Source organism: Grammomys surdaster, unplaced genomic scaffold, assembly GCF_004785775.1.
Source record: "Grammomys surdaster isolate TR1022 unplaced genomic scaffold, NIH_TR_1.0 125801, whole genome shotgun sequence".
Taxonomy (NCBI): Eukaryota; Metazoa; Chordata; class Mammalia; order Rodentia; family Muridae; genus Grammomys; species Grammomys surdaster.
Window position 1 is genome coordinate 3,896,844 of NW_021620632.1, and position 72,089 is coordinate 3,968,932.

The 72,089-nt window shown below is 39.7% G+C and overlaps 1 protein-coding gene across 3 annotated transcripts; it reads right to left on the reverse strand.

Annotated features, from left to right (window-relative positions):
- Positions 1-7,431: 7,431 nt before the first annotated feature.
- Positions 7,432-53,453, reverse strand: Slc17a6 (solute carrier family 17 member 6). Of its 3 annotated transcripts, XM_028789227.1 has the most exons (13): positions 53,443-53,453; positions 49,056-49,134; positions 48,252-48,504; positions 46,789-46,907; positions 26,326-26,440; positions 25,168-25,255; positions 23,360-23,446; positions 20,063-20,205; positions 16,786-16,935; positions 12,294-12,426; positions 10,936-11,046; positions 10,428-10,555; positions 7,432-9,534 (listed from the first exon to the last, which is right to left on the reverse strand). In XM_028789227.1, exons 3-13 carry the CDS (start codon positions 48,363-48,365, stop codon positions 9,199-9,201), a joined length of 1,524 nt encoding a protein of 507 aa, XP_028645060.1. In that variant the 5' UTR covers positions 48,366-48,504; positions 49,056-49,134; positions 53,443-53,453; the 3' UTR covers positions 7,432-9,198. The 3 variants fall into 3 exon arrangements, with proteins under 3 accessions (XP_028645060.1, XP_028645059.1, XP_028645058.1); XM_028789226.1 differs by lacking the exons at positions 49,056-49,134; positions 53,443-53,453 and adding an exon at positions 51,073-51,965; XM_028789225.1 differs by lacking the exons at positions 49,056-49,134; positions 53,443-53,453 and adding an exon at positions 51,073-51,158 and having other exon boundaries at positions 9,199-9,534; positions 48,237-48,504.
- Positions 53,454-72,089: the final 18,636 nt, after the last annotated feature.

The following is a 72,089-nucleotide window of genomic DNA, read 5'->3' on the forward strand; positions in this document are numbered from 1 at the left end:
GACCTGAGGTGGGGCTTGTCCTTGAGACACTCAGCTCATTTTGTGCTAAGTTTTCCTTGCACAGTAATACCAAGAAGACAGTAAATGCAATACAAATAATTCAGTTCAGTGTCTCCATGGGAAATAGTTAATAGTCAGTATCATACACACATGGCCATGATCTGCAGGCACCAAGGAGCCAGATACTGCTTCACTTGAGTGTGCATTTTTCTCCATGTTACACCCTCCACCAAGGTTTCTTTTATATAGTACACTTGGTTTGTGTAAACCTTCAAGTTCCCAATCCCCTTAGTGACAAGTTGGACGATGCTTATACAACTAGATGCTTTCTGTAAGTACCATTGTCTTAGTTACAGTTACTGTGATGAAACAAGAAGACCAAAAGCAACTTGAGGGTAAAGGGTTTATTTCACTCAGTATTTCATATAACAAATCATCACTGAAAGTAGTGAGGGCAAGAACTGGAGGCAGGAACTAATGCAGTGGCCATGAAGAGGTGCTTCTTATTAGCTTGCTCATAGCTTGTTCAGCATGCTTTCTTATTGAACTCGGAACCTCCAGCCCTAGGAATGGCCCCACCCACAATGGGCTGGACCCTTCCCCATCAATTGCTAATTGAGAAAATGCCTACAGGCTTGTCTGTATCATGGAGGCAATTTCTCAACTGAGGTTCTCTCCTTTCAGATAACTCTAGTTTCTGTCAAGTTGACATGAAACTAGCCAACACACTTCTTGTCTTGTACTCTGCTGTGAGTAACTAAAGATTATATGAAATCTCCCCATATCTTTGTGCAAAATGGGGCCTTTGCAACAATCCAGAAGTCTGAAACCTTCTAGAACTCTTATGTGCTGAGTAGTGTGGCCTGCAGCAAAGCAGCTTTAGCCAGAAGGAAATGTATCCTCATCCAGCCTCATCTCTCACTTTATAAGCCTTCTGCCAATGGTCATATATAGAAAGTGTGTTGATGGGAAGACAATAAATCTCAAAGCACCATGGGAAATGAAGTGAATACCTGCTGTGACTTTTAACAGTGGCATCAGTTGTGCCCCATGGATGGATCAGCTCTCCAGCACCTAACAGGGCAAAGGTACAGTGAGTAAATATTTGTGGTTTTACTTGGTTTCCAGTTTTCTACACTTTGCTGATCTCTTATAGGGGTGTATATAGAGTTGTGAATTCTTAATAAACACATTACTCCACATAAAATCTGTATCTTCTATAATAACTGAAGTTGCTAAGCACACTGAATGCCTTCAATGACTTCTTTAAGAAATGTTAGGTACAGTAACAAAGACCACGTGCTGGGAATCAGGTTTGGAATGATTGGGATTCAAGTCATGCCTCTAGGGAGACTTGTTTTATGCCATGCTCATCTTACTGCTTGCCCTTTGATACAGGATTTCTGCCATCTGATCCTTGAGGTAATCCACAGCATGTCTTTTCGGACAGGCTTCTTGTCAGCAGGGCCTCAGCTCAGTGTCTCTCTGATGTCTTCTTTTCTCTGCAGCATCTGTGTTCACTTTGCCATTGCTGACCAGCACTCCACATGCCCCATTCCAGACAGGGTTAATGGTGGGTTCAGATGGTCATGTTCCTTAGATGCAGTTCTGGGTAAACAATGCCTATACTTAACCAAGTCAGACTATGATGGCCAGGTATCTCATTGTCATTTGTAAAGGGAAGTGAGAAGCTGACATTAAGTCTAGTTAATTTGTGAATGAAGAGGGCCTCAGTAGGTAATAATGTACACTACTCTTGTAGAGGGTTCACTTCCTCATACTCATGTGGAGTAGCTCCCACTGCTTATATCTCCAGCTCCATAGGATCTAGTGTCCTCTTCCGGCCTCTGTGGTACTTAGACTCACACGCATGTACCCACACTCTGACACACGCAAATACACTTATTTAAAAATAAAATAAAACAAACAATATTTTAGAAAAGAATAGCTGCCTTGTTGACATAAATTAATAAAATATAATAATAATAATAGTAATAATAATAATAATAATAGTTTAAAATCTGAAAGCCTGATGATTTCTGAGACCATAGCAAAGTTGTTATAAGTTAAATGTGTTAAATTGTGTCTTTCAGAAATTCTTGTGTTAAAGAATTATTGCTTTAGAATGGAGATGTGATCATTGCAGAAAATAATTATGAGGTCATAGTAGAATAGAATGAAATTACACTCAAATACAATTTGTGTCTCTATAAAAAGAAAGCCATGTGTAGAGAGAAAACTCACAGGGAGAATTCTGCACTAAGACTGCAGTTGTGGGGGCTGTGGAGGTGCTCAGTGGCTAAATGTTTCTCATGAAAGTGTGTTGACCAGAGTTCAGATCACCAGAAAACCCCCTAAGTGCTGGGTGGACTGTGTAGCCCAGCTGTAATTCTAGCCTTAGAATTGGTAGACCACCAGAGCAAGCTGACTAGCAAGACTAGCCTTATGGATGAACTCTGTGTTTGTTTCAGAGACCTTGCCTCAATGAATAAAGTCAAAGATTGACCCAAGATGACTCTTGAGATCTACCTTAGGCATTTGCATGCACGTTATAGATTTGTGACTGTACACTACTCCATTCCTGTCAATTGTAAAAGTTTCTTGGTGAAAATGTAAGAAGAGGCATAGATGTAATTTCTAGCTTTAGTAACCTTGCCGCTTAGTACACTGCTTGCGATTCTGTCTTGGAGTTTGTGTAATGTAGGGGAAAAACGTATCCAAGAACCTAGCATTTGCATTAGTGCTATTCCTAGGTTTTAGTTTCAAATATTTTTTTAAAAAATACAGCAAGGTGGCAGAGAGAAGTGTTGAGCTTGAGAGCTTTCCTGTCACGTGTAGAGTTTCCATATACAATTCTGCCTTGATCATAAGGAGCCATGCCCTGTCCAGTGGAGAGAAAGCAATCAATGGAGAAAACTTGATACACTTGAGAGGACCGCCACTGGGCACTAAATTCTCTCTTCTGGTTTTCTTGTTTGTTTGTTTGTTTGTTTTTTTGGTTTTTTTTTTAAATAAAAAATAAAAAACAACACCTATTCATAGTCTGTCACCACATATTATTCTAGATCTGACTATTTTGGTTCTACTTAAAACTATTATAATTTTAAGTTCAACATCTAAGAGACTGCCTGACAGGCTTATCCTGTTCAGCTTCTTACCTGCCCCTAAAAGTGCCTGGACTGATTATTCTTCAAATGCACTGTAGTTAGCATACTTCACATGTGTTCCGACTGTGGCCTCTTGGTTGCTTGCTTGTCTCTCCTTCACCTCTGGGGTATGCAGAGACTTGCTCCACCTACAAATTCAGCTCCACACTGTCTATCTTCCTCAGGTCTCTTTCAGGAACACAAATTCCCCATGCAGGATAGTGTCATTGCCCCCTGGGCATTCTGTATATTAAGTAGTTGTTAAGTTCCTAAAATATATCAGGACTTGGGTGTGGAAGACTAACAACTTGTGTTTTGTACATGTCAGTGGAAGAGATATCTCATTGGGAGTTGTTGTAGAGAGAGCATAGAAGGGTTAAAAAGCAATCAATAGTGTAGTTGTATAGGAAATGTTGATAGTTTTCCAGAATATGGGGAGTTTGTTGTCCAAGTATAATATTCTGAATTTGCAAAGTTGCCTCTCTTTGCTATGGCAGATCCTATCCTGCTTGTGCTTACTCTCTTCTCCTATACTAGACTTCTTTAGAGATTAGAACATGTCCTATTCATTCTCCTTAATTTTCATATTTCAAATGCAACTACAGACAGCAATGCTTGAAGGGAGCAAGGAGCTGAACAGACGGAGAGTATGGCTTTGGAAAGTGTTCTATGTTGAAGCTTAGGAGATCTGCTTTTTTCTACTTATCAAGTGGCTCCTACATCTTTGTGTAATTTTACCTCTGCAAATATTAAAATGTGCACCAATACTTTCCATTCTGGGTCTTCTGCACCTGCCACCTTCTGTAATGCTTGCTTGCTGGCAATCTCTGCCAGGCTACCTAGCTCACTCACTTTGATGTGAATGCTGCTTTTCCCATCGCTGAGTTAGTTTCTCAAGCAGTCACTTCTCTCTTCTCCAAGTCTCAATCTACTTCCTGTTTCATTTATGTTTGATAGGGCTAGGGTAACACTTTATCCGTCCCAGTTATTTATAGCCTATCATTAGAGTGTACACCTGTATTTTGCCATGACTGCATTCCACCCCACTGCAGGACATCACAGAGTAAATGGCTTTATGAATTCTACAATGAGACATTGTCGAACAATGTTTTATTCCCTCATCAGAAATAGAAATAAGAATCACACAAAATAGCCTAGCAGAACAAAGTTACCCTTCTTCTGTGATACCCACCCTGCCAGAGATTTAAAAAATGGGTGGCTAATGTTTTTTACTGTAATAGCAATGTAGTCAGAAAATAAACATACAGGTTTATCTTTCATGGAATTCTGGGAATAACTGTAACAATCAGCTTGAGGACCTCAGTAATTTATCAGAAACAACAGAATGAAATAAATAGAACTGAGAATAGTTTACAAACAACTTTGTAAACATTTCTAAAAAGCCACTAAGAACATTCAATTATTTTAGAGTACAGGTTGGGGGACCTGAGTCCAAGCAACCTGTCATGACTTAGAGTATGTAAAACAAGAAAAACATTATAGTGAGGCTCATAGATGAACTTTTTATTTTCTCTGTTAATCCACTGCAGTTAGAGCTGAGAGCCCACAGTATTTTTACATTAATATTGATGGACTAATTTAATTGATTGATTGATTGATTGATTGTTGTTGTTGTTGTTGTTGTTATGAGAGAGGTTTCCCAATGTAGCTCCTGCTGGGCAGGAACTCGTGATGATTTGCCTGCCTTTGCTCCTTGGGTGCTGGGATTAAAGGTCACTACATACTAACTTGTACACTGTAGTCTGGTAATAGACCTGGGCTCTGTAATATCATCATAGCTACCGGTTTATTTTCAAGTCTTTCCAGACCAATCTTCAAACTTAATGAGGTCTGCCGGAAAATAACCTTCACCAGTGACATTGTCTCATGCATGCATTGGTTGACTTTGTACTGAAGTCATTTTAAAAAATGTGTGCAATCTCTCCTTTGCCTTGACTTTATGAACCAAAAGCATTTCCCAGGAATGATTGCATTATTTTTTTTTTTAGATTTAGAAAAGTGTCAAATGTCCTTAAAGAACAAGATTGTGTCTCCATTGTCAACTCAGAGATAAAAATAAATAAAGAAAAGGACTGGAGAGTACTAAGGGTTGTTTTTTGAGAGTAAAATGTCATATATAGCTAGATAATTCTTATTTATTCAATTTTTAGTCAAGAAAATATAATTGAAACCTTCAAGTGAATTCTAAGAACAAATACTGATACTGTGTCATATTTACTGTAGATCCAATAAAAAATGCCTGTTAAACTTTGATTCATGCCCCGTCTTATTTCTCTGCAGATCCAATTACGAATATCTGCAAGTTACAACTCTGTCTTCTTCCTGTACAGTGTGAATGATGGCTTAGTATATATTTATTATTTGGCATCAGTCATATTTTTGACTTATATATTGGTACATGTGCAGATGTCAGAGAACTTGAGGGATTCAAGTCTCTCCTATTGTGAGATTCCTTGAATGTGGTAGAGCTTATTCCTTAACTCAGCTCAGAAAACCAGGACCTCAGATTTGAAGCAATTTTCCTGCCTCAGATTCCAAAAGGCGAGGATTTATAAGCTTGACCAACTACTTTTTAACAATAACTTTTACATAAGGGAACTTCTGACCTTGTAATGGATTTATAGTAAAAATGGGAACACAGGGACTTGAATGGTAAAAGGAAGTTCTTGCAGGACCAGAATGGAGTCTAGTCTGCAAAATCTTCAGGAAGTTAAATACCACCATAGTAATGATTTCTTACTTAGGAAATAGAAATACTAACAACAACAACAAAAGCCTTTCCATTTAGAAATAAATATGAGAATAAAACAAGGGAAGATATGGGAAAGTAGGTCAGAAATTCAGAGTAGCAGATTCATGTCATGATGACAACCAAGAGAAAGGAAGCCACTGACTATCTGACCACGATGAGAGAAATGAAGGGGACATTGTTGCCACTTAGCTGGAGACTGCAATGAAACAATATAATTAGAGAAAATGCAAAGTCTGTGCAGTGGAATTGGATGAGTGTATGGTGCTAGCTGTCTTTGAGGTATAAAGAGACAGCATGTGAGCTACCCAAGCATTAGCTTGGTTTGCAGTCTGTCTCCTCAGGCAGATGATGATGATGGGGGTGGGAGGTCTATATTCCTCCACTTGTAACTAGAGTTGGTGGTTTTTCAGATTGTGTTTGAACTGACCAATACCGATTTAATGAATTTGTTCAAAGAAAATCTGGCTAAAAAAAATCATAGTTCACCTAATTATAATTTATTTGAAAACTAAAAACTTCTAGCAATAGCTGTGTTGCCTTGACCAAGTCTAATCCTCTTTGCAGCTCTCCAGTGTCCTCAGTGTCAACTGACACATCACACAAGTCCTTTGAGCAGTACAGTATCTGGAGTCTGATTTTATGGTCATTTCACACACAGATTCTAAATAATTAAGATTCTATGTGTGCATGTGTATGTGCGTATGCCTGTATGTTTGTGTAGGCAAGCACACCTGACATGTGAGGGCGGTGCTTACAGATTCCAGAAGAGGTTGCCACATCCCCTGGATGGAGCTGAATTGCAGGTGACTGTGAGCCACCCAACACCAGTGCCTAGAACAGCGCTTTGGTCCTATGGTAAAGCATGCTGTGCTCTTAGGCACTTAACCAGCTCTCCAGCTTCCCGATTCCCACCTGATTCTCACTGGGTTCTATACAGATTATGAGTCATAGCATAGGCTCATGTTTTCACATCTTTAAAACACAGACTCTGAGCCCTGGCTGCGTTTCAGCCATTGGATGCCTTGCTCACTGCTAAACAGTTTTCCTAACATGTTTAACATCGAGGCTGTATTTTAGTTTTGCAAAATTAGACTTTCCAAGCGTCTCTTTGTTTATTCTTTCTAAGCTTGGAATACATGGATACCTGCTTTAGAGAGCCACTGTGGGTTTACATAACATCAGGGACAGTCACTGAAAGTGACTGGCTCTGTGGGCAATGAAAATGAGGTGGCAATGTTAAACTGACAAGCTGAGGTTTATTTCCCAACATTACTTTAAATTTAGCAGCAGTTGTGATGACACAGTTATTGAAAGATAGAGTTTGACCCATAGTCTCATTTCTAAGCTTAAACTCTGTCTACAGAATCAGGTCTCCTATTTAAAGAAGAATATTAAATCCCAAGGCACTAATTAGTGAATTTATTACTATTGAGCCTATATTTGGCACAATTGGAACCTCCATAAGCTACCTAATGTTAAAGCTACAAGCCAAACCATATCGAAATAATGTACTGATTTTACAAAAGGGTAAATAGAACATTTTATTAATACTTGCTCTGCAGCAACAAAATGACAGTTCACATCTTTTTTACTCAGCACAGCAAAGGTTATGGTCACATGATAGTACTCTGAGACACAAAGCAGAGAGGGACTGTAGTTTCTTAAGGTCAGGAGTGGTTTGCATTTAGAAACAATCTTCACTTTTTATATTTGCAGTAGCAGGGCCTCCAGTCAAGAGCACAGGACTCTGAACAGACCAAATATCCAAAAACAGACAGATAAACACACCGGGTGACACTTTGCCTTAAATTGGGGTGTGCATTCTTGTCAGCGCAAAATGTTAGAAAGAGCTCCGATATTAACTTTTTTAAAAGAAAGAAATCACTGCCACCACAAGCAACATGGGGGTTAATTTACAAACAGGAGGTTTTATGCTTTGCACTTATTGCTTGGTACACAAATGTTGCAGTTCCTGTTGAATTATATTTAAGAAATGACGAGCAAAATGCCTTTTTTTATCCATCTAAAATTCTATGACTCTATGAAAGTAGAAATTACAATCCCCAAACCCAACATTAGGTGTATGCTTGTTTTTGGTTCTGTGTGAAAAGTATTTGTTATGTTTGTATGAGTGGATATGTATGAGATATACAGGGATGTAGATATAATTTTAATATATTTTGTACTATATACTCAAGACAAATATCTCTTAAATGGGACATTAGGTAATAAAATTGTCTACGTATAGAATCTCTATTGTTTATCTTTTCATATTATATATAGCTTTGTGGCATGAGTTTCATATAGTCTCTAGTTATCAAGGAAAATTATTTAAATTTTCTATTTATTTTGTCATTAATATTGCATTTTAAGGGCTATATCTTCATAGTAAATTTTTATTAGATTCTTTATGATTATACATATATTAATCATTTTTCCTAATGTAAGTTACAACCAGTACAAAGTTGTAATAAAAAATACATTGAAGTCTATTTCTTCTTATATTTATTTTGCAAAAAAAGTTATGTGATATGTTACATGAAGGTTGAATTTGGTTGCGATGTGAAGGATTTGATACTGTCAGGTAGTGAGTGGGAGAGCATGGAGCATACTTCTCCCTTTACAAGCTCTTGTTCATAAAAATAAGTGTTTGTGCCCAAGCGTTTCACAAAACACTGCAAGATAAGCTTTTGGAAGATCACAAAATATCACACACTGTGCACTCCTAGGGATAACTCAGTACATTTGCTAGCTACATAATATAGTTCTTCAGTTAAAAGATATAGCCACTCCATGATATACACATAATGATTACAGTCAATACCCGATCTAGCCATCTTTCCAGGTCAACTATGTCTCTAGACAGAATTTCCCTGGGATATTTCACAGTCCAGTGTAATAAATAAATAAGTGCAGTTTGCATGATCCAGTAGCTTTGGCTTCCTAACTTCTGTAGGATGACATGGCCAACTGTTGTAGTTGTGCTCTCTAACATGGTGATGGGTCCAAAGAATACCTACTTATTTCTACAGAAAACCTTTACATCACAAACGAAAGGACAAACGGCCTGAAGGGAAATGGCGTCACGTGACAATCGCCACAGATTGCACTTGATGGGGATCTCATGGTCTGTTTTGAATTCAGATTTTTTTTTTTTTAAACAGCAAGACTTGCTTGGTTGATATGTTTACATATTCACACCACATTTTTAAAATTATTTTGTGCAATCACAATTAGTTGAATCACAAACACTACAAATGAATCCAGCCACTAGCATCGTTATGAATAATCATCTCGGTCCTTATAGGTGTACGCGTCTCGTGCACCTTCTTGCACAAATTCTTCCTTTTTCTCCCAGCCGTTAGGCCAGCCTCCATTCTCCTGTGAGGTGGCACCGTAAGATTTGGTGGTACCGTAATTTATGTAATTCTGAGTGATGTCTCCCGTTTCTTCATCCAGTTCGTCTTCGTGAATGAAGCCACATTTTTCTTCGCTTGTTTCCTCAGGGTCTGCCCAAGGTTGTTTCTCTCCTGAGGCAAATATTGCATAAAATATGACTCCACCGTAGTGGACGAGTGCAGCAATGAGGAAGACATACTGCCATTCTTCACGGGACTGTGGTGAGAAAAGCAAGGCTGTGAGGGTAAATCCTCAAACTGGAAAACCACCCAGGGAGCATGCTCAGCCAACGAGCTTTTCACGGGGCGCCACCTTTGGTATTATCCGTGTCATGCAAACACTTCGAAATGAAACTATTTGCTTTATTATTTAACATTTCAAGATAAAGGCGTGAAAATAACATTTCAAATATACCTCTAGTTTACAGAGTATAAGAATATTCCTTTTTACGTTTATTAATTATTCTCTAGGTTTGCATCCTTTTTGGTTGCAGGTTTTTGCTATGTAACTGAGGCTGTTCTTGAACTAAGAATTCTCCTGACTCTTTCGCCTCAGGGCCTGAGTGATAGGCATGTACCATCTCAACCAGCTCACCATTGGTTTGCCTTTAACATTCATTTTCTTCATTTCCATCTGTGAACTCATAAGTTTGAAGTCCTATACGTACATATAAGGACAGCGATCTGACAGCCTTCTTCATAAAACTGCCTTGGAATCTGAATTAAGGTTGACAAAATAAACTGGGGGAAAACTATTTGTCTATTTTATAACACGGAGGCACAGATTTGCTGAGCTTGGGGGTGATATTCTTGTCACAACAGGGACATCATAAAAAAGACCCTATATTTTGTATAAGGTCCTAGATTGACTAATTAACATGTCTAAATAAATAAATAAATAAATAAATAAATAAAAGTAGCTATTGGAAGAGCTTGAGAATCAGCTTGCTTAATGGTTGAGGAGGTAGATCATATCAGAGCTACTATAGAGATCTGTCCCTCTGAGCTACCTATTTAAAAGTGGAGGAAACACTATCCCAAAGAGAATTCAAAAGCTATGTCCCAGCTATAAGTGAGAATCTTTGGCTATGGAAGCACTCTTGCTCTTACCTTGTTCTTCGTCATTGCGCCAACAATGATAGGGCAGACCATCCCCGACAGCGTGCCAACACCATTTGAAATGCCCATTAGGATACTGGCATATCGTGGAGCAATATCCAAATGGTTCACATTGAAACCTGAAATATATACAGATGCTTTGGCTCAATGCAACATACACTTCTAAGAAGCAAGTACAGAACATCAGATCACATCTTCCAAAAAGACCCTGAGTACATACTATGTGCTGAACAGTGAGCTTTTCATAACTCTATCCAAGGGCATCGTGAGAAGGAAAGGACATGCGTTTTCTTTTCTAATACTTAACATGACTCACTGCAAACATTCTCTTAACAAATGGATCAAGTGTAACAAAGAAGGAACTGGTCAGTGTGGAGAAAGGTGAACAGTAATGAAGCTAAATGATGTTTCTAAATGTTGTAAGTGTTGTCCAGCACATAGACAATTACTAGCAAAGCTCAAGATGTAATGTAGAAAGATAAAAAGGGAAGTGTCTCACCAGAGATAGCAAATCCACTGAATCCCACTGCAAGCACCAAGAAGGAGATGGCCACTCCTCTAGTATGAGAGTAGCCAACAACCAGAAGCAGCGTGGCTTCCATGCCAAAACCTTTGAAGGCAAGCAGGAGAGTATTACAGAAATTTCTGTAACCTTTTATAAAAATTATTTATTAGTTCTTTGAGAATTTCTTCCAATGTGTTTTGATCATGTTTATCTCCTCCCCCAATCTTTCCAAAGCCACCCTCATTTTCTTACCCACCCACTTGTGTTTGTGTGTGTGTGTGTGTGTGTGTATTTTAACCTATCAAGTCAAATTTGTGGTGCCCATATATTATTGGGTATATGGCCTTCCATTGGAGCATGGTCAACTTAAAAGTTACACTCTTTAATAAAACTGATTCTCTCTCTTCCAGTGGCTATCAATGGCCACTATCTCTTTATCTGGGGTGGGACTTGATGCCTGCCCCCTTGCAGTACAATAGTGTCATAAATGCAATGTGATTAACAACCATTAATGGGCTAAGCACCTGAGGCCAGACTGGTCATGGGTCTTATAAGAGAACCTTCTACTATTAACTATGCTAAATCAACATACTATTAAACCAACTTCTAATGACAATCCATTTATTAACTTATCTCTGTAAGCAGATAAGTAACATAGAGACCCAGAATGTATCAAGTTACAGGAAATAAGAGACTTCAGAATTCTCAGCACTAAATAAGACATATATATTGTACACACACACACACACATACACAACTCTTCAAATGCTCAGGGATCATTGTAGAAGAGGTCACAGAAAGATTATAAGAGAAGGAGGCAGTGGATGACTACAAGGAATCAGTTTCTTTTCGACATAGAAGGGCAGCTACACATATGAACTCAGTCACTGTGTCAATATGCAGAAAATCTGTACAAGCCTAAGTCAGACTAAACTCAAGAATAAAATTACTAGTGAAACAAAAATACTAACCATTCTTAGTCACGTCATTTTAGACAGTCTACCTCAAAAAGACATAGTGTTAATAATTTATGCCAGAGATTATTGGAGCATCCGTTATGTACTTTCAATTCCAAACTAACCTAAAGTTTTAGTGGTTAGAAGTTCAGTTACAATACATACAAATGGTATTGTTAAGCAGTGTCTTATAATGAGTTTTGAAAAACCTGGCCAAAAAAAAAAAAAAGAAAAAAAAGAAAAACCTGGCAATGGGAAAAATGGTTTAAAATGACTATTAAGGTGCATATCTCACTGGCGTGAAGTAGTCTGGCACACAAAGGAAATCATATACATGTATGTGGATCACAGGACCCCAAAACAGCCACATATGCTTACCAGTCCACACGCACTTACCCCCACAATTCATGATCTTTCTCACTGTAGTTGTTGAAAGAATTTGCTTGCTTCTTAGAAAATCTGCAATTTGTCCCCCAATAGGCACAATGATTGTCATGACAAGGTGAGGGACCGCAGACAACATTCCAACCTGACAAAAGCCAGAGAGAAGAAAAGTAGCGGAGAATAAGGGATGTGGGCAATAAAATGGCCCTCCCTTTCTGTATGTGTCTTCATCCACTCCTATGTCAAAACACTGTCTCCAAGGGCACACTAGCTCTCCTAGAACAAGCAGTAACGTGCACAGAACAAACCATGAAAGCTAAGTAAATTTACTTTGATCCTTTTTTTATTCTTACAGAAGAAATTTTTTTTATTGCTACATTATGATTCAGTGTACACTAAGTTTGTGAATCAGCTCTCCTGAATCTTGTCAATGAGTGAATCACGCTGGCTTTTCCAGTTCATATTTTTAAGTGTGTTTGCATAAGTGCATCATTAGTGAGAGGAAGAAGGTGGTGCGTGGGGGAGGGGTGTGGAAATCTTCTAGGAAAAGATGCCTCTGCCCTTCAAAAGGGTAGACTTAAATTCCATTTTCTTGAGAAAGTGAAAGACTACATATTTACATTTAAGACAGCTCTTCTAAATTTTATAGCATAGGTTTCATTTATGTTAAGTGAATTGCTCACAAGTTCTTCAGTTTGAGTCATTCGCAATCAAATGTGGTCATATTGTCATACCATGGTATGCAGCCTCTAAACTGATTTCACAGAAATTAGGATCATCTCAAATCTAGCATGCCTTCAACATAATTTTTAACAATCAATTATAAACAAGAGGAGGTTCCCTAGATATTGGGGGTATATAAAAAAAAACACATTTTAAATACATTTTAAATGGGTTATTACCATATGAATGAACTTTCTCACTTGAGTATATTTAGAAGCATACCTTTTGGCAAGGAAAATCACACATACTGTGATTATGTGTGTGTGTGTGTGTTTGTGTGTGTGTGTGTGTGTGAGAGAGAGAGAGAGAGAGAGAGAGAGAGAGAGAGAGAGAGAGAGAAAGAGAGACTTTTGACTGGATTATTGAAGCTATGAGATGTATATTCTGGTTTTATTTTACAGTGGCATACAGCATGTGATTAACACTCAAAAGTGCCGGTTGTGTTCCTAACTAACTGAGAGAAGTGTTCTAAGACTAAATGTTTCAACTGTTGAGTTCAATCTTCTACCTGGGGCAGAAGTCTCTCAGAATTTATCACTGAATGAGGAAGTTAAGATTGAAAGCAGCAAGTTTTGAACAGTTCTATCAACACTCAAAGACTGAGCTCATAGCACGTGTGCTTAAAACCTATGCCACCACCTAAGAAAGAAATGGAGATTAACACTGAATATTGTCTGTGAGTGTGCTTGTTTGCTTACAAGTGGACATTCAGTAAATATCACATAAATAAAGATATAAGGCAAATTAAGTATATGTCAAGTATTATTGGTTTGAGAATAAAATCTTGGTCACAGTAGCTATCTATCAAAATTCAATGTAAATCTGGAAGATGCTGAGGAGATCACATCCTGAAACACACAGGTAAAGTTTTTCCTAGAGTCCCATGCCATCCTTTCATTTTACAAATGCAGACTCCCTGCTTGAGAGTGATATTTCCTGTATCCATATAAAGTGTTTTACATCTGAAAAAACTCTTACCCTGGGCAGCCCCAGCTACTTACTATTCGTTTGAATGAATATCTTTGTCACTTGGTGTTAGCAAAGACCAAAGATAAACATGGCTATTTATTACTCTGTCATCAGTGTCAGGAACAGCAATGCCAGGAACTATCAGCCAGACCATGCTAACAGGTACATTTTGTTCCCTATTTCAACACAAGTATAGAATCTTCTATTTTCATAGACAACATTTCCTGAAAACTGTCCCTGTGTAGGTCTTCTCAGCTCTGATAACTTATGAATAATTAGGGCACATATTATCTGACTGACTCATCCCCTCTAGGATCATCTGTAGTTGACTCATTGTTTTTAAAGTGTTTAGAGGGTGAGCTGGCTATTAAGAAGCTTTAGCCTATTCTTCTCAGTAATCTCTGGTTTTCTGACACTAGTTCTCCCTCTTATGTGTCTCTCTGGCCACAGTTGGATGGCAACTCTATCTAAACCGCATTTTGAAACTGTCAGGAGGCAGAGCATGAAGCATAGCCCCTCGAACTAAAGAGATCAAAGGAAACAACTGTCTCTTCTCATTTTAAATGCTATATTCTGAGATTTAAAGGTGCTCATTAAAATTCTAGAATTGATTTTGCCCTGATTTACCATTCTCAAAGGAGCTGAAAGCCATTACATATTAGCATAGGAAAACACACACACACAGTCACACAGAGAGAACTAATATAGTTTACTTATGTGTATGCATACATTAGTTCCTCTCTCTCTCTCTCTCTCTCTCTCTCTCTCTCTCTGTGTGTGTGTGTGTGTGTGTGTATGTGTGTGTGTGTGTGTGTGTTCATCTGCTACATAAGCACACTTAGAATAAATATTAAGGTGTACCCTGTGTGGTTCTATCTATCCGATATCTAGCTTTATGATGTTTTGGAAAGGCACCTTCCACATAAGAATTTTATTTGTATAATATGTGTTTCACTTCTATATGATAGCATTATACCTCTCACCCATAGATAGAAAATTAAGGGTGATAATTATTCAAAAATCAACCCCAAGTTGTATGCCAACACTTCATTATAAAGCTTAGGTTCAAAGCCACATGACCTAGACACACTTAGATTTCCTACCATGCCCTCCTCCAAATTTTTTTTTAGGTAAGTTGGAGAATTTGAAACAATTTTGATCAGCATAATAAAAATCTTCAGTCCACACTGCATGTAGAATATATCCACAATTTTCACTTTAAATTAGCAAGTGAATGAATCCACCCATGTGTAAGTTCATTTAGTTTTTGCAAACTATCCCTGATTTTATTTAATGTTTTCAGTTAATTGGAGACACAAGCCCAGGAAGATCACTTCATTATCATTACTTGGCACCTCTCCCTACCCCAACGAGTCCTGGCTTTATTAATAGCCTTTGCGTGTCACATTTGTCCTAGATTGTGAAAATGGACTCACACCTCCAACAGTCTTTGTTGAGAGGTGCGAAACTCTCAGAGGTCTCCAGGCTGCCCTGTAATGTTTGATCAGCTCCAGGGAGAAGAGGGCGGCCTACAGCAGCCATTCTTCTCAGCGAGAGAGGAACTGTTTCCTTAGAAACAGCCGCTTCAAAAGAGCTCTTAGGCCAGCAACTGCCAGGCTCAGGCTTTCTCTAGCCTAGCTCTGAGATAGCCTTTCAAGTAGAGACACAATATGAACAGCCCAAGCCCAGCTGGACTTATGTAACAACACAAGGAGAACTGGCAAGACCATTGCCAGCAAAGATAAATAGATTTGAGACTCAGTAGAGAGCTCAGAGCTGGCACTCGACACTGACCTGCTAAGTGTGTGATGAGATGTACAGGTCACCTGATGTATGACACTAATGGGAACTGAAACAGAATTGGAGTGTCCATGTCTTAAGCCTGTAGTTACTATAGCATTAGGTGATTTCAATAATTACCCTCTGTTCTGTTTTACCATCAGCCAAACAGAAATGATGATAACTATCCATCTGGTCTACCAGATGAGATTATTCATAAATATGAAAAAAACCTTCCAGAATTCCATACCCCTACACAAAAGGAGTAATTAAAAGTTGAATTCTCCTCATAGAAAATCTGGAAATGCTTTTATTTCTGTGTCCATAAACATATGCCTCTCACACCTTGTGCATGTGAATTGGTAACAGAGGAGCTCTGTCTGCTACTACAAAGCTGCAAACATTTGGGGGAGAAAATCCATGTTTTATTACTGAATAACACAAAGTGCCCCATAATAGGCACTCAGCAAATGCCTGTTAGAGTAAATTAGATGAACAAAATGCAAGGACATTCTCAGACTTTGAATTTGCTAAGTATATCTTTCAATTGGAGAGATCTGTGAGAACACGTAAAGAGAGGAGGTTGGCAGTAGCCTAAACACTGTTCCATTAGAATGGGTGACCTTTCTTATTAGCAGTTAGCTTACCTTAGACTAAAGGCTGTTATATTTGTTAGAGAAGAAAATATTGCATTGATGTTCAGACCCATTAAGATGGAGGCTATATGAAGGCAGAGATAAGATTCTTTTTGCCTGGATCCCCAGAACTAGAGAGATATTTCTAGTGACAACAGAATAGAGTAGGATGGGAATACACATACACAAACACACACACACAAACACACACACACACACAGACACAGACACACAGACACAAACAGACATACACACATACACACACACACACACACACACACACACACACTTTCCTACTGGCAGTAAATCATGAAGGTTTAGAAGACAATCTTTTGGCTAAAGAGAGGAATATTCACTTAAGTGCAAATATTATCTAATATTTTAATAAGGGTGATTACCTTGCTGATTTCAAATCCAAAAACCTCTTCAAAATAAGCTGGTTGACTGATGAGCAGTAAATAAAAAGTCCAACTCCGGCAGAAGTTTGCAACAATTATCGCATAGACGGGCATGGATGTGAAAAACTTCCTCCATGGGGTCTTGAATTTCTGAAAGGCCCAAATGAGAGTTACACTGTTTCAGCATTTTCTGATGCAAATCAGTGCTGTTTTCAGGCTCATAGGATGGAACACTAGTGTGAGATAATTAGTTTTTAGCTAGAGCATCCCAGTTAACCTTAGGTATGTGAATAATCATTAAAAGAAGAAATACAATACCCAATCTATAACTCTGGTTTAGTCTAGTTTTTTAAATATGCGAATTCATATACATAGAAAGTAAATTCTAAAACCATGTGTTCTAATTTTTAAGAGTTTAAAGCAGCTTACCCCACCACCCAGAAAATTACTGCCAAATGAGTGGCTTTGTGATACCTAAAGTGTTGAAAATTCAATGTACTTGGACAAGAAAAAGGAAATAAGAACAGGTTACTGCCCACCTCTCTGATGTCAGCTAAGCCTTCATCTCTTTGTGAATTCTCTTGACAGTTAGTGAAGATCAATATATTTTATGACATTTGAGGTATAAGTTCCTGAAGTAATCCTGTGGTGCTGAGTCTGAGTACAGCCTAGGGCATCATTACCAGCTATTTCCATTTGAATCTTTTCAAAATGAAAACAAAAAGTGCCTAGAGAAAATTGCTGTGATTATAACACCTTTACAATTTAAACTTCCTACACGTACTATTTTAGACTTCAAACTATTTCTTATAGCAATAAATATTTTCTTGATCACCTTATCTTGAAGACCAAAGAACACCTCCCAAAGAGGTAATCTAAAGTAATCTCAATCGTTGTTTTATGGTGTCCTTAACATGATAAAATGATCCAAACAGGAAGCATAATTTCTCCACACTGATTTAGTTACTCTTCCTGAGTGTTGAATCCCATGATTGTTGCTATGAAACTGTCAGTACTCAGAGTGGCAAAAATCACTTCCAATGTAAAATATTAAGAAATCACATGGTGGTGATCAGAAATATATGTAATATCAAAAAAAAAAAGAGAAGAAAACCATACCAATAACAAAATAATCTCTGTAGCTTTTGGTAAATACTTGTGTTGTTATAGCAAGATAGGTAAACTCCAAAGGATAGGAATTGTCTCTTTAATCCTACATTCCATAAATGATGAAAGTACTTCACAGATAAATAAAAATGCCCAAAGACAGGAGTGTGTGCACTACAAGACCTCTGAGTGGAAGAGGCCTAGCTGAATTATTAAGAGGCAACAACTTTTTTCCTGCTGGAAGAATATTTCTTTGCTCATGTCATTATCTTTCCTGAGAACTATATTCTTCATGTGGTAAAGCACTTCCCCAACAGGAAGAGAAACTGTCAATCTTTAAAATATTTATTTATTTTATTTTGTATGCATGTATATTTTGCTTTAGTGTATGCAATGTGCACCATATGTGTGCTTGGTGCCCACAGATGCCAGAAGAAGACATCAGATCCCCTTGGAATTGGAGTTACAAATGATTGTGAGCTGCCATGTGGGTGCTAGGAATTGAACCTAAGTTCTCTGGAAGAACAGTGAGTGATCATGAGACTGTTTACTGCCTTGCTTGTTCTTTGACTATTGGTGCTTACTGTCTTGCTTGTTCCTTGACTATTTGCATCTATTGTATTGCTAGTTCTTCAGTCTAGAACTGACCATAATACTTGCATGAAACTAAAATGTTATAAAAGCAAAAAGGAGGAGGAGGAGGAATAGGATAGAGGACTTATGGAGAGAAAAATGGGGAAAGAGGATAACATCTGAAATGTAAATAAATAAAATATCCAGTAAAAAAAAATGAAGTTGTGGTACTTCCCACAGATATTAGAAGGTGGCCTGGGTATTAGAAATTTGAATGTGGCCATGAGTTGCACAGTGTCCTAGAGTCACTGATGATTATATTAGATCTGATAGATCTTTATCGAAAAGGATATAACACATTCATGGGGCAAATGTTTGAATCTGTCCAGAAAAACAAAAGCAAAGTAAACAAGACAAGATGTCAACTCTGGTTGCACCTGTGTAGGACCCTTCTGAATCCTAAGGAACATAGCCCCCATCTCTGACCTACATGTTTTCCTAGGAGGCTAAACTTGAAGCCCAGGACTGGAATATTCTCAGACCAGGATATTTCTCCCAAACGCTGAAAGAAATAGGCCTCATCCCTGAGACACATTCATTAAACCTTCCCACAATCCCTGTGTGTTGATCCCCTTGCTTTTGGTCGAAAATACATTACATTCTCTTGTACAACTGAACTTGCATTGCTCTTGGCTCCTTTAAGAAGCACATTGGGTTGGTATTCCTAGTATGTAGTACTCTTTTTCCCTTTTAGTTCTTTCTCTGGGGTATTTTGGGTGTTTTCTCTGGGAACTCCCTGGCCACATATTTTTGGAACAATGCAGCTGATGTCAGAGAACCACTGTTGATTGTGTTAGTGGTGTTCAGACAAAACAATCTGAGACTATGCTACCTGCTTTGTTGTATGCAGAATTTGGCCCCCCCAAAAAAAAAGCTCACAAGAATTTGAAATGCAAGTTCCACTTCCATTTGATCTTATTTTTAAATTTGTTTTGATGTGACAGGAACACAGGGAACCTTATAAGAAGAGAGATACAGTGATTTTTTAAAAGACAATGGGATACAGGAAGTGGAAAGCCAGAGACTGTTCTTCCTTTAACCCAGTGCTCAGTGGTTCTCAACCTTCCTAATGCTATGACACTTTAATACAATTTGTCATTTTTTGTGATATCCTCAGCTATAAAATTATTTTTGCTGCTACTTCATTACTGTATTTTGCTACCGTAATGAATTGTAATGCAAATATTTTTTTAGATAAAGGTTTGCCAAAAGGGTCACGACCTACAGGTTGAGAATCACTGCTTAATGCATTTACTTTTTCTTTGAAAAGAAGGTAGTAATTATTCCTGATGGAGGCTAGGGAAAGTTGATTGGGGAAGGGAGGAAGGAAGGGAGGAAGGAAGGGAGGGAGGGAGGGAGGGAGGGAGAGAGAGAGAGAGAGAGAGAGAGAGAGAGAGAGAGAGACTGAGAGACTGAGAGAGAGATTAGTGCCAGACATCTTTTCTACTTTTGTTTAATAAGGACCTGTAACACAGTTAGTCCAAGAAGGTAAGACGAACAATAGCAGTAGGTATAAACACCATAATTAAATGCTTACTTCCATTGCACCTAACAGATTTGCGCTCTCTCCAATGCTCTCTTCTATGTACCTACGTTCTTCATCTGTAATGGTAGGATGCTTTGCAGGACTCTCATAAGACACCAGAAGCCAGAACATGTACCAGACCATGCCAAAGCTTCCTGCAAGAAAGGATTAACAAGGAACCAAAGAGAGTAATCAAAAATACAGTTAACAGCTGAAGGTTGAAGACATATAATAATCTCTCAATGAGAACCATTTGATGTGGTGTGGACAGGCGACTTTACTCACTGCTTCCTGTCCTCAGCCCCTGGACATCAGATTTCTCAAAGACTTACGCCATGGTCCATAGCTTTGATTCTAATTGAGCAACACTGATGTACAAAAAGCTTACAAGCTGTTGCTGAATGCTATCAGTTGGAAATTTAGTCACACATCTTATATTCCATTCTTGAGTTGCTCCAGACCAGACACAATGACATGCAACAGAAGAATATTGAACAAGAAAGACCACATTCTTATGTTTGGAGGATTCCATGGAATGAGGGACGAACATGTTTATTTGCTGACTTTCAATATATAAAACTGGTTTAAATTTCTCAAGAGGGGAAAAGTATCTGTTCCCCTCTCTGACCGACATTTCTAAGGACCATAAATAGTTTTGAAGTAAAATAAGGAAGAGTTTGCCAGCCTAAATGACCATATTAGATGAACAAAGGCTTCTGCAATTAGCATGAAAGCACCTTCATGTGATGTGACTATACACTGTGTATCCTAGCTCAGACTTTGTTCATTATTTTGGAGACTGACCGAAGTTACAGCTCTAGGTAGGCCACAAACTGTGTTCTATGCCTCCCAATTCCTCATCTTTGTCTCTCACTCTCACCATGAATGCATATTCTTGCTGTGCATTGTAAATCCGTAAGCCTGACAGGAGGAGGAATTCCAAGTGATTTATCCTGCTCTCTCCACTGCTAGCAGGCCTTTTCATTTTTCCTTCTGACTCTTCCCTTCATCCCTTGAGTAACAATCTAAATACTACTGAGCTCACTATTACTTTGTTTGTCTGTTTACTCCTAAGACAACTTCCTTAACATCATACATGGCTGCTGATGTGCTGTCTTCTCTTTAATTACTGAACATGGAAGCAGATGTGATTTGAGGCCAGATGTTATATTAAACAAACAGACACACAGAGACACACACCCATATATGTGTGTGTGTGTGTATATATATATACATGTACACATACATGAACAAGTACATATACATAAGATTTTCATAAACTTAAATATTAACTGTGTTGCTTGTTGATTGTATGATTCAGTGAGCAATAGAATCACTTCAAATCTCCACTACGAAATGAAAACGGGGGTTGTTTTATGAGGCAAGGTCCTATTACATGCTTTAGCACGACTTCTAAATCAATCCTCCTGCCTCAGCCTCCTAAGTGCTGGGATTTCAGTGTGTACTACACAACTAAGTTCAAAAGTAATTGGTCTATAAGTTCTTGGCAAAAAAAAAAGTAGGTAAAGGAGAGATGTTGTTTATCTCATGCAGAGCAGTGGGGGTTGCACTCCGAGCATCTGATAACTGAGAGTTCTGTAATTTGGTGAAGATTGGCAGAGTGTCTCTGATGCCACTAACTGTTCATCATGCTCACTAGCTGAATTCATCAAATATATCCTGTACCACTTTGTCCATCGCTACCATGAACTTAAATCCAGGTACTGGACCCCGTGCCCACCTGGTGTTTTGTAGCTTTTACCTTCTTCCATTTTCTCTACTTCCACATTTCATCACATTAGTTTTGAAAACAAAAACCGAATGTGCAATTCAAGATTCAGTTTTTGTTGTGGACAGCAAGCAAACATGATTTGTTTTTTTTTTTCAAACATCTACTGCATATCCTTTGACTCATAGTAAATGATAAATATTAAATGAGATTCAAGAAGATAATAACATTTAAATTAGCATTCCTTTTCTTTTTAAAATATATTTTTATTGAAAATAAAATTTTCTTACATTTTCTGATTACAGTTTCTATCCCCCAACTCCTTCCAAGCCATCCCTACCATCTCTCCCACCCAATGTCATGCACTCTCTCTTTCTTTCTTTTTCTAGAAACAATTAATATTTGAGATGTGTATATGAGTGTACGAGTCCCATCAAATCTTCAAGTAAGTAATAAACTAAGTCAAAATGGATAGCAATTAGCCATGCTATGCACAGACTGTGTTGAATTGTAGACTCTTATGAAAACTGAATGGAAAAATAGGACTTATAATCTGATTTTTAAAATTCTTTCTAGATAACCCTGAGATGACCCAGCTTTCTTTCAAAATGACAGTTTCTATCAAATCTGAGTTTCATTCTCAGAACCCACATGGTTGAAAGAGAGAACCGACTACTACAAGTTGTCCTCTGACTTCCAAACACATACCATGGCATGGATGTAATGCATTCACACACATAGAGAGAGAAAGAGAGACAGAGAGGCAGAGAGAGTGAGACACGGAGAGACAGAGATATGCAAAAACATATATGGCTTACAGTGCAGAGCATTCATCGATCCAAAAATCTGTTAATGGGCTCTTCACTACCCAGAGAACCCTTATTATACAGAAGTATTTGTCAGAATTCCCTAGGAAGATACACTTGCCATTTTAAGACTATTTCAAAGTAAGAACAGATGAATATGGCCAAACTCAGAGGCAGCCAGACACTGCTCTACAGCACCACGTGCTTAATCTAATCCTCCAGATGCTTGTGCTCACAGCTAAAGATGATATTAGACACCTTGAGAAGGGAACCTCCAGGGCAACCTGGAAAGCATTCAGCTTCTTATTAGCATATTTACAGTAGGATTTCATCTTTATTTCAATGTGCGATCTCAATGGATTTCAATCTCTGCTACTGGTTATTATTGATACTGTACCAAAACCAATGGATGAATTAGCAAGACAACCATCCCCCTGCCATCTACACCCATTCAGTCTGAGGAAGCAGAATCAGGAAAATGGCCAGGAAACAATAGCAGAAAAGTGAGGTGAGTTGGGGCTAGCTTTTTAATCCCCAGGAGCTCCTTATTCTCCTCACTGTCAGAAGCCTATCACTTAATAGTGTTGCAAAGTCTACATAAGCAGCATCGTTTTTACTTTTTAAGGCAAGAAATAGCAATGAAGGAATAGTAATTTCAGAATATAAAGAGTTTTTTAAAAAAATGATGAGAAAGTAAGGAAATAACCGTGTGTTGTCTGCTACCATATTTATCTTAGCCTATGTATAACTCTACTGTAAATAAATGGGACCTACCATACACATAAAATACTGAAGACCATCCAGTGTACTGCACGAGAATACCAGCTAGGGGCATTGCAATGACTGCTCCAGCATAGGAACCTGGAGGGGAAAAAATGAAGGAGAAAAGTAAGTGAGAACCATAGTGGGGTTTTCCTTGAATACTTGAGGATTGGCTTACACAAACACAACAGCTGCACACAAACACACACACACACACACATTCAACGCACACGCACTCGCACATGCACACCCCTCCATCAAACACATGTTCATCCTGCATCCTTACAGAAAACCATAGGACCATACCAAGAATCAAACCTAGGCAGCAGGATATAACAGAGATTTGAATAATTGTAGCAAGGGTGTGGACTGCAGAGGTGGGTAAGAGCATTTATTGCTCTTGCAGAAGACACATGTTCTATTCTCAGAACATACAGAGTAGCTCACAACTATCCATAATTGCAAATCCAAGGCCTTTGATGCTTTTTTCTGGCCTCTAAGGGTATGATGGATATTCCCAGTTGTCAACGTGACTATTTCTGAAATGAACTACAATCTAGGAATGGAGGGCACACCTGTGATCCAGATCTTGAGGCTAGAAGACACATGCTTTTGATCCAGATCTTGAGACATAGTGGCCATGAAAAGTTGGGCCCAGGCAAGGTGGTTGACACCTTTAATCCCAGGAGACAGAGACAAGCAGATTTCTGAGTTCAAGGCCAGCCTGGGACAGAGCAAGTTCCAAGTAAAAAACAACTTAGATCGAGGAGTAGTGGTACACACCATTAATCTGGGACATTCCTTCTGCTGGAGGTCTACATAAGAACAATGGAAGAAAGAAGGCTTCTTCTTTGTCTGCTATCACTTACTTGCCAGCACATCTGTTGGAGCCTACTTCTTCAGGATTGCAGTTTATACGGAAGGCCAGCTGAAACACCTAGCTTCATGGGACTGAGCAACTACTAGGCTCTTGGACTTCCCAGTCACAATTGCTCATTGTCGAGCAAGTTAGATTTTCAAATTGTCATTCTAACAATTTCCTTTAAAATATAAAGACATTCCATAAGTTCTGTGACTCTACAGAACCCTGACTAATACAGAGGGCACCGGACACACAGATGATGCACCAACATACGAGCAGACAAACACTCAAACAAATAAGATAAAAATAAGAAGATAAATAAATTGTTTTTAGAAACGATTTACTCTTGCATGATGTTTTGCTTTTGCATGATGTTTTCTATTTTCATTTTGAAATATATCACAAATGATTGTGAAAACAGTATCTCAGATTCAGAGACAAAAACTGCAATATTTAAAGCCTTAATGTTTACAAATTCAACATCTAAAGGTAATAAGATTGCTCATAATTTATTATTGGTGGACTTTGACAGAAGCACTGAATTTTAAAGTGAATTTGTATTGTCTCTTGTTACAATTTAGGAATGAGCCTTTTCTTGTCTAACTATTGGGGACTCAAAAATGTTTTAAGGTTGCCAGTCATGGTGCAGCATGCCTTTAATCTCAGCACTCAGGAGGCAGAGGCAGGAAGATTTCTGTGAGTTCTAGGCCAGCCTCACACACAGGGGGAGTTTCAGGCTAGTCCATGCTACATAGCTATCTCAAAAAAAAAAAAATTAACAAATTAAAATAAAACTACCAGTTAACAAAATAATACAAAACAAGAAAAGCTGCTTTAAAGATGCCAAAGAAAATTAAAATAGTGGTCCCAAACCAGATGCTTTGTAAATACGTTTATCAAACTTTGAGTTATTACCCATATCTTCCCTGTTAGCTCACCACAGCAGCACAATGCTCACCGCAAAAGGAGGTGGTAGCCAACCTACTCCTCTCCAAAGGAGGGGCCCACTTGCTCCATATCCCGTGACAGGCTGGGTAAGTGACACCCTGTGGTGGGAAAACAGACATGGGCACTTAGGATGCAGAGCCACTGGGAAGTTAGCACATCCCCTCCACATAGCCGATTTCTAATCTAATGGCTCTTACTGAACCCATGGACTCCCATTTGAAAAGCTCCACACACAGTCTCTTCAGATGCTCCCACCCATCAGGATTTTCTCTCATCTTAATTTTCTTCTTATTAAAGTGAAAGATAAGACTGATAATCAGTTTACCTGTGAATCTAAACATTTTGTGAAATTCAAACACCTTTTTGTAAGACACTGCATTGAATGATCCCCAAATACAAGGACTCCAGATAGGAGTTCAGCCACCTAGAAGTTGACATTAAAAGTAACTAGCCCTTTCTATAATTCTGATTCTCTCATATTGTCTTTCACTTTGGAAGAAAAAAGAATCTTCTCAATGTTTTTATATTCACATTATTTGTCTATTTCTGTCACACTCCATGTGCAGAAAGGACTGTTTATAAGTCAAATTCGGGTATTTAAATGGCAGTCTTTCAAAGTCTTTTGGCTACTACGTCAAGATCCAATTATATAACCACATGGCCAAGAATATGCTAAACATTTCAGTGTGTTAAAGAAAAACAGAGACTTAGGATAAACCTCTCAAGAGGGATGGAGAGCTGGCTAGCAGTTAAGCTGAACCAAAGTTTGGTTCTCTTCACCTATACACAATTTGTCTATGACTCCAGCTCCAGGGGATTCAATGCCTCTGGCCTCCTTTGGTACCTACACTTACATGTACATACACACATGCAGAAATACACACCTATATATAAATGAAAAATAATTTAAAGATTAATCTTTTTTAAAAATATGTTCAAGTTCAAGGGATGTAGCTCAGTGGTATGGAATACTTGCTTGTCTAGCATGCATGCATGCAGCCCTGAGTTTGAGGACCCAGTAAATTAATCACCTTACATTTCCAATGTTTCACTTTTTATTTTAACACTATGTAGTACAGTTAATATCTATTTATCTGTAAAGACAAAAGTAAACATGCAGCTTTCAGTTGCAGCCAAACTTGAAATGATGCTGCCCTGTAGTTCCTACCTCCACAAGTCCTTGCAATATCCTAACAAAGATGACACATCCATAATGCACTCTGGCTGCAGATGGGATCAGCATATTGAGGGTAGAGGTGAGCAGTATTGCAGCCCCAAAGACCCTGGAAGACAGAGATGGGAAGATGTGGGTCAGCGTATCTCAGACTACTCAAAGCTCCTCAGGTCAATTTAAGTGGTTAAGAAAAACCAGTTTTAAAGTAGATATTTTCCTCCTAAAAGAATAAGATATTTCATATATGGGTCGTCTAACTGTAATAAATGCATTCTTGAATTACCTAAAACTTATACATTATTTGATGTGCAAAAAACAAAAGAGTGGGCCAAAAGTAATCACATTTCAATGTTCCAGACATCCCAGAGGTAGATCTCACAGAAGATGTTTTTCTTACTGAGTGTACCAATGTTAATTCCCTTCTTGTTCTTCGTTGTGGGATACAGAGGTGGACAGATTTTGTCTGAAGTACACCCACAGGATCATATATCCACAACAAATTAAGAAAGAAGAAAGAATTAGAAGAAATATGTTAAAGATTTCTTTCTGCAAGTAAAATTCTTATTTAATTTAATCATTTTTGAAATTTTCCATAATTTTTTATACTAATGAATAAAACACGTCCTCAATGGAAATGGCAGAAGCAATCTCTGGCAGAGAAGTCTATTTTAGGAACAGCTCATTCCGAAAGATCCAACCCAAAGTGTTACTAAGTCGTACTTTGACCTTTCAGTTCAGTTGGGATTGTGTGCATCACAGATGTTCCAATTTTTCCAGGGATGTATTAAATATCACAGTTAACAACTTGAATTTCTGAAAGGCACATAATGATTATTAACCTGCTACTGAAATTTAATAAATAAGTTCATGAAGTGCTGAAAAAGAGCAGCTTCCTTCATGTCAGTCAAAGATTTGGACAGATAATTTTCTTGAAAAGTCAGCAGCCACATCGGCCTTTCTTTCCTCCCCACAGGAGATAGTTTGACCCACCTCATAAAAACACGGTGTCCACTCTTTGCTCTGACGTGGCTGCTGAGTAGGCATGTACAGTTTTGAGTCAGAGATTATATGGTGTGCTAAGATTCAAGGTGCATAAACCATGTTATCTGGTTTGTCCAACACACGTGTCTTCTTGTGGTTGTTGTGGGGGGTAAGTTGGATTAAATTTACTTTCTAGGAATGTAACATCTTGCCATGAGCTTCTTTCTGTTAGTTTTTAGGGTGGTGCTGTCATTAAATTAGATGAAAAGGGGCAAAGTTTTACATGCTTCATTAGCTTTAAGCTTTGAGTGCTGAACCACTGGCTTTTTGTAGAGATAATCCTAAATTGTAGAGTGCTGACTTGTGCATGAAATGTTTAGGTCCAGCCTTGAACTTTACCCAACAGATATCAATGACGTCCTTCCTCTCAACTCCAACAGAAAAATGCCTCCAGCAATTACCAAATATCATTTAGGGGACAAAATCAGCCCCACAGTGAAATAAAAAATGAACTATTTGTTGAGCACCGACCACAATCATAGCTAAATAGAAAGAATAGCTAAATTGAAAGGCTTATTTGAGGGAAGCTTTGCTCAGACTTCATGGGCTGTAACTTCACAATCACTAAAGGACCCATAAGCACAGGTATTAATTGATCCATACTCTACATAAAAATATTACCCTTGCCCATGGACTTTACTGCAGAGACAACCTTATGACAATTACTGAATGCTTCTAAGTTACTAATTCTCCCAACTGTCATTCTAAGCATTGTCATTGTTTCTGAAAACACATTGACTTCATTCTAACTGATAGGAGTGAAGTCTACAGAACTTTGCATAAAGTTTAAAGGTAAGTGACATAAGGATCTTATTTAATTTTAGACAATTGTTATACAAATGAGTATCAAAGAAATTAAATTTCAAAGCAGCAGAATTCTTAACCTGTAAGGAAAGCTTTTATGCTTTCTCTTGCTACATCATCAGGACTGATAAGCTTTTCTGCTCATAGTTCACCTGTAAACACTGACTTTAAACCTTTGTGAGGCTGGAAACTGTGCTCAGACAGGGAAGGAAGATTTTCAGAGGACTTATTAACCACCTTCAGCCACATAAACTCAGCTAATCTTCCAAGAAACTATCGACCTGAGTTAGATTTTCTTTTCATCTTCTGGTTTTACAAATAAGGAAACTGCCTTAGAAAGATTGGTCAAGAAAACAGCAAGTAACAGAGCTGATATTTGAACCTAGATCCTTGCTCTTTTGTTATTAGGATATTACCAGTATTCAAAAAGCATAAGAATGGCCCAATGTACATCAGGAAAGACAGAGAGAAAAAACAAGAAGTCCAGAAGCAGCATTTTTCCAAAGCCTAACAAAAATACAAATGGAAAGCACAGCCTACTGAGGTTGACCAGGAAGCCAAGCTTTCACAGAAAAGTCTTTGATCCAGGTCTTGGAGGTGACTACATCAAAGGTAAAATAAATTCTAAAAGGAAGAAATGAACCACATGGGTTCAAAACTGAAAGTGGTTGCAATATGGGCAACTGTGCCTAATGTATTACGTATGTATTATGTGATGCCTGGTTTAGAAGATATCATCTGAGAACTGCATGATTTGGCAATATCATCCTAGAAACACAGAGCATGTCTGCACAGATGAAGAATGGTTAAATATCTAGGCAAAATAATCTAGCAGTAGGTAGTTCATCTTTAACTGAAACATTACTATTGGACTATTGGACACATGGTTGAACTAGAAACAGGGCATTGTTGAAGATAACTAACCATGTAATGCAAAAGTATTAGAGAAACAAACAAACTAACAAAAAACAAAAACCAAAAAAACCAAACCAAAACAATAACAAAAAGCAACATAACAGATGTGTAGGGCCTTGAAACGGGGCATTTATTCTGCCATGCTCCAAGAATCCAGGCTCTTGACACGTGGCACAGATCTCCATTGACCTGCATTGTTCAGTCATGTAGGCAATGAAGCCCCTCCCAAAGAGTACAGGTAGAGGGTGTGACTACAGACCTTGGGCCCTAGAGAGATTTACATACTAATGAAGGCCAGAGGGCGGAACCAATTAAGCATTCTTCCCCAGACCCTTCCCCCTTCTCCTTCCCAATTTAACTCAGGTCTGTCCTGAGTTTCACAGGGGGGCGGGGGATAGTGTACATCCAGATCCATCTACCATCCACCATGAAAATAAACACTTTTGGCAACATGGACTTTCTTGTGTCTCTGGGGCCTGCTGTGGAGAAAATTCAGAGAAGGCCTTTAATGCTGAGCTGCTGCAGCTGCCACACCTAACTTCCTGCCTGGAGGACCTCTCTGCATTCCAGCCACAGGGACCCACATTTTCAAACAAGCTAGACGAGCCGCCGAATCTGCTAAGCAAGTACAGTAACCGAGTCTCTCCCTTGGGGTGCTGCTAGGGCCTCTCTCTTCTCTCCCCCCTCATTTCTCTCGGCTGTGGGCTGTCTGATCAGGTGCCCACATGCCCACAGTCTCAGTCTTTCCTCTGGCCTCTCAGTGGTGTCTGAGAGCCCAAGGGCTTGAGAGCAGTTGGTCCCAGGCCACCTCCTGGCCTGGGGATTCCCCAATCCAAGAGCTCTGCACCCTCGTAACTTCACACTGGGTGAGAACTCCCCCACCCACCGTGTGGGGCCCGTAGCACCCATGGAGTGAACTCAGTCAAGACTCCTGCGGTCCAGTCTCTTTGGAGAAGTGGGAATCACAATAGCCCAACAAGATTCAAGAACTTATGCTCTCGCCCACTCGTGAGCTAATCATTCCCCACACAGATGATGAATGAAGAAGAAATGAAGAGGCCTAAAGAATGTGGATATGCCAGAGCCTTGGGATATGGTCAAGGCTATCATATCACAAAATGATATTTCTCTTCATGATTATATAGAGGATTAATCATTTTGTAATTAATGATTAAGGTAAAATGAATGTATGTGCAGTTCACTAAAATTGAAGGGCAGGAGATGTATGGCCCAGGAAGTCAAAAATAATCATATTTACATTTCACAGAAGGAAATGACCAAACCTACTGATAGTGGGCAAAAGAAATTAAGGCTGGCATACATATGGTACATAAATGTTTGTAATCGTCTGTCTTTATCACTTAATAACTCTATAATAGGCTAGCTAATAACCTTCTGGCTTCTGAATCCTTGTCTACCACAAGAATTGAACCTTATATCACTCCCAGCCATAGACCTGAAGTAAATGATAGCAGAACGTAAAAGTGATACCTGCAAACTTGTATTTATCATAACTATTCAAAATAGCCAAGATTCAGAATTAGTCTATCTGCTCATCAACAAAAGCAACATGAAAAAAAAATATGGTCTTTACACAGTGGAATATTAAACAGCCATAAAGAAAATCACAATCATGTCACTTGTAGGAAAATAGATGAAAATGTAAGACATTAAGAGAAAGAAGTAAGGTAGACATGGAGAAGCAAGCAACCCCTCCAGGGTTTCAACTATGTGAAAACAAAAAATTTAAGGATATGCTATAGTGGATAACCACAAGGAAAATATGTTTTCCAAAAACAATAGGGTAATTGCACATATGAACTCATAGCAGTTGTGACAACATGCACAAGATCTGTGCAAACTCAAAACAGACAAAATTCAAGCTTAGGAGTGGAGTTGGTTATGGATTCCCTCCCTTAACTGAGGAGCTATTGGCATTTGGTAGCTTTTGGAGAGGAAGAATCAGTTTTCTCTAAAGATCTGTGTCCTGGTAGGTTGATTACACTCCAGTGGAAGGCTACAAATACATGGGTACATGGGCAGCACAAGTTGGACTCAGTGGGTTGGAGTGAAAACAAAAACCCACAAAACTAAATAGTTGATGGATCTGGGAAGAAGTTGAGGGGAAAGGATAAATATGATCGGAATACACTGTAAAAAATTCTCAAAGAACTATAGAGAAGTAAAAATAAATGTACAGAAGAGTTGGTAGCATAAAAGAAGAAATTATAAAAAGGAGGAATCACAGACAACAGAAGGTAGAGGGTAGAAGGCATGCTGAACAGTATCAAAGCACAATGGATGCTTGAATGGAGAGTTATAGCGATAGCCAGGTGCTTGTGAAGTAAACATGCATTTAACAACTATAATTTAATAAATTATGAAGGAAATTTACAATGACTAAAATAAAAGAACAGCACCAGGTCATGGTTAAGAACAATGGCTTCAACCCAAACCTACATGGCCTGGGTTCTAAAGTCTTCTTTATTATTGTCAACAAGAGAACTAGACCAGCTTGTGAAAAGTTCTGTGCTTCAGTCACTGACTTCAAACCAGGAATGTTAACAGGCTCAGTGGTATGGATCTGTGGATTGTTATACACAAAGCACACAGAAGGGTGCTGAACACATCCTAAGCACTTAAGGACTGTTAGTTTGCACAAGACAAGCATGCAATCAGTGTCCTGATGTAGCTTATAGGGTTGTTCAGAATGAAAGTTAGGTGTCTGTTGTACAAAAAAGTGTCCACCAATATGAGCCAGTCAGTTATTGAAGAACATTGTGAATCAGCTTTAGATTGTCATTTAATCATTGCAATGACATTAAAAAGCTACTGCTAGGGCCATAGAGATGGTTCAGAAGGTAAAGGCACTTGCTGTACATGTGAGGATCTGACTTTTAACTCCTGAGTGGCCCATAATAGAAAGAGAGAACTGGATTCCATAAGTTGTGCTGGGATTTTTCACATGTGCACCATGGTACAGTCCTCTGCAAATAATCAATCAGGCTTTTTGTTTTGTTTTTATTTTTTTAAAGAAAGCTGCTTCTACTATTCTTCCTGTCCAAATGGTATAGCCAGTACAGAAGGAGCCTCGATAGCTCCCAAGCTAATAAAGGCAGAAAACTGAGAACGATGACGTATGCTCACTGAGTCTGGCTGTAGAATTCAGATAGCCTAGCACTAAACTCAATTGCATCATAAGAGTAGCAATTTGTGGTCCTCCTGCCTCTGCCTCCTTCAGCAAATCCTACTGGCATGTGCCACTACAGCCAGCAAGGTAAGTGCCCTAAGTATAATTACTTTTGAATATCTTTTTTTTTTAATTAAGCTCTTATTCTCTTACTTGCTTGCCTCTAGCTTCTCTCTGTCCCCTTACCCTTCCCCCTTTCCTTCTCCCTCTCTCCGTGTGGTCATGGCTGGCCTCCACTTCTCTCCTCTCTCCTCTTTCTCCACCATCTTCTCCTGTTTCTCTCCCTACCTTTGCCCTCTGCCCTAAATAAACCCTCTCCCCTTTGGAACCGTTTGGCCTGGTGTTGTCTGTTCCAAGCTGTGTGCTGAAGTCTAACATTGGTGCCGAAACCCAGGATACGAAGACTTCAGGACCCGTGAGACCCATTCGGCCTCCAGCAGCTGCAGACAGCAGCTGTGAGGCTGCTGTGACCGTACAAGACCGACACCATGTGGCCTGCCGCAACCCCACCGCCACAGCTGCCACCACTACACCATGTGGACTTCATCTGCTGCTACCTGCCATCACTGACCGTGTGAATTTCCACTGCTGCTGCAGACCAACCCCATCCACCACTGAAAGGCTCACAAAACTTCCACCACGTGAACTGTGCCGCTGGGGCCCCCACGTGGTACTCTGCCACGTGGGCCGGGTAATAAGACAGAGACACAGACCTCATGGTTCCACCTTTCCTGTTACCAGACTGCACAAGCCCACAAACACACCAGCGTATTAATTGGTAAGGAGTTTCTGATTGGCGGGAGGAACCCTAGACACCCAGTTAGGGTCTGGCCAGCCTTCCCTGGGCTAAGGGGTTGGCTTTTCATTGCCTCAGTCCATATGACTGGCCTCTAGCTGAACTACAACCTAGGACATTGGCCACTGTGTGATTTCACTCTCAGAAATAGCTCCCAGCAACGCCCCCCCCCCCCAGCTCTCACAGCTGCCAGAAATCTTGGTGCCGGGTGAGCTATTTTATGGCGGACTAGCTCTGGGGAGGCCCCTAGATATTCTTGTGATGACCTGATTATCTAGACTGAGCCTGATTTTTCGTTACCAGCTTTTCTTTCGGGACGCTGACTGATAGCTGGGTAACAGCCACATCACCCAATGGGTACCACATTGTCTTTGACTGTACCCACAGACACCCCACTGAGTTGTCTACTGAAAAAAACTCAAATCTCTAAAATTAACACCTGATTTGAGGCCTTCCAAATTGATACACCTCTGCAATAAGGTCTGGATTCGATACCCTCTAGATAATGGACTAAAGTAGCCACTTAATGGCACGCTAGACCCAGTTATTTTAAGGGGTCTTAACACATACTGCCAGCAGTCTGGTAAATGGAAACAAATCCCCTGTGGTCTAGCATTTATCAACCTTCGTTATACTCCTTCCATGTGTTCTGCCTGTTCCCCACCCCAGGTTCTCTTAGCCATGAAACCTGCTCAATCCCAAACCTCTTTCTAATTTTTTCTTTTTTAATTAAACCAAAATGGGGGAATTGCTGAGACTCTAGCGGATGTCTGCAGGTTTACATGAGACCAGCTAGACTCGCTTCCCCACGTACACAATCACCTGCACAAAGGGCTTGGCTACCACAGTATGCGAGGGAGGCGTTCCCTCTCCCTCTCTGTCCAGGACCTGTAAAGTGAATGCTAGCAGTTCCTTCTGCTACAAGAACAACTAACATGAACACGTTGCTGTGATATAGGACACGCTTGCTTTTCCTTGCCCACTGCAAACTCCAGCCACCAGAGACACTGGGCAGCAACTTCCAGAGCTAGCAGGAAGTCCCGCCCTGCTGCCGCTGCCACCCAACCCCCCGCCAGCCATACGATCCAGTTTTTTTATTCTGGTCCTAGCCAAATGTTTCTTTTCTTTTTTTTTTTTTAAGATTTTTATTTATTTTATATATATGACTAGTACACTGTAGCTGTCTTCAGACATACCAAAAAAGGGCATCAGATCCCATTACAGATGGTTGTGAGTCACCATGTGGTTGCTGGGAATTGAACTCAGGACCTTTGGAAGAGCAGTCAGTGCTCTTAACCACTGAGCCACCTCTCTAGCCCCAAATGTTTCTTTGCTAATACAAAAATGTGCTTTTCTCTACCTACACAACCCGCCAAAGTTACTTAAGACAGGATAGGAAAGGCTCTGTCTTGATAGATTTTTACTACTGCTATTAAATTCTATTCAGTTATAACCAATCCTTATGGCTCTCAATCTTGTCAGAAGTCTGCTGATAATATTTTTTAAGCTTATGGTCATAGAATTCCCAAAGCCTCTAACAGTTAACCCAAGATGGTTTCAGAAGACTTGGACACCAGATGCCTAGAAGATACAGCCTGGATTGTATGTGATGATGTAGTCACTAACAAACGCAGTGGGCTAGACTAGATGCTCTGAGTCAAATGACTTAGCTAAGTCAAACCAAGGTAAGTCATTTCTCACGTCATGCATATCCATTCCACAGAAAAAAAGCCCTGTGTTTTCTGCACTTGGAAGCCAAACTGACTTTGCCCAAGAGACTATGGAGACCATGGGAACTATTGGCTAGTGGACTCTGTCATTTTTAGAAAATAATATATAACTGGTAAATTATTGTTTACTCTTACTCAGACTTCTGACTACATTGACAGCTAAGCTTTCACAGATATTGTCTGTTACCTCATTACCTAAACTGAGTTGCCAACAATTAAATGCTTCATATTTTCTCTTCTTGCTATGCCATTGTCTTAATATTATCTGAGTTCCTATAAACTTGCCTAACTCTAATAGAACATTCCACTATACAATCCAACAAAGGCTCATCTTTAAGACTGCTCGTGTTGTTAACTCATGCTGTTATCTCTTTTGTAAACTTATAAGCTATAGGAAACCCACTCAGATCTACCTCTCATAGACCAAATAGATGCCATCCAGACCTTGTCAAGTCCAGGCACATCCAAAACATCTCCAGAGAAACAACCTCCAGATCTTCCAGCTCCTGTCACACACACAGCTGCTTCTACTAGACCTGTTCCTTCGGACCTATTCTCAGATGGCTCGCTCCATAGACCCTGGACAGCAGGAAACAGCCAACTCTCCAAGATCAGACAAACATCCCCCATATCCATTCTTCTAGGTTCCCCCTAAAGACACGTCACCCCCAATGCCAGCAGGAAGTAGCCCGATATCACGACGATCCTATTCCTGGCTCGCCGTCACCTCTTTCTAATTTTTCTCTTTTAATTAAACCAAAACGGGGGAATGTTAGTATTCTGTCTAAACTCCACCTCCACAGTTATCTGGCAACACCCAGGTATGCTCCTCCCCACAGTTACCTGGCAACAGCCAGGTAGGCCTGCCCACTATAAAAGGGGCTGCTTGCCTCCTCCTCTCTCTCTTATTCTCTTGCCTCTAGCTTCTCTCTGTCCCCTCGCTCTTCCCCCCTTTCCTTCCCCCTCTCTCCACATGGTCATGGCCGGCCTCCACTTCTCTCCTCTCTCTCTCCTCTTTCTCCACCATCTTCTCTCGTTTCTCTCCTTACCCTAAATAAACCCCCTCCCCTTTAAAAAAAATTAAAAATCAGGTTACTCCCTGTACTGGTTGGTTTTACATCAACTTGACACAAGCTAGAGTCATCGGAAAGAAAGGAGCTTCAATTGAGAAGATACTTTCATAAGTTCCAGCTGTAAGTTATATTCTGATTACTAACCAACAGGAGAAGGCCTAGCTCATTGTGGGTGCCCATCTCTGGGCTGGTGGCCCTAGGTGCTATACAATCTGAGCAAGCTAGTAGTCAGCATCCCTCTGTGGTGTCTGCCTCAGCTCCTGCCTCCAGATTCCTGTCCTGTTTGAGTTCCTCTCTGACTTCCTACAGTGATGAGCAGCAGTAAGAAAGTGTAAGATGAATAAACCCTTTCCTTGGCAAAATAAATAAATAGATAGATAGATAGATAGATAGATAGATAGATAGATAGAAATAAAATAGAGTAGCAACAATTCACTAATATGGAAAATGGCTTTTTAATGCATTGAAATGGTCATGTGACAATGTAGAACTGATCTCAATGCTTTTCAATAACTGACTGGCTCATATTAGTGGATAAATTTTGTTGTACAGCAGCAGAGAAATCAGCAAAACCTTTGAAAAACAACAGCCACATTGAGAGATAGATGGTAGCAGGGGAGTGAGGAGGATAGAATAGCTTACCACTCCTACCCCTGCCTTCCACCATTAGCATCTCACCCCCATCACACACAAAAGAAGTTGTTCCTGTAACAGTTCTAAGAGCATCTTGAAGTCATTTTCAGGGGGAACAGATAAATTTGTAAAGCAGGTCTAGATGTCAATAAAGACATTGCAGCTACAGTGCTGAGTGGCAAAGGAAGTTACAAACCACAGAACAGGTTAGCACTGTGGAGTCTACACTACACCAAGCATAATGATGACTAAGGATTGCTTATAATAGAGTCTGAGGCTCAGAGTTCCAGACTCAGTGGGAATGTGTGGATCTGAGAACTGGATCTTCCTGAGATGCAGTAGTTTAATAATATTGGGGATTACCCAAGTCATCACACAAAGGAGGTCATACAGTGGAAGATCTACAGTACTGGGCTTCCTTTCTACACAGAGGGCAGAAGCAAGGGAAAACAGAAACACTTTCTGCAATGAAATATGTCATGTTTGTGTGTGTTTGTGTGCCTGTAAGTCCCTGTGTATAGAGGTGTATGTTGTTATGGAGGCCAAAAGAACAAATCTGGATGTCCTTGATGTAGCAGTCATCATGTTTCATGAGACAGAAACAGCTCAGAACTCACCACGTAGGCTAGGATACACCTAGCATTTTTACATGGACTCTGAGAAACAAGTCTTTCCTGGTGCATGTAGCAAGCATTTTACAGACTGAACTGTCTTCCAGATACAAAATTAGCATAAAGCAAAAGAGGATCAAAAGCAAAATTGTTCAGCCTGAGTTTGCGATGCTGCTGGTCAGAATGGCTAAAGAGCAAGCCTGTTTTGCTCAAGGGCATTTCTACAGCCTGAAATTGTGTCAATTAAAAATGAAACTGGAGACACAACTCAGTGGTAAAGAACACTTGCTAATTTTCCAGAGGATGTGAGTTCAGTACCCAGTATCTATCTTGGTGCTCACAAACACTGTAACTCCAGTTTCTGGGGATCTGATAGCATTTCTAACCTATGTAAGCTTGTGTGTGCACACGACCACACACACAAGTAAAAACATATCTTATTTAAAAGAACATAAATGATTCAAATACAAACTTCTTTCCTCTGGAGGATGCTCTTGAGTGAGTGGTCATCACTTACATTTCTAGGTCTCACCTTTTCCATTTGTAAATGTCAATGTTAAAACTCTGTGAGAGGACCATGAAGATAAAATGAACAGGTTATGGACCATTCTTGTGTCACAGTGAATAGTTATGAATACCGTCATTAACATAGAAGTGCCTTAACCTCAGATAGAGTGTTCAGAGAATTATCCTTCCTCCATCTGTTCTTTCCGTAACAATGTTACCCCATTAGATAATGTTATTTTTATGACTGCAAATGCACAGTGGTTTCATGTGCATTTCATAGTGAGATTCTAGAAGCTTAAAGTGCATGAAACAAATGTAGTGGGAATACTATCTCCCATTAAGTAACACTGGATTGATTGTGATCCATTAGTCTCTTATTCTGTCCCTCATAGTGTCCCTCAAAGATACAGGATGAGAAATAAGTGATGATATTAGAAAAATGGAGAGCTCTCTGTAACCCTCACCTGCCTTATTTTTCTAATTAATTCTCTCTCTCATTCTCTCTCTCTCTCTCTCTCTCTTTCTCTCTCTCTCTCTCTCTCTCTCTCTCTCTCTCTCTCTCTCTCTCTCACACACACACACACACACACACACACACACACTTTGATTTCCAATTGGTCTCCTTTGAGAAATGTTCCTAAAGTGCTTAAGAAATACTTTGTTCATTTGTTTGATTGTTTTGAGACACAGTTTCTCTGCATAGCCCTGGCCATCCTGGAACTCTCTCCTTAGAGCAAGCTGTCTTCCAACTCAGAAATCTTCCTGCCTCTGCCTCCTGAGTGCTGGGATTAAAGACGTGAGCCACTGGCGAGCTATGCTCCTTTTTTTCATGAGCAAGAAAACAGTGAAGATGCTCAGTATAGCAGGTCATGAGAGGAAGAAAGGCAAAAACACAAACAGACAGTAACAAGAGGTGTACACTTGTTTGCCTCGAATCTTATATGACCCCCTGGGGAAACATAACAAGTAGAGAGGTGTTTCGTAAACCACATTCTTTTCCTTTCTTACCCTCCTACAATCTTCCTATGTAGAAGGAGGTAAATCTCACTGGTAAGTAGCCAGTCACATATCTGGAAAGTTACTTGGCAAGCACACTTCCGTCTGGTTTACAGAACTACTGTGCTTCTAAGCAGATGGGGGCTGACTTCTCCTTGGCTTGCTTTTGGCTAAAAGGTAGACAATCTAGATTCTTATTTATATTCTGTGATACACTGTGAAGACTGAGAAGTCTCTTTCTTTCTTCACTGTTTACACTAAGTGATATAACTGCAGAGCATCCTCAGGCTTAGGTACGGATTTGTGGTGCTCATATTCTGACTTTCACAATCCTGGTGTTTTAAAATTTCTCTAAGGTGTATTTTCAATGTTTCTCCATAGATCCATGTATATAATAACATGAAACTAAGGTAGTTAATCTGAGAACATTTTAATGAGTTTGTGATACAGTACAGTTCTAAGTTAATTTGACTAACCAATTACACATTTATAAAATTAATCTTTGGATTTGGATTTATATAAAATATATTAATTCTCCTTTTTGTTTTGCTAGGCAGTCCCTTTTTAGTAAAGAAATTAATTTAAGGTCAGGTTTTTTTCTGTAAGGATGAAGAATAAGCAGAAAAAGAAGTATCCAACTTCATATTAAAAGTATTTTTCAAGTGAGAAAACTTACCCAAAGTGAATGTTTGTCAATTTAGTTATTTTTTTTTGAATTGTAAAACTCATTCTCCATAGCATCGTAAAAATATATTTATGTTACTATCATACATTTATATATGTGCTGGAGTACTTAAGGCATAAATAAAAGCTTCCAATAAAGTACACATTTCAACAATGAACTAAAGGACTTTCTTTGCTTAATAATGCAAAATAGTGAGACGGATTTAAAGTGGACAGATATTCAATGTTGTTTAACCTTCTTTTTGATAGCAGATAGCTAATTTCTAACATGGGAACCCACACTTGTGAAACTGTAAGTCAGATAAAGATGAGAAATCAGAGTTGGAACAAAATAAAATTAAAATTATCAACTAATGTTTGATCTATTAATCTCTTTGCTCTACAAAAACATTAGAAACTTATAGGTGCTCTTAATTTTTCAAAGAATATGAGGAACTATGACATAAAATAATGAGCATTTGCTTATTGAAGTTGTTTTTCAAAATAATAAATGATATGAAAATGACTGAACTTTGGTTCCCTCATTGTTTCCTTAGCTCAAATATTATAGACAAAATGAATCTTTTGGATTTTTTTTCAAGTGAAGGACTAATTTCTATTGATTTTCACTTTCAAGGTATACATGTGAAGACAAATACACACATGCATACATGCCCACACACACAGTCACAAATACACACACACACACACACACACACACACACACACACTAATGTTCTTTCTCTTTTCAAAAAAATGTATTAATTTTTGAGAATGTCATACCAAGCATTCTGATCAAATCCCCTAACTCCTCCAAACCCCTCCCCCTTGTTCCACTTTCTCTTATTCATTAAATGATCATACATTCTACATTCATGTGCAGGACTAGTTTGTGAATTATGTGCTTCTAAGGAGGATGGATACATTGGGCTACACAGACAATACCTACACCATAGACGACCCATGCATGATTAACATGCACTGCGGTTGCCAGTAGGGAAATGTAAAATTCAGTTATGCACATGTCTGTGATCTTCTGCCCCCAACACCCTGGGGAATTGCTTGCACCCCAGAAATATTTGCCCTGCAGACAGAAGCTGGTGGCTTGTCATCCATGCAGAGGACATCCGTCTTCCCTAAGTCAATCAACTTGCTGGCATTTGGGCAAGGCTTGTCACTTAAAGAGGAGACTCTTGTTCTCACCGCAGGTGTGGGACTAATCCCCTCCTGCAGGGTTTGCAAGAATAGACCGACTCAGGCAGTTTTAATCTATTTAATCTAATCAAATCAAGGGCCAGGCACCTCCCTTTGTCACATCTGATGCCTGTCCTCGTATTAAAAAAAAAAAAAAAAAGGAGCGCATAGGCTGGAGGCAGTCCTCTGGGTCCCTTGGTGCATCATTAAGTTGTAAAAATGACTTCATCACTCACGACAGAGAAATTAGACTGCCCCAATGGTGGCATAAGGCAGCAGGAAATTATCCTACCAGCTGCCTACCTGCCTTTTTTGCAAAATCCTTCCTGCTACCCCCACCCAGAACTGCAGTGCACTGGCAGAACAGCAACGAAGAAATCAAAGCTGGGAGGGGGTTAGGGGTTTGTAGAATCGAGAGGGGGAAAAAAAAGCCTCTGTCAGCAAAGCACGAGCTGGTCCTTGGAGACTCCTCCCCCTCCAGCCTATCTTTTCATCATTCATCCTGCAGTAAAGGGTATTTTCTTTTGTTAGAAGAAATAATAAAAGGTTCCATTACCCCAGATACCTAACCTATCGGGTCCACAATGGCAAAGCAGCTAGATGTTTGATAGGCTACTAGGTGAATGGGATTGAAGAGGTAACCTCTGGCCCCCGAAGAAGACTAGATACCTAGAAACCACTTCTACCACCGAGGATGGTGGTTCTTCCACTGCAGCAAGCTTTATGCTTGGAATATGAGATTTTTCTCATGCAGAAGAGATTGAAAAGATTTCTCACTGAGGGCTAAGAAACTACATCTGGAGGTGGACATTGCCCTGAAAAGGTAAGTAGACATGGAGAAAGAGAGAGACAGGTGATAGACATATGGAGAACACAGGTAATAGATAGATGGGTGAAACTCAGAAATGACTGATGGAAAAGAACAAGGATAGATACCAGTAGATGCATATGCAGATAGACAGTGAGTGTGTGTGTTTGGTGTCAGAGCCTTGGAACTCATTTCCAGAGCTCATTCTGATATATTAATTGAATATATTAATACACCTTTATGACTGATTTCTTAGCAGAAAAAAACTAACAAATTGTTCAGCTCTAGATCTGAGACAACATGAAGTTGTTAATGCTAAAAATATCATTCTTCTCTTTCTAAAGATGAAACTAACAAAACATTTTTTTAAGATTAGGGAAGCCATAAAATTTACCTAAAGTATTTTACTTTTATAAATAAAAATCCACATTAGTATAGAGTTTTAAAGCATGGATTTTGGTGTTTCATTTTTAGGTACATATTACTGTATATTTTATACTAGGAAAACAAACAGAGTTATATTAGAATCCTAAGGAAGAATTCCTTCTGTTTTGCACACAAACGGTCTAAATTTCTTGCAGTCATTCTGCAATCTTCCAGGATCCCAGACAGACAAAGGCAAGAGTGTGGAGGAAAAGAAATTGCTCTTTTCTCATGGAGAACTTCAACCATCTGAGTGATTGTCAAGCATGAAGCCCATCTCTCCAAAGAAAAGAATCACACTGCTGCAAATGAGTTTAGAACCCAAGACACCCACACCCACATACACCCACCCACACACACACACACACACACACACACACACACGGGGGGGGAGAGGGAGAGGGAGAGGGAGAGGGAGGGAGAGAGAAACGGAGAGACAGAGAGACAGAGACACAGAGACACAGACACAGACACAGACAGACAGATACAGACAGATACAAACAGAGAAATAGAGACAGAAAGACAGAGATACAAAGAGACAGCGTCAGAGACTAGAGACCTATAGAGAGATAAACACACAGACATAGAAACACACACATTACATAGTGTGTTTCTTCTCAAAAAAGAAAAGATAAATCTAATGGTCCCTTGGGCTTGTGATGCCTAATTCATGGATTTATCCCCTGGATTTGAGGCATGACAGACAGATTGGAGTCCTTCATTCAAGGAGCAGATGGTTCAGCCTGCTGCTGTGAGTAAACTTCACAATGGAGCACACAGTGGTATGCCCTGTAGAATTAGCTTGTAGTCCTCCACTACAGGAGCCTGAGCTCTAGATGTGGCCCCTTTGCAACCTAGGGAATGTTACCACCTCTCTGACTTTGTATTTCACGTAGAATTGGTCTGTGAGATGGGAGTTGGACCAGATGAACTCAGTCCAGCTTTAGCAGGGCTCCCATCGAAGGAGAAGATTATGCTGTAAATAAGTATGGCTCACAATCTCTTAGCCAAATGAACATTTAAAAAATTAAGAACCTCTTTTTTTTTCTCTAGTAAATGTCAGTTATTAAGTCAAGAAGTGCCTGAAAACAAAAACCAAAAAAACCAAAGTGGTGTACTGTGGATTGATCATTATTAAGTAGAGGGCAGGAAAAGGGGAAAATGACTGCAGCTTTCAAAGCAGAAGTCCAACCTTGGTCTTGAATTTTTCCAGATGTGTTTACTAGGCTAGAACTCAAAGCTAACACACAGCAGATCCACAGCGCTCTCTACGTGTTTGGCCAAAACTTCCATTTTTAAAAATAGCTATTTTAAAGCTTTCAAATGTGGTTTGTACAATTTTAGTGAACAATTTAATTCTAAACAATCAGTTTGAAAAAATTAATTCTTAAAGCAAAAATACCGAGTAACAGATGAACATGGATGTTACTATCACAGTGGAAATAATTCACTTACCTTGAAAAAGTGAATTTTAAGATGCGTAAGATCATGATCATAATGTATTTCTTTCACTTTTTAAATTTAGGGTTGTATCAATGATAATTGACATAAGCCAACAATTACATAGTCCCATACACGTCCTTAGATCCATATGCAGCCTCTGTGTAGCTATCATCATAGCAAAATGAAGGAGGCACTTGGCTTTAGACAAGAAGGCAAAGGAAGTAAGATTTTTGTGCCACTAAGTAACATATTTGGGATTTTGAACTCATAAGGTTTTGCTTTGGAGACTCAACCTTCTTGCTTCTTGTTTTATTTCTTTAGCCAAATATGTATCATGGCCAGGTAATGTTCAAGATGATAGCAATGCCACCATGAAAATCCAAACAAACTAAAAGAAGCACAGATATGACTATTGGAGCTCACAACTCTTAGGAAAGGAAGGCATTAGACCAAGAGAAAACTAAAATAGTTCTTGAGATCACGTTGGTTGGTCTAATGGTATAGTGCATTGAGAAATCAGAAGGATAGGGGCGACTACGAGAACTTGCAACAAATGTTTATATAATATTGGCACATATAGTTACATTGTTATACATTAAAAATAAATACACTACACTACCTTAGCCTTCTTTAGTTATGTGAAAAAAATCCAACGTCCCTGTAATTAAATTCTTTCCATATCCCCATACAATAAATAGCCCAAATGCAGGGCAAACACACTGCTGGTTAACTCTACATGTGTAAGTATCTGAAGTGCTCTGAATCTCATGTGTCCTGTACTACTTAAAAGAAAATTAACTTGTTCCATCATTTTTATCACTATTTTAAATATGTCCTCATCTTAAAACATTACAGATCTGAAAAAGAATCATCCTCTGAAACAACCCTATCTTAAGCACCTCCACAGAGGTGACTAAAGTTTTCCTCCCATAATATGTAATGCCTCCTTAAGGAAAAACAAAGGAAGTGGGTATAAGAAGCATTTTAGTGAATTGAATGGTTTTCTTGACTCCCTCAGAAGCTCCTCTTAAGGAACAGGAAAGATAAATGCTTATAATTTGATTAATGAAATGACCCAGAGTCTGAATCCTCACCAAGAGTGAAGCTGTCTTGACTTATCAAGAGAGTGGAAAAAGTCCAATGTGCTTTTTATTTCCCATTGAGAAATCAGTAGAGAGCACAGCTAGGATCCTTTCTCCCACACCTCCGTCCTCCCCAAGAGCAATGGCAAACACAACCTGTTCCTAAGAGCCTCTTCACAGCGAGCCGGAGAAGTCCCTGGATACTGCCCCAGGGAAATCTTAGCCTACGAGGAGGAGCGTTGTCAATGAACAGACAGGCAAGTCTCCAGGGCAGAGACCTGCCCTGCAAGTTCTACTATTTATAGAAAAAGAAGATAACAGGACATATTCATTGCTCCCAATCAGTTCTTAGTTATTCCTGTGTAGGAAGCTTTCAGGGACAAAATCCTAAGTACATTTTCTAGCACCAGATAAACATTCAGAACTTGTTAAAAACAAACACATCTGGGTGACTGAATAATTTATAATTCTGGTCATTTTTCCTCAGCATAACCCCCTCCCCCGCTGGCCTATTGAGCAAGAAAAGCTTTTTATAAGCAAAAAAAGAAAACGTCCACATACTTTGACCTATTTTCACAGGAAGCTCATATGTGGTTAGAAGGTTTTTTATATTTTAAAACTGAAGCAAAGAGACCTAAACTCTAATATGTGTGTCTCCTCTAAATCTGTATTTTCATGTTACTTTAATACATTTATCAACTTTCTTAGTCTGGTAGAAGTTAAAATATCATGTTTGGAGATATTGAATGTCTTGAAAATAGGTTTAAAGGTAAAAAGGATTGGGTGCAAATTAGAATTCTAAAGCATTGAAGATTTTCCTCTGAAGAAAGCAAACCACCTACCTAGTCATCCTTGTTTACCGGGACACCAAAAAATCTCAATAAGCTTAAAAAAAAAAAAATCAGGAAAACCTGTTTTTCTGACTCCCCGCTGTCACAAAGAGGTAAGACTGCAATCCTTGGTGTTCCGTTCCTGGCAGGAGCCCTGTTAGCAGTTTAGTTCTTGGCAAGCAGAATGCTCAGCCATTACAACCCTTAAAGGCAAGACTATCATAATTACGACATCGAGTTGAGATTTTCGATATCCTTTGGAATTATTTGTTGGTGAATCCTCTGTTGATTTTTTTTCCCTCGTTTAAAAATACTTTATATATGTATATTTAAAGAATCTTTTGGGAAAATATATCTTTTTAAAGCAATAATCTTAGGGAAAAATAACCAAGAAACCATTTATTAGAGATTTGAAAAACCAAGAATGTTGCTATGTGTTCTTAATCACTTAGTGTCAACGAAGTTAATGTTTTCTTTAAAAAAAATGCCTCCTAATGTTAAATTTTTCCTACATTTCCATAAAACTGGCTTTTATTTTACGAAAGAAAGCCACCTGCTGGGTAGAGTGCTGGGTGCCCTTACCCCTTGATGTAGATAGTATGCAAAAGATCTCCTAAGCTAGCTGTTGTGCTTCCTTTCACATTTTGACCAGTCGCCCTGAAATCTCTGGCCTTCGACCTAAACTCCTATGATAACACTCCAAGAATTTTTCTGGAGGCCTGGAGACCTGTCAGCCTCGCCCTGCAGGACCCGGGGATAAGCAAGGGGGTGGGTCAGGAGATGCAGGTGAGAGCTAAGGAAAAGAACACGTGAAAACAGACCTAGGAGCTGACCTGACAGAATGGCTCCCCTCTTGTCTCAAAAACGTTTGCTGACCTAACGGAAAAGGGGAAGGACTGCCCTTAAGAGGCTGAAGAAAGGCCCCAACTCTCAGCCTCTGTTCAGACTCAGAGGTAGGATTAGCTTTGTTGCTTTTATTTTTTTCATTAAAATGCACTCAATGAAGCAAACAGAAATATCTCTTGTCCTCCGGTAGTCATACCCTTCTCCTTCGTATCGCCACCCACAAGTCTTTACGGTTCGGGGTGAACCTTGGGGGAGGAGTGTCCCCAAAAAGCCACCGTTAGGAGGTCGGTTCCAGCCACTGCTGCTTGCTGGACTGGAGGTTGGAGGCCGAGGGACGCAGCTGAGCCGCTCAGCTCACCCCTGCCCCCTGAACAGAGAGCTCATTAACAGGTGGAATCACACTCCGAGAGCTCTAGATCCCGGCTGCTTCCATAGAAACAAATCCTTCAGGCTCACAATACCATCTGGGCTAGCACAGGGGTTAGCCTTTGACGCGCCCTGTCGTGGGTCCGCACCACCCTATCTGGGCACTCCCTTCCTTTCCGACTTGTACATTTTACGGCATTGCCACATCTTCAGAGCATCCAACACAGACACCAACACTTCTCTGCCCTCTCCCGGCCCTACTCTAAGACACAGGGTCCGCTTCTCTAACAAGCTTGATTAGAATGGCCTAGCTTGGCGGACTCCTTTGAACAAATCTTGGAGCACCTGAGCCCTTTCTGCTACTGAAGGCACCGCGGTCAGGTTTGCGGCCTGGAAGGCGTGTGCAGCGACAAAGAAACTCCCTCAGGGAGTTCTCAAATTCCCCAGGGCGGTCAAGAACTGGCACAAACAGGGCGGGGGAGACCCAACCACACACACAGGATTACCGGTTAGCAGCCAGCCGCGATGCGATATATCCTCCTGGAATCTGGGTGATGATGTAGCCCCAGAAGAACGACCCGTGAATCATCCCCACGGTCTCAGGGTCCCAGTTAAATTTGGCTTTCTATAAGGATAGAGGGAGAACACAAAGAAACAACCTGTCAGGGGGTCGGTACGACTCCTTTCAGTGATCGGTGTGCCAGAGACCTTTAAGCACGTAGAACATTTTCTGCCATACTGAGGCCAGGACCTTAATTTTCGTTTCGTAACAATTGCTTCTGACAAGAAGGACTCTTTATAAAAGGGCGTTGTAGTTCACAATGAAGTATGGGTTGTCAGGTTTCCTTGTGGATTTTACTGCAGACAGTGAACCTGGGATCTCCTCACTTGGTGGAGGAATTTTAGAAGCCCAGTCTAAGAATTCGGACTCTCGGAAAAGACTGTTGGTTAAGGTTCTTTTAACTGTTGAAGGAGCTAGAAAGGGTGTCTTTCTTAAATCTGAATGGGTAGAACAAAAAGGGTTAGTCACTCATGAGTTTGGGGACATTATATAGTGGGGGCGGAGTGCACAGTTTAAGGTTCTGTTTTGGAGCTGTATAAAGGTCAAGGCCTGACTTCCCAGACCTCACTGGACCACAGCACAGGATATGCGTCTCAAGAAACGGGAGCCAAATACCTGCACGTTACTGTAAAATACCAGGCTTTTGCCTTGCCCAGGAAACTGGGAATGCGATATTTCTCTCTTGCAATGAAAATTTCTTAGGTATCCTGGGCTCCAGAAGGCTCAGGAACGCCAGTTCGGCTCTCAGATTGTTTCCAAATTCTGCGACCAAATCAAGCAGCTCTGCTACATTCCCCGGAAAGATTTTTGTGCCCTTCAGCTCACCTTCGTCCAGGAGGCATCACTGCGGAACACACTCTGTAAAGTTACCGCGGCGTGCACTCTAGTGAATGCGAACTCCCCTAGCCCGCAGCTTCTCTTCCAGCCTGGGTCCTAAGCTTTCCAAAAGGCCTCTTAGTCAAACCTGATATGTACACGCTGATTTGATTACGGGGCTGTCTGTCTGTTTGTTTGTTCTCATAACTAAACACGTTTTAAGGGGTGTGGGTTGGGGCGGGAGAATCTGGAGGAATCCAGGGGGAGTGTATAATGTTACGCCCTCCCACTAAAAGGAAAATGTTTCTTTTTAGATTTAGCCGACTTTGCTAGCTTTCAGCTGTCATTCTTTACACAAGTCGAGGTAGCCAAACACTGTTTTATGCCTTGTAAACCAGGGAGGAAAGGCCTGAATCAGAGAGGGAAATGGAGATAGTAGCACTCTGGTTGTCCGTTCTAGGATGACAGGACTGGGGAATGCTTAAACAGCACGAAGCCTTCCTCTTTCAGTGAGGAAATTGAGCTTAGACAGGTGAGTGGCTGCGAGTCAGCCAGAGGAGGGAGTTCCTTTAGAGCTCGGTCAGTGCCCACCTCCTTGATAACTTTGCCTCCGCGGTGGATGGTGCTGTTGTTGACCATGTCCACAATAGCCACGCCCAGGTTACAGCGGATGCCAAAGGAGATGCAGAAGCCGAGGCCGCTCATGATGGCTATGATGTAGCGGCGCGGCAGGCCGAAGCACGTGCAGTCGCACAGCGGGGCCTTCTTCTCAGGCACCTCCAGGGGCTTGCCGTCCTCTGTCAGCTCGATGGTCTCTCGGTTGTCCTGCTTCTTCTCCAGCACCCTGTGTCAGATTAAGGAGAAAGGACGCCTATGATTAGGCACCTCCCTACTCACTTCCTCCGTAGTGTAGGGAACAAAGATACCCTAAGCCCAGGCATTTGGTTTCCTCAGTCCTTAGGCTCTGGGGAGTTGGGCTCTGACTTCGTTCAGAGTGTGAGCAATATAGAACTTATGGCCTCTTACACTGTGTGAAATTCTATACCCTCCTCCCTAGGCAGCAGCGACTTCATCTTATTGCCCTCAGGCCTAACTCAGTGAACTCCAGTTCTGTCACTTTTTATATGTCTCAATTTACATACAGGTCTGCTGCACCAATCTTTTAGGGTCCTTAGGTTGCAAGGGACAGTATTGGGAGATGAATTCCTTCTGCGGGATGCCATCCTGATTCCTAGGTGCTGATTCCTAGGTTCCTGAAGGTCCTTTCTGACACCCCAGTGTATCAAGGGTTTGAGAAGGACCTCACAGTATCAGAGGAACCTCTACCCAGCTGCAGCTGGGTCAATCCTTCCCCTCACTTGACCCCAATGTGCAATGTGCAGTGTCTTTCCTTACCCTGCCAAACACTTCTCAATTTTCTATTTTCTATATTGGGGTGCCATTTCAACACTCGCTCCCCCATTTCTCTCCCTCTCTCCCCCTCTCTCAATCCCTCCTCTCTTTACTCATGTTAGAAACAAAGGCATATGGCTGACACCTCAGCTTCCTTCCTACAACATGAATAATTAATCATTCACAATCTTGCGTCATTACTATCTCAGTTACAGCACAGTGAAAAATACCGCGGGCCCATTTCCAGACACAGAAAAATGAGATTCTCACATTTACCAAGGGTCACCCACAGGGTCATCTGTACCACTAAGAGGAAGATCTCAATTTTAAAATCACAAGATTCAACTCTTCTCAATCAATTCCCTTTAGGCTCTCATCCTTGAAGGAGTAAGGAAGGAAGAGACTTGGAATGATAGAATGGACTTGATAAACGGTGGTACTATTCTCATACTAGCACATCCATAAAATGTCTCATTTTATAAAAAAACAGAATAGAAAGTAATTGCTTTCTTTCAACAAGACTGGTATTTTATATATATATATATATTTTAACAGTGTCTTCACTTACAATAGACAAACATTTTCTCAATGTATCTTGTGGTTACTATTAATCGTGTACATATCATTAAATGGCACAGCATTGCTTACACACACACACACACACACACACACACTCACGTGAAGCCTATAGAATCTTAGCATCAATTTGAGGCACATATAATAGCATGGAATATGGCTGCCAAGAAATTTGAATCTATCTTCCAAATTGCCTCAAATTCTACTGCAGATTTGGTCATTAAAGTACGGATATGATATGTGTGTGTTTGTCACAGATATATAACCCATGTACTAGGAATACTGCAGTGATTTTCTTTTTCTTGAAAGGAAGAAATTTAACCAATTTGATCATTTTTTTGTCTTGCCTTTAAATACTTGAATTTGCAAAGTTGAACGGTGCACCTGAGTTCCCCACCCAGCAGCAGTTTCTAAGCAGCTGCAGGACTGCAGAGTGCTTGCTGCAGCTTCCTTTGTCGCAGAGGTGCGTGATGGTGTCTACTGAAGCCCACCGGAACCAAGCAACTTGGACAAACGAGATGTACATTGGCCATCTTGTTTACAACTCTCATGGGTAGCCAAGGCTTCAGTGTCCAAATGTGAAAATGAATGATTTTTCAAAATCCATTTTCGTACTGTGTTTGCTGTCTCATTGATCTTGCTTGTTTCATTGACAAAAAATATTATTAATAAAAGATAAAATACATCTGTCAAGACCTGAATTCATGAAAAGCACAGTATGCTTAGTGTAGCAATTACAACAAAGATAGCATTTAATTTTTTTCTATTATTTTCAAAGTAATTTTGCGGTTTACTATTCTGGTTCTTAAATCACTGTGACATTTCCCACACAAAAGACAAACTCCTAAAAAATAGCAAACAAATAAAAATGCATATACAATGTTTTAGATTCAACAGAGAAACATCAAAGATCAATTATTGATATATTTTGATCTTGTTTCATTCAATACAGAATTTCCCATGAGAGAGTTCTTCACTATGTTTTTGCAGCTGAGGTCTAGATTTCTTTTTACATCGTTAGTCTTTGGAATTTATTTTTTAAAGTGTTTTGACTATTGTTATTCGCTTTTTTGGATTAAAGGAATTTTATTTGGAAATTTTATAAGAAAAAAAGACAGGCTTTATGAACAAATGCTGAACGAACATTTTGGAATTGTAAAGGAGGATTAAGAGCTGTATTGAAACACATGAGAATCACCAGGTAATGAAACAAAATCACACACACACACACACACACACACACACACCCCCCAGACTGGTTCCTTTAGAGCCACATTCCTACATTCATAAGTAGGTTTCTAGTGGAACCTAGCTTCAGCAGTGAGCAACAAAAAGACTTTTCCACCATGCTACAGTCTTTCTAAGTAATCAAGCTTTACAGAAATGGCTTTGCGGATTCTGTCATGATGAGCCCCCAGGTAAGCATGGGGTTGTTTTCTCTTACCTGTAGATCTGTCCGAGGGATTTTCCAGCAAAATTCTTTATCCCCTCTTTCCCCGGGGCCAAAATCCTTTGTTTTACCGACTCCATTCTTGTAAAGACTGGTGTCCAGCCTTTCCAGATTTAAATTGTGATGGCTATGAAAGGCGAGTTCTGCGCATAGTCTTAATCGGTTAAGGTAGAGCTTTTTCTTCTCAGCAGAGGTGAGCTTTCCAGCAAGGCTGTGAGTTGGAAAAGGGAGGGAGAGCGAGAAAAAGAGTACAACAGAATAGCTGCATGCAGCCCACGGGTTTCCTAATAGGAGAATTGGTACACACAGTCACAAAGTCTCATTGGAAGGGGAGGATCCGGTGGCCGAGGGCGCGCGCAGTGCCGTGGTATTTGGGCGGGTGCTGTTGAGTCCCTGTTCTGGAAGTCACCTCACCGAAAAACAACGTAAATTCCCGGTTTTGAAGTCTTACCGCAATCAAATCCGCTGCCTTTTAATCAGATTGACCAGAAACGTCATCGAACCCTTGTGTTAGCGGAAAAAAGCAAAAGAACCCTACTGTCTAAAATGGTGACTTTGCTGATCAGAGCTCATAGCTCTCAGAACCCTTGGGAGCTTCCCAGGCCTCAGGTGAGCGGCGGCTGTTAGCTTCCTGCCTTAACATGGTCTCCTCCCATCGCGCCGGCGTAATTATGCTCTGCGGCAGAGTGGCAGAGTGGAATTAAGACTGAGAATGTTAGCTGCTTTTTGCGAACGTGAGTGAATAACAGACACACAGCTATGATTTAGGCAGCGTCAGGGGAGACCTTTCATAAAACCTGACCTCTCCCGTCTGTGCGCGCGTCGCAGTTTAGCATTTCAGCACCACGGACAGAGGAAGCTGAGGAACCTTGGATGCTGCTTTTGGCTAACCAGCTTTCCAACTTCCTAGGGGAGCTGGGCGGATCGCCCTGACCAAGGGCCTTTCTAGGGCTCTTCAGGAACGGATGCTATGGAAACCAAGTAAGGAGATGTCATCGTCTGCAGAGTTCTCAGGAGGAAGGCTGCATTTGCTCTGCAAGGGAGGAGGGCTTTATTAAACATTGACAAGTTACTCTGCTTGCCCACCCGTTGCCCAGCATGTGCATACCAGTTCTGGCAGCTTGGCGAGGAAGCAACACTGCAGAAGCTGCTACTTTAGGTGTGTGGTATCCAGGTGAACACCCGGTCTCCCTCTGGTATAAAGCATATGTTTATGGGATGCATAGCAATATTACTTGTGTGTTAGATTCAACTCCTAAGAAGAACAAGAAAGGATGCAGAGAGAAAAATGGAAGGAGACAAAGAAGAGGTGGGAACGAGAAGGAGGAGAGACAGAGAGAAAATGATAGCTGTAACATTAGTGCAGTTTTCCAAATAAAGGACAGGCAGTCTGATATGAATTCTTTGGAATTCTAAGCTTCTTTGATTAATTAATGCACAACACAATACTGAATTATTTCTAATTACAGGTAAAATTTGTACCTATACTTATGCTTATTAGCAAATAGTAATTGATAATGTTTTAAACATTTACTTTGATATATTGACACTCCACTTAAATCTTATTTTTCCCCTTTTATGACACCTTTTCCCAAGAGGGAGGTTATTTTTGCCATTGTTGCTTGTTTGTTTTGAGAGATGGTCACACAAGGTTTTCCATCTTGGTTGTGTGTAACATCAGTGAATTTATTTCATTAAACAAAACAATTAAATTGTGCTGAATTAATGTGAATTATTAATGCCTTTTACATGGACCACAATCCTCTTAGATGCAGTTCAGGCAAGTCTTATGAAACAGACTGGCCTTGAGCTACATTCCCAAGGTTAAACCTTGGATGCTAGCTACACCAATAGGAGGAGTGGGTTTTACATAGGGACTATTGGATTACATCCCAGAGGTACATGCAGAATCTAATCAGAATATTCTATGACTATTTCAAATGATATGTGGAAAAAATTTTTAAAACAGAGAGATGAAAAAAATCACAAACAGCTAAAACCCTTTTGCAATTGTTTAATTCAGTGCCTACAAAACTGTCTTTCATTAGGAAGTATGGTTGACCAAGAATACCAGGAGCACATTTCTGTTGTTTTGGGACATATACATTATGTGAGTGTTATAAGTTATATTAAATATATATTTTAAAAACCAGGAAGCCATCTTGAAAAATACCCCTGGAAAGCCACAAAATTGTATGTACTTACATAGGAGGTAGAGTATAAAGGACACAACTCTTATCAAATTATTTTATCACAAAATTTCAAGCCCCTTAGGACTTGTTTCACAAGGGCAGTTTTTCATTGGTTATTTTATTTATCTACATTTCAAATGTTATCCTCATTCCCAGTTTCCCCTCCATAAACCCCTCTCCCTTCCCCCCGCCTCTATGATGGTGCTCCCCCACTGACCCATCCAATCCTGCCAGAGCCCTAGCATTCCCCTACCCTGGGTCATCTAGCCTCCAGAGGACCAAGGGGCTCCCCTTCCAGTGATGCCTGATAAGAAAGTCCTCTGCTATATATGCAGCTGGAACTATGGGTCCCCCCATGTGTACTCTTTGGTTGGTGGTTTAGTCCCTGGGATCTTTGGGGGACACAAGGACATCTTTTTAAAATACAGGTTTCACAGGTTTCCTTAGCTACTCAAGTCACTAAAATGAATTCATTTAGAAATATCAATGATTTTTCCATTGTGGAAGTTTAGGTAAAGCTGGAAGTTATATTCAATATCTGAGTCTGAGATGATGGTGATGCAAACATTATTCTGCTAGGTGTTTCTTTTTAAGTTCCATCCCAGCTGACTAGAAGTCAAACCCACCAAAAACCAAGATGGTAGCATCATTCATATACATTCCATATAATAGTACTCTGGCATGAAGATATTGCTTTTAGAATAAATTACTGCATTGAGAAATACTATCTAGTTTTCCTCCCTTTCCCAGTAACAGTCTGAGTGTCTGAATGGAAATAAGAGCTAATATTGATTTACTCACTCTAAAAATATTTGTTGAGAGCCGAGAATTGTACTAGGTCTGGAAACAATCCCTTGAAACATCTCACAAGTCACAGGGCAGATACACATAAATATCAGTAGAAATAATTATAGATGAAACTAGACATGATAAGAAGCCCTGTCTCTGTGTAAAAGTGTACAGGAAGCATTTCAGGAGGTAATTTAATATTTTGAAAGAAATTTAAGCCTAGAAAATGATGACAGCCCAGCTGGTGGGGAGGGGAGGTGGATTGTACAAAGAGAGCTTGTGACATTTGGAGAACACTCCCATCAGTGGCATGATAATGCATAGTCATGAATAAAAGGAAGTTCTGAACATGGAAAATAATGAGAATTGCTACTCAGCCCCCAGAGACTTGGTGATGTCATAGGCTCGGCCCACAGGAGTAGCTGCTCTTACCATAGCACACCTGCTTAAGCAACCCAACAGATTTTCTTCAGCTTTCTTTATGTGGTCCAAAAATCTCAAACACAGACCACAAACTCCTTGGGCCCTAGAAAATTAGTTAGATTTATCTTTAGGTAAATATATGATAATAATTATGAATATGACTTTGACATAGTTGTAAAAGCCTTGATTTCTATGGGGAATCTCCTCTTTCCTATAAATAAATAGTCTATCTAATTTTATCCATCTCCTCTCTTCCATCATCACACAGCTTTCCCTCTGAAAGCATGGCCCCTTTTCCTAATAGAGTTTCATTCATATTAACTCATGTGCATAACAGATTACAGCTTATGAATGAGTCACACTCAGGTGACCTCATTCATCCCTGGCAGTTCTCTGAACTGAGACAGTTTTATTTCCATTTTCTAGGAAGAATGAGGTCTACACATTGCAGTAGACTTTGTAGCTGGTAATGAGGATGAAGGAAGCAGAATGGGTTGGAGTACTTTCCTAAAGATTGAGATCCTGTTAAAATAGAAAACAATTCATGAGGTCCAGGTGGAGTCCCAGGAGAGGCAAACTTACCAAGTTTCCAGGACGTGTTGTTACATAAATCACAATTTAGCTTGGAGGATGCAGCTGAGATCAGCTGGTTTGGGGTTGGCTCAGATTGTATTACTGTCATACAGGCTCAATGGCTTTACGTTAATAAATTTTCATTTCCTCATCAGTACAAAGAAAGCTTTATAGTAGGTTATTTCTAACATATCTTCCATTTGCAAAATCATACAGCTTTTATTTTTCATTGATGGAAACGGTTTCTTTTTCTTTCCTTCAGTACTAAGGTGTTTTCAATACTGAAGGTTAATGTCAATGATAGAACAGGGAGGGGGGAGCAAAAAAAAGTCTGAAAGTAGGTTTCTTTTTGAAAATTCTGTCTTCTTATATAGACGTACTGCTTTTTTATGACTAGATAGGGGTATTATATATTATTGCTCAAATAACCATATGCGTGGATACCTTGATATTTAAGGAAGGGATTACCCACAGCAATGAGGCCAGTTTATATTTGTTTATGTGAGGAAATACTTCCAAGAATTATTTAAATGTTTTGCAAATGTTGCCCTCTGGTGGAAGGCTTAAAAAGAATCTTAACCCTTAATTATGTAACTGAAGCTCCTGGTTTTTGTGTGTTTATTATTTCTTTCTCACCCCTTTCTTTGTTAGTATCAGTTAAAATAAAATCTATACCTAAAAGCATACAGTCTTTCTTGCGGATAATGTGTATGCAATTGTCAAATTGATTACTAAATTTCTGTTATAGACTCACTGATTCTTTAAGAATCTCACTTGAATACAAAAGAAATTTCACTATGCAGAGGTTTAGAAATACCAGCTAACCATACAGGAGTGGTGTTTTAAATTTGACTCCACAGTAGATTAAACTGATTCTCTTGTAAGCTGTGGTTTTTTTTTCATATCATTGTGTACACACTTCTGTGGGTATGTGTCTGACTGTCTGCCTGCCTGCCCCTGGTCCCGTGTGTGTGTGTGTGTGTGTGTGTGTGCATGCGTGTGTCATCTATCTGCCCTCTTTCTGTGTGTGCATGTACATGTGTGTCTGACTGAGTTCTCTCTCTCTCTCTCTCTCTCTCTCTCTCTCTCTCTCTCTCTGTGTGTGTGTGTGTGTGTTACTGTCTGTCTGCTCTCTCTCTTTCTCTCAGTGTGTGTGTGTCTGACTGCTCTCTCTCTCTCTCTCTCTCTCTCTGTATGTATGTGTATTATAGGTATCATAGTGAAATTCATACATACATTTTTCCTAGGGCATATTGCTACCACAAGTCAAAATTATCAGTTCTCTAATTATCTGGAATAGAACGTTTTGTTTGTTGTAGACTTTTGGCCCTTCTTTGGCTTCACCTTTTGCTGGGCCATGGTAAACTCTGAGTTCAGTGAGAACAGTATAAAGTGCATATTCTCAAAGAGGGAAATGTATTCCAATGCTGTCTGATAGATAGTACGGCTTTATTTACCTCTGTATGCTTAAGTCAATGTTCACTGCAATAATCCCACACATCTTTCAGGTTTAGGCCAAGTAAGCTCCAGAATTCATCTTGACTCTTTTCTTATCAGGGGTTTTTAAATGGACAGTTTTTACTTAAGCTTTATTTGATTTTACTTTGCAGAGTTATCCTCAGAGACTTTTCAAATAAATTACCATTATATAATTTTTTTGAGTGACAGAAATAAAAGATATAATTCATTTTGAGTTCCATGTAAAGAATGCAACTATGTTTCTGTGTTTTGTGGCCTAATATAAAATCTCCTCTAATTTCTTTGTCATCTGCCTAAGTAAAAATGTGTAAGCAGGGAGTGTTAGGTAAGTACTCATTCTTGAGGCTGGAGAGGAGGGCTCAGTAGAGTCCTTGCAGCTCTTTAAAGGGCCAGAGTTCAGTTACCAGCAACTACATTAGGCGTCCCACAAACATCCACCTAGGGATCTGTCATCACCTTCTGGTTTCAAAAGGAATCTGCATGCACATGAATATATACACACAGGCACAAACATAATTAAAAATAAATCTTTAAAATTATACATTCTTGCCTTAGCTATTCATTTTAAACATGAAAACATATGTATACAATTACATGTAAAACATAGCTTTTAGTATGTATCCAATCTATATTTATGATTAAAAAGAATTAGAAATCTTATTTTTGTGTTTCTTCCTGTACTCAAGAGAATATTAACTTTTATCAGAATAGCCCATGATTTAAAGCAAACAGAAGGCACTTCCAGAAACAATACAAAGAATAATTATGTTCCATGCTAGGAAAGGGCTTTCAGGTTTGAATTCCTTAGTTATCACTCTCTACCCAGAGTTAGTGACAAATTCCAAAAGAAATTTGAAATCATTGGCCTCTTTGAAACCTTAAAAAGTATCTTCTTAAAGGAAAATTTATGCTTTGCTCACATAAGCATTCATTTGTGAAAAATAAGAGTTAAAAAGTGGTACAAGCTATATGAATACAAAATAAACACATTCCCACTATTAAAGAAGCCAAGGCAGAGGTAACCACGGGTTGTGGTCCCTCCTTCTGGTTCTTCTTCTTTTTTCTTTCTTTCCTTTCCTTTTCCCTTTTCTTTTTTCTTTTCTCTTATTCTTTCCCCTCTTTCTTTTTCTTTCATTCTTTCTTTTTTTTGAGAAAGAGTCACACATTATGTAGCTTTGGCTGGTCATAAATTCACTATGTAGGTCAAGCTAGTTTTGAACTCATAGAAATCGACTTGCCTCTGTTTTCTGAGTGCTGGGATTAAAGGTGTGTTCCACTATGTTCGGTGCTAATGGTGTTTCATAGATTCTTATAGAGAATGAATTACAAAAAAGATGGGCTAAGTTTTGGGTGTACTTTTCTCTCTCTTTATATTCTATAATAATCTTGTTCTTTTTCTGTCCTGGCTTATTGCACCTTTTTCTTCTCTACTATGTATTAGCACCACATACCGATAGACACTATTTTCCCTGAAAGAAGTTATCCAACATTACTGAAAGCTCCCACCTATCAGTCAACAGTTTATAATTCCACTCTACCTTCTACATCATTTCTACTACAGCAACTGACTACAGAGTGGGCAACTGATCTGCAATTTGACCCCTACACCTAAGTCATTGTAGTGGAACATGGTGGAAAGGACAGCAGGAAGATGGTAAGAGGCAGAGGACCAAGATGTCTCTTGTGAGTCAGTGTCTTCTACATATGACATGGAAGCTGCATCTACGAAATCGTCCAATTTGGCTATCTAACCAAGACCTGAAAGATAGGGATGCCAGTTGACATGCAAGTGTGGATGTGTAAATCCCAGAAGGTTTCACCCCTAGATGAAGCACTATCAGAAATCAATGGCTGATTCACTAGAGAGAGAGAGTCCTCTCCATGATGAGATTTGATAGGTTATTCGATCTCAAATGGCTAGCTCTAAACATACATACACATGAGCAACACTAAATGGGCTCAGCAGTTTCTACACACACACACACACACACTCACACACACACACTCACACACACACACTCACACACACACACATACACACACACACTCACACACACACACATACACACACACACACTCACACACACACACATACACACACATACACACACACTCACACACACACACACATACACACACACACATACACACACACACACGTACGCACACACGTATGCACGCACGCACGCACGCATGCACGCCCCTCAATAATTAAAGAAGAGGTTATAAATTTGAGAATAAGTTGGGAGAACACATAAAGAGTTCAAAGGTAGAGAGATGGGGGTGTAAGTGATGTAAATTCAGCACTCATATATGATATTCTCAAAAGAAATCAAGCCATCAAAAGAAATAAATGAATGTACTATCAAAAGCAGAGTGGGCAGCAATCCCAGTTTATAATAATTATCCTGATGTTTCCAAAACCAAATATCTGCATACACGGTTTTATTGTAGAGCAAACAATGTAGAACCAGGCAGTAAACATTCTCTAATGCACCAGGAAATGAGAAAACAAGGTCTCCACAGAGGTAAGCAATTGTCATGGTTCTCTAGCTGCTGCCCTCTAGTGGCCATAAAAAAGATTACTTTGACTTTAAAAGCAACGTTACTTGAAAGTGATGGTTGAGCAAGTTTCCAGGAATGCTAACATTTGATGCAGGATTTTGTCATAAAAACACGAATACACCCATCAGTTAATCACAATGAATAAGGTGTGCCACTGCTAGAGTACTATCTGCTCATAGGGCAAAGGTGCCAGCTTTGAAGACTGAAGAAATTGGCAATGCACTAGAACAATTTTGATAAGGAGTGACAATCATCTTGATCATTTATGATGCAGAAGCAGAGGTAGAGGGCTGATCAAGCCACTCTGAAATGCGATCTTTAACTGGACAGAGATAACGAGTTTCTCTTAATTAGTGTTTTATTCTATTTGAGTTAGATTTCCCTTACTTGTAGGAAATCCTGATAGATTACTATATTGTTATTATTTTTATTATATACTATATTATATTATTATTTTTTATTATTAACTTGAACTAAACTAGAGACACTTGCTACACCTTGTGTAGAAGACAGTGTGTGTGTATGCATATGTACATATATATGTGTGTGTTTGTGCTTGTATATAGGTACATGTATGTATATGTTTGTGCATGTGTTTGTGTATTTGTCTGTGTCTCTCTGTGTGTATGCATATACATATGTATATGTATGTATATACATGTATATGCTTATGTTTCTATACATGTATATGTATGTCTATGTTTGTGCATGTGTATTGTTTCTGTCTATATGTATATATGTGTGTGCATGTGTATGTGTTTATATGTGTGCATATTTGTGTATATGTTTATATATGTGTATATTTTTCTGTGTATGTTGGTATATGTGTGTCTTTGTGTATACATGCATGTGTAAATGTGTGTTTGTGTATATGTTTATGTGTCTATGAGTACACTGGTACAATATAAATCAGTGTGTAACAGAAAAAGTACCACATAAGTTAATTACATGATACCTATACTTGGCTGGTTTTCAATTTTTGATAATTCTGTACTCACTCCTATCAAAGATGTACTTAAATCTCTCCCTGCCCCTCTCTTCTGTCTCTGCCTGTGTCTTTTCCTCTCTCCATATACAGTTATTTTTCTATGCCCTACACTCTTTTGACTGTAACAATGCTAAACTATTCTCAAGGTCACATGATTCCATGGCAGAATTAAAATTCCACGCCCTGCAAAGCCCTCATTGCTCACCACCTCACCTGACTGCTCACCAAGGTCGCTCGTCAGATCTCTCCTACACAGTGGTTTCTTTTCCCTGGGCTTAATGACATGCTCTGCTGGTGTTTTATACAGTTCTGTGTGTCCTCACCCTCCAACACTCCAATAGAATATTAAGATTTCCTGAGTGTGGTCAGACTTGATACTTTCAGCTTTATGTGGGCCACTAGATATTTCCCCTGGACGCTTTTCTCTTATGCTTTAATACAGATCACTCATTCGTTGGGCTACACAGCTACCTACTTGCAGATACCTCGTCATTGCTAATCTTGGGAGATCACGCACCTCTTTTTTTTTTAATTTTTATTTATTAATTATATGTAAGTACACTGTGGCTGTCTTCAGAGACCCCACAAGAGGGCATCAGATATCATTACTGATGGTTGTGAGCCACCATGTGGTTGCTGGGATTTGTACTCATGACCTCTGGAAGAGCAGTCAGTGCTCTTAACCACTGAGCCATCTTACCAGCCCACGCACCTCTTTTTTGAATCAACTCCTTATAGCCTGTCTCCTACACCTTTCCTTAATGACACTTTTTGCTAGTTTGCTAGTTTTAGAGGTAAATTATTGGGAACCTGTGTATCTGAAAATTATTTTTCTGCCTTCACACTTAGTTTCCTTCTGTTTGGGAGTTCCAAGCTTAGTATTTTTTCTGGCAATTTGTGGCCCCTTTCCTTTGCTTTCTACTGTGTTGTTGGTAGTAACCTTACACTACTCTGAGTCCTTAGATTTTATGACACACTCTATGGTTTTATAAAATTCATGAAACTATTAAAAGGATTCTTTTCTTTTTGAGTCTCTGCTTGTTACTCTGAGGCAAATTGTTTCCTGTCCTTCAAATCTCAGATGTTCGAATTAATCTTTGTCTTTTTTATTTACATTTCAGATGTTATCCTCTTTCCCCATTTCCTCTCCCCCCCAGGAATCCCCTATTCCACCTCCTCCTGCTTCTATGAGGGTGTGCCCCCTACCAACCCACTCCTACCTCCCTGTCCTCAAATTCCCCACACTGTGGCATCCAGCCTTCAGGAGACCAAGGACCTCCTCTCCCACAGATGCCCAACAAGGCCATCCTCCACTACTGGAGCCATGGGTCCCTCCATGTGTGTTCCCAGGCTGGTGGTTTAAACTCTGGGAGCTCTGGTTGGTTGGTATTATTGTTCTCCCCATGGGGCCGCAAACCTCATCAGCAACTTCAGTCTTCTCTCTAACTCCTCCATTGGGAACTCCGTAATCAGTTCAATGGCTAGCTGTGAGCATCCACCTCTGTATATGTCAGGCACCGACAAAGCCTCTCAGAAGACAGTCAGGCTCCTGTCAGCATGCAACTCCTGGCACCCACAACAGTATCTGTGTTTGGTAACTGTACATGGGATGGTGAGATGCCTCAGCAGTTAAGAGCACTGACTGCTCTTCTGGAGGTCATGAGTTCAAATCTCCATAACCACATAGTGGCTTACAACCATCTGTAATCTCTGTCTTAGTTAGGGTTTTACTACTGTAAACAGATACCATGACCAAGCCAATTCTTATAAGGACAATATTTAATTGAGGCTGGCTTACAGGTTTAGAGGTTCCATCTATTATCATCAAGGCGGGAACATGGCAGCATCCAGGCAGGCATGGTGCAGGAGCTGAGACTTCTACACTTTCATCTGAAGGCTACTAGGAGAATACTGGCTTCCAGGCAGCTAGGATGAGTGTCTTAAAGCCCACACCTCCCAGGGCCACACCTTCTAGTCATGCCACTCCCTGGGCCAAGCATATACAAACCATCAAAAGGAACAAGGAAGTAGGCTTCAGACAAGAAAATGACTTTGGGCTAGGACAGAGAAGTAGGCTCAGATATTTTAATCATCCTGATAAGCCCTTAGAAACAGTGCAATGCTTGTTCTTTGACTATTTGTGTTTATTGTCTTGCTTGTTCCTTGACTATTTGCATCTACTGTATTGCTACTTCCTCAACCTAGAACTGACCTTAATACTTGAATGTAATTAAAATGGTATAAAAGCAAAAAGGAGGAGGGAGGATAGGATAAGGGGCTCTAGGGAGGGAAAATGGGGAAAGGAGGATGACATCTGAAATGTAAATAGATAAAATATCCAAAAAACAAAGAAAATAAAAAACCAACCAAACAAAGAAAACAAAACATCACAATCTCCTTTATAATTTCCTTGCCTCTGACTCCCCCCTTCTTTCTTAAAATTCTGTGTGCTGGACATCAGCCACACTAAATTGATCTTCAGTTTAAATGATCATTTTCTTTTCAATGTGTTTATCCTGATTTTTAATTTTTGATAGGCTTCTATTTTTCTTTTCAGGCTCATTGATTTTTAAGGTTTATGTGTTTATATTTCAGGATCTCCTCACTCTTTGAATCTCCATATTATTCTTGTTTGAAAGAGTACTACTTTCTCTCATTTTGTTAAAGGTAAGGTTGGCCTATAAGACTTGTGAGCCAGATTGTTCCTGCAGCCCTTTAGGCAGCCCCCGTGGGTAGCTGACTTTCATTGATGAGCTTCCCTCTATATAGATCTTCGGGTCCTTTTCATGGAATTAGACTATAGGTATGCAGCTTCCTGGAATCTAAACAGGAAATGGGCTGGGGACCAGTTCTTGCCATACATTCTATTTTCATGTTTAGTTCATTATTTCCTTTAGAGCTCTCATTCTAGATCCTGTGTGCCTGCTAGTGTTGAAACTCACATACATCTGCACATCCATCCAAGTGTATGCACGCCCACTGTCATGACTGCAAAGTCCATTTTCCCAGTTTTATAGGTCAAAAAAGAGCTAAGTATTCATTATATAGACATGAAAGTTGAGTGTGGTCACCTAATCCTGTCTTCTCAGCACTCATAGTTGACACACACATGCAGGCAAAATACCAGGGAATTGCTGAACAGGTAGAGAGGGCAGGCGTCTGCTTGACACTATACAACCTGAAACATCAGGGTGAGGAGCAGTGTTCTCAGGCAGGAACAGGTAGCTTACTCTAAAACTGGTCCTTTGTCATGGCTGTGGGAGTTTTTTGTTTTGTTTTTGTTTTGGTTTTAGGTTTGTTTGTTTGTTTTTTTATAACTGTCCCTTCCTTTTGTTCCTTTTCAAGATGGTTACAGAGTTGAGAAAAGAGATGACCTCATGTAAGGTTCATATGGTCTGTATAAGCATAACTTTCTAGAAGAGTATCTGTCACAGAACACTCTTTGTGTTGTCACTGTAAACTCTTTCTTAGGAGAAAATGCTCATTAAGTGTCTGAATATTCACTGCCTTTTGAACTGCCTAGGAAGACGTCAGGGCCACATCATTAAGTTATCCCATCTAAGCCCACTTTTCAAATATACTTCATGAAAAAGACACAGGAGTAAGTGTATTTAGGGAAAAGGTGATAGAGTGTTGTTAAAAGCCCAGAAATATGGTGTTAAGCTCTAGTGCTTCCTTGGTGGTGGTAAGAAGGGACCCATGACTCATCTTGTTTGTTGGTTGGTTTGTTTGTTTTTGCAGAGGTGACTCCTGTTTTACCATTGAAACTTTCATGTCCCTAGAAACCTCAGAGAGGCGTGGATGTTTGGTTACCTACAGGTAGGTTGACATCCTGAAGCAAGTTTAGTAGTAAGCAAGCTTCAGTGCCTTCCAGTCTGTTTTCTCTCTCTATGATAACATGTTATCACAGAAAGGTAGAAGGTTTGTTCTGATCCAAATTTGATAGGCTGCCTTCTTTAAGGCAGTCATGACTATGTTGAAGGCACAGCAGGCTAGGAGATGGAGCTGGGAAGATACTTGTCCAATAGATGTTAGGGTTTTCTAACCATTAATTGCATGAATTGATGGACTCATTCATGAGGGCAGAGCCCAAATGCCTCCTTAAGATCCTCCTTGCTCCTCTTTATCACTCACAATGAAGATTACCGTTCAACGTGCACTTCAGATATAAAAGCCACCATAACATTGTCCAATAGCCATTGCTATAGCACAGTGGAAACAGGTCTCTGGATTTAGTGCTTCAAGGTGACAGTGGAAAAAAAGTTTGACATTTTTACAGTTATTATACTTTGTGGTGCATGGGGCTATTTCCTCCCAGAAGCTGAGCTTTGTGACTTTCTCCCATGTTTCCAGTAGTTTCATGAGTTGGCAGATAGTAAGTAAAACCTTTAAGCATGTAGCTTCTACCTAATGCCTCTAACCAGTACATTGTCTTTCTTCCCCAGTCCATTCTTGATTCCTGAAGTTACAGTTGTCATATGTGACATCAAATGATAAAAAAAAAAAAAGGACAGTGAGCAGGATGGTGGTGTTACATGTCTTTAATCCCAGTGCTCTGGAAGCAGAGGTGGGCAGATCTCTGAGTTTGAATCCAGCTTGGCCTAAAAAGAAAGTTCCAGGAGAGCCAAGGCTACGTAGAGAAACCCTTTTCAAAATAAAACAAAACAACACTCCCTCCCCCCAAAAAGCAATAAACAAAACCAAAACAAAATAAAAAACGGACGGTGAAAGTCAATGCATAATGACAACCAAGTGAAACGGAACAATGAGCTGTTTTTTCTGGATGTATTAGTTGGTTTCCGTTGTTTTTGTGAAACACCATCATTGCTCTACAAAAGAAACCTGTAGAGGAAAAAGTTTATTTTTGCATGCAACCCTCTAGTCACTCTCCACAGCTGAGGGAATTCAGGGCAGAAACCTGCAGGTATGAATGAGAGCAGAAGCCATGAGAGAGTGCATGCTGCTCACTGACTTCCCCTCTATAGCATGCTCATTTTGTGTGAGAAACACAACTCAGGGTCACCTGCGAGGGGGTGGCTCTACCCACAGTGGGACAGACCCTCCCATATCGATCCCTAATTAAGACGATGCCCCACTGACTGGGTTACATCCAGATTTAATGGATACATTTTCTCAACTAAGACAATTGTTCTCTTCTCAAATGGCCTTGACTTGTGTCCAGTTGGCTAAAAGTCAGTCAGCCCAGAGACAACATTAAAGCAATGGTCAAGTCCAAGCTTTGCCTGTCTCTGACTTCTCTTAATCCAAGAAATAAATGTCTGGCTTTACATCATTGTATATAGTTTTTAGGAAAACTGCCAAGAGGTTTTAAGCTCTCTCGAATCATGCTGGCTTAAGTTAAGGAGCCATGATGTGACCTGCATTTTTGCATCATTCAGTAGTATTCAACTTTGTACTTTTCTGCCAAGGGTGTCACTGATGACTTCTAGGAAGGCAAACCCCCACATTTGCTTGCACATCTATCCTAATTCTTCTCTGTTTTGAAGTACTTTCTAAGCCTTTCATATATCGTAGAAGTTACTAGATAAAATGTGAGAATACAATTAAACATTAATAAGGACAGAAAATGATGGTAAAGCTTACTGTGTAAAACCTCCTGAGAACCTTTTCCTGTTTTCTATGGAAACTCATAGTTACTCGGAACTTGGGAATTACTTCATTTCTTTCTTGTTTATTTTATGACTGCAGAACTGGTCTCCAAAGAGACAGTCAGAATACCTTATTAAAAACCTCTTCCAAACAGGAGGAAAGACAGTTTTCAGTTGAATGAAGTTTTATTGGCTTAGATGATTGAGAGATGATAGATAAAAGGCTAAAGAAATGGATGAAGAAGAAAAGAATGAAAGTTAATCGGCACCAATAGTAAAGGGTAGGCAATGACAAAGAGATGAAATGAAGTTCTCAAACTAAAGGCAGGGCATCACAGGGTAGTCTGTGACTTGGCATGAGCCTTGACCCTACTTGTCAGCTTATTCTTTTAGAAGGTCTTTTCATTTACTTTATTGTTTCTCCCTTCAATGACTCTGTAAAATGTAATGTGACCTCTGAGTTCTAAGAAGGAACGTTTTGTCAAGGGAAGATGTTCTCAGGTCACATTGCCTTTGGCCAGGTTTTCTTCAGCTAGAAATCTTTTGGCAGCAACAGTAAAATAGATGTCATGGTGTACCTGCTAGCTCCTGCTCTCCTGGAATCATTGTCTATCATACATTTGCAATAGAGGAAGGAAGTGGAGCTCATCGTTTATTAGTGGGACTGAAGTCACCTTCACTACTCCCAGTATCTTGCTGGTATGTCTACTTCCTTCTCAGCTGGCTTTCTGAACCCAATCTTTTCATTGTGCAATGTCTGTCAGAATTCAGAATGGCAAACACACACCCCATATCTATGAGAGCAGCCTATAATTACCACAGTGATGGAAATCACAGCCATGGAAGCTACTTCTAGAGAATAGCTACTTGGTTCTATTGTGGAACAATTTTTAAAATAGTATTTGTTTATCATATGTTAGCATACCATTATCCAAAGCAGCAATAGTTAATTTGTGTATGAGAATCTTACTGAAAGACTCATACACTACAAAGTTGGCGAAGAATGAAACAAACACTCAGACTGTAAAGTCATAAGAAGAAAGCATAGTGAAAACACTGCAATTCCTTCATTATCCCTTGCATTGCTTTTAAGTCCAAACCCCATGTGCTTTCTGTCTCAGTCTTTTCTCTGTCTGTCTCTCTGTCTCTGTCTCTGTCTCTGTCTCTCTGTCTCTCTGTCTCTCTGTCTCTCCATCTCTGTCTCTCTGTCTCTCTGTCTCTCTGTCTCTCCATCTCTGTCTCTCTGTCTCTCTGTCTCTCTGTCTCTCTCTCTCTCTCTCTCTCTGCCTCTCTCTGTCTCTCTCTCTCTCTCTCTCTCTCTCTCACACACACACACACACACACACACACACACACACACACACAGAGCTAGAGTCCATTTCATGCTGTCTTTATATGCCTGCATGTAGGCCCATCAATGAAGACATGGGTAGTCGCTTAGAAACCTGACTCTCTCCTTCAGTAGCTCTCAGCTGGAGTGGGATTTCATGATCCTCTTCCCTATCTACATGTAGGTTCTGGGTGGCTCAATTTTGTGCAGTTCACGGCTGCTGTGAGTTCATGTGTGCAATGGAGCACACCATTGGTCTATTGCTACGGTTGTGTAGCACTCTCCTCCAACAAAACAGCCATTACCTTTACCATCTTCATCAGATTGGCTGTGCTGGTCTGCAAACGTCAGTGACATTTATCCTGTGGACTGTTGGCCTTCCCTCACTGAAGGGTAGAGAGGGTCATTGGATCCTCACGTTAGGGTGTCTAATCACTGGTCCTAGCCACTTGGACAGAATTTGGTACTGATTGCACACGGCCTGGGAGGTCTCAGGGAGATACTAAAGTATACATTTGGCAGAAGGTTAAAGAAAGGTGCTCCATCTATGATGGAATGGGGGAGCCATTATTTATGTTTGCTGAAGACTTTCCAGTACGGCTGCTAGGGTCATCCATGCTCTATATTTGAAACTCATGGATTGTATAGCATGAATATTGGTAGAACAACACTTTGGCTTATCATTTTGACCTTGTGAGGAGGTATAGGAATTATTTACATCTCCTCTAGGACTACAGATTTGAGAAATGGTTTCTCATATCTGACACTCAATTTCTTTGTATGTGATATAATAGCATTCAGAATTCTGAGGTAGGTGGATCACAGCTCTGAGGTTACCCTGAGCTATATATCTCAAAAAGGAGCAATCACACCTCCAGGTATATACTCCAAAGAAATAAAATAAAAATTGAGCTCATGCAAAAATGTGTTCATGTATCTTTAAATCAGATGTCTTTATAATAGCCAAATGGCTTTAAGCTGGAAAATTCTGTGGTACATATTTTTTATCTCAATGAGGCTATTTCATTAGCAAATACATTCAGGTCTTAATTTCACAAATGAAGATATGAGTACAGCAGAGCCACGAGAGAGTGCTTCCAGTGAACAACGGGAGGAGCTTGGTTCACTGAAAGCGTAAGCAGGGCTGGATTTAAGATTAGAAAAAGCAAAGCATGGATAGGGAGAAACTCACTGCTTACAGCTGTGGAGGATGGAGATAAAATGATGGAGAATAAGGGGAAACTCATGTTGATTGGCCCTGGGTCTTAAGTTCCTTCTCCTAGGCCTCAGCACAGACAACATGTGTCCTTATACCCACCCTCTGCCTCACTCACCCAGAGTTCATCCGTAGCTTTGTTGGGTAGCGAGCTTTTCATTCCTTGATGGACTCTTCAGTCGGTGAAGGATGAAGTGGGCCACACCAGGATCTTGCTTGTGTCTCAGTCCAGTACTTCCGAGTTTGGCTTGACACAATCTCAGGAGACTTCTCAGTGGGGTTTGTTTCTAATTTCCAGTTCTGACAGTGCATTGGAAGATCTCTGCTGTATTTCTTGTTCAGTTTACAATCCTTACAACCACTCCTAAGCACAGCACCTCACCCAGAGCCTTATAGATCTCCATATCAAGCAGGGCAGCACCTCACTGACTTTCTGGCTGTAGGAATCTAGTAGAGAATGGGAAGATCCCACAGAGGACTTCATCCACCTTGGCACACTAACGAGCCGTGGGTCCAGATGATCAGATGAGATATTGACTTGCCCTCAATTCCTGTGTATTTCAACGTGTGATGCTCCAAGGCGTGAACTGTGAAATAATGAGAACTGTAGCGGGAGGAGGAGCAAGCTGTACCCTGGAACATGAGGTAAGCCTAGGGATTGCAGCCAACACACTTCAAAGGGGAGTGGAGCTGGCTTGTGCAATGCGGTTGCCACTCCATAAGAGTTATGTTGTTCATGTCCAAGAATACGCTGCAGGCACGGTGGTGCACGCCTTTAATATCAGCACTCCAGAGGTGGAAGCAGGAAGCAGGAAGCAGGATGATCTTTGTGAGTTCAAGACCAGCTTGGACAGCCAGCCAGAGATACAGAGAAACACCTTGTTTCAAAACAAACAAACAAACAAACAAACAAAACAAAACAGGCCGCAGCAGCTTCATTTTCCATAGAGTATAAGAACCACAGAGTAATTTGCTCAGAGAAGGTGGACTGCAGCTCTCATGCACCCGGAAACTGTGAACCACACACTCCCTTTATCCATGCCATATTCCACTCTCCTCACAACACTACACATCATGTTTGCAGTAGGAGCATTTTATGAGGAGGGTTGCCCAAAGAGTACACTCTTTTTATTTAGGTGAAGGAATTGCTTAGCTTTGTAGTTTCTGGGAGCCATTTAAACTGGAAACCAATTTTTATTTCTCCTTTATAACCAGCAGGGTAAGATAGGAAAAAAAATTAAAAACAACAACAACAACAACAAAAACAACTATTGCTTATCTCTGTAGTGGGAATTAAGTTAAAAACTCAGCTGTAGACTTGTATGTTATACTATACACTATGGCTGCTGTACCAAACTGATTTTATCAACAACAACAACCACCACCCCAGAGTTTACATATTAATTTTGAAAGAATTGCAATATATTTAAAAATAAACTGTGGTTATCATTTCATGTATTTGCCTAAAATCAACTTTCTATCCACAGCTCACGGATTTATATATTTGAACATAGTGGGCATTATTATGGTCAACTTTATCGTATGAAATTATTCATCGAGTGATATATAGTATGTGTTGATGTTTGTTTGTTGGGCGTATTCTTTCTAATGAAATTGAAACAATAGCTTTCAGGTCTCTCTCACTGAGATAAATGACACACAAACACCAGGAAATTATGTTTTAATGAATTTCCTGCTGATTTAACCTCCCCTGTTCCATCTAGAGTCACAGAAGGAGATTCTAGTCACTACGCCATTTCAGAAAGGTGTCTCCGAAACAATGATTGCCCAGTGGTTAGGAGCACTGACTGCTCTTCCAAAGGACTTGGGTTCAATTGTCAGCACCCATATGGCAGATCACAACTGTCTTTTACTCCAATTCTAAAGGATCTGATACTCTTATATAGACATACAGGTATGCAAGACATCAATGCATGTGGAAAAATCTTAAAAATAATCTATAATTCAGTTTATGGCATCACTAGCTCTCAGTCCACTCTGATTATCTGTCTATCTATCTATCTATCTATCTATCTATCTATCTATCTATCTATCTAACCATCTATCATGTATGTATGTATGTATATATGTATGTATATATGTATGTATGTATGTATCTATCTATCCATCCATCTATCATCTATTTATATATGTATGTATGTGTGTATGTATGTATGTATGTATGTATGTCTATCTAGCTATGGCTCAAATCAGATTCCATTTAGATGACACAGCAGAGCGATGTTTCCTAAACTTCATTTAACAGGTGGATTCTCCTTCATCTCTTTTTGCTGCCAATTCACTTGTATTAGAAAAACAAGTTGCTAGCCTGATTGAGATCTTTTCAATCTGAATACTTATGACTTTGTCCTATTTAACACGGTCTTCAGACATCCATGCTTTCTATAAATTGGTAGATTAAGTGAATGAAGGTTTTCTCTTTTTATTTATGGAATTAATAAAGTTTCTTTTTTGCGTCTGTCTATAATAAACATGTTGAATAAGAGGAATATTTAAGATCTTTCTCCTTAACCAACTTTTACTTGACAATCTTGAAATATACAGAGTTGAAAATAATATACCTAAATGACAGTATACTACTTGCACCATTGACTCAAATTTTAATAAGATGAAACAATTATTCTTCAGATCACATTCAGATATTTAATGAAGCCCTTTTCTGGCTTACAGGGGTACTGCATACACTTGGTGTTGAGGCAGACATACAGACAAAAATTGGACACATAAAATAAAATAAAGTTAAAAAATTACAAGACTACAAACAAATGTACAGGGAAAACTAACATTTTCAAACTTTTAACATTGCCTCATTCATCACTTTTTAGTAAGCAATTATTAAGTTTTTCTATCTTAATTTTATTTAAAAATAAAAATTGCGTATATTGATCAGGTATAATATGGTGGTTTGGAATATGTAGATAGTACAAGGAGAGACGGAGGCAGGAAGTCTCTCGAATCAGTATGATTCAGGTGTGTTCATCAGACCCAACTACTACTTGTTCCTTTGAAATAATTTCGTGTGTGTTTCCAACAACAAAAGGACATGGTTTCACATATTATGAACTTCATTGTCAGATGCTTGACATGGCACGTGGTTCCTATTTAACTCCAAGACTGCATTTGATCCTTAACCATTATAGCAGCCAAAGCATTTGATCATAATCAAATACTGTACTTATCAACTTTCTTTAGTGCATTTTGGTCTAGGACTTCTCTCTAAGAGCACTTTAAGAATTGGTTACTTTGTGGGTTATTCTTCAATCCAGATCTGTTCTGTGCTCACACACAATTTTGTTTTGTTTTCAAAACAAGGTTTCTCTGTGTAGCCCTGGCAGTCCTGGAACTCACTTTGTAGATCAGAGTGACCTTGAACTCAAAGTCTGGCCTGCCTCTGCCTTCTGAGTACTGAGATTAAAGGCTAGCACTGCTCAGCTCCACTCACCATTTTATTGAGAACATATTTTCAATCTGGCTCCTGTGTTTTTACCTTTCACCCTTTGAAAACTTTTTTTGCAGTGTAGTATAGCAAGATGGAGCAGAGTCAATGTAGGTACTTCATGCTCCAGTATTGTTGCCTACGAGTTCATATACACACTCAAGTGTACCTGTGTGTATACATGCAGATAAGTCTACCCTTATGAGACACCGTAGATTGTCTTATCATTACTTTTATTTAAATATGACACTGCTTGCTCTAGTTTTATCTCTTCTGTTTCAATAGCTACTCTGTTCCCCCAACAATTGCTTCCAGTGTCTTTACATATCTGCTCAACCCTACACATGTATTTGTCCTTTCCAAATCATCCTCTTATTTCTCTTAGGACCC

What these genes read in the sequence shown, in the direction of transcription:
- Slc17a6 (XM_028789225.1), bottom strand. Translation starts at nt 51,158, where the DNA reads ATGGAGTCGGTAAAACAAAGGATTTTGGCCCCGGGGAAAGAGGGGATA. An exon ending in GGCTACCACCTCCTTTTGCG is followed by an intron (nt 23,447 to 25,167) that starts GTGAGCATTGTG and finishes TTTCCCCTCCAG; the next exon opens with GTTCCTATGCTGGAGCAGTC. An exon ending in GCGCAATGACGAAGAACAAG is followed by an intron (nt 9,535 to 10,427) that starts GTAAGAGCAAGA and finishes TTCTCACCACAG; the next exon opens with TCCCGTGAAGAATGGCAGTA.